General features: G+C 37.6%; 1 non-coding gene across 1 annotated transcript; it reads right to left on the reverse strand.

Annotated features, from left to right (window-relative positions):
• Nucleotides 1-19250: 19250 nt before the first annotated feature.
• Nucleotides 19251-19324, reverse strand: TRNAR-UCG (transfer RNA arginine (anticodon UCG)). Its single transcript has one exon. It is a non-coding gene; the product is annotated as a tRNA-Arg (tRNA).
• Nucleotides 19325-72089: the final 52765 nt, after the last annotated feature.

Raw genomic sequence — 72089 nt, forward strand, 5'->3', positions numbered from 1 at the left:
TTGCTTCAGAGAATGCCTCCGCCTCCGAACCCCTAGGCACTTAGGATTTTATTTTTATTGCTTGCCTGTTGTTTTGTTTGCTTTCTCTGATTCTGATGTTTTTCCTGTTCTTGTTGCCTTTGTGCTTTTATCTGAATACAATGTTTTTCTCTTCAATTATTTATTTTTTGCTATGTCTTTTTGATTCTGACAAAAAGGGGGAGAAGTCATTAATATCTCTGATGAAAATATTGTCTAAATACCTTAAGCATTCTGCAACATATTTTTCTTAAAAATAATTTTATCTAACCTGGACTTAAGAAATTGCAGAAGGTATCAAGAAACCTCTTTACTTAGAAGCTCTGGTAAGAACTTCTGAACTCCCTAGCACTATCTCAGGGGGAGCTCTTATCTATCTGATCTGATATTATTCATGTTTCATCTGCTAATTAAGATTGTTTTGTCATCATCAAAAAGGGGGAGATTGTAAGAACAAAAATTGTTCTACAACATATTCCTTGATTTTGATGATAACAAAGGATGAAACCAAAAATGACACCCTAACGAAAAGTTTCTAAGTGTGCAGGGTTCTAAGGAAAGAAGGAAGAAATCATCAGATACATAATTATATCATATACAAATTATCAGAAGATAAGAAGCATCTGAAGTAGAAACACGTTCAAGAAAGTCTAACTCTGAGCAAAACAGCAAAGTATCAGAAGCATCTGAACAAGAAGTAAGCTCTAGAAGTTCTGACTCTGATCAACGCTATCTCTAAATTCCAGAACTTATCAGCGCTATCTGAAGAATCCATCAGAATCCAAAAGAGATCAACATCAGAAGCAAGACTCCAAGATTCTCAGATACACGAAGACTCTGATCATGGAATTACTAATTATGAAAGAGTAACGTTAAAGTCAAGTAATGTTTTGCAAATGGATTTCCTAATACAGAAAGAGACGTTAATCTCCAATTTCAATAAAGAAGATACTATATGTGGTAAGTAGTCATTTCAAGGAGAGAAAGTTATCCTGCAGAAGCTATTTAAGTGATGGCGTAAATTCATTTTAATATCCACCAGTTTCAACCACCACTTCTCTTCTATATAAAAAGGACTGCAAATCAACATTCAGTACATACACATACAAGGAAAAATTACACTGAAACATCAACGCTCAAGAAAACACTCGTGCTCTCTAAATCTTCACGAAGCTTTTGCTTATAACGTGAATCACTTTGTTCTTACTATTGTAACACTTGCTTATCTTAGGAGCACTCTAGATTACATAAATCTTTTATCAATTGTTTGTTTATTTCCTCAAGTGACTCTGTGTAGTCTGTATACTTGAGAGGACTAAGAGATATTTCTCTTAGACGTTGTTTGTAATCAATCTTTCAAGATTAGTGGATTAAGTCCTTGTTGAAGGCGAAATCACCTTGGCCGGGTGGACTGGAGTAGCTTTGTGTTATAAGCGAACCAGTATAAAATCATTGTGTGTTTTTCATTTTGAAAAAGCGCTTATTTTCCAAACAATTCAAACCCCCCCTTTCTTGTTTTTCTCACCTTCACTTATGATTGACCTAAGGTGTCTGCTTAGCCGCCCATGTTTGTTTCTTAATGGGGACATTATGCGTAGACACCTTCTTCTTAGGCCTACCTTGTGGGGTCTGGTTTGGGTAACCATGCAGCCTATAGCAGAAGGGTTTTATGTGACCGAATCTACCACAGTAATGACATCTCCATCTCTTGAATTTCTTCTTCTGATGATTGCTCATTCTGGTTCCTCGATGTTGAGACATTGTATGTGATTTCCCTTTGGATTTCTGAACTTTAGCCTTTGGGCGTGTGCGTTCAGCTGATGATATTTTCCAAAGGCCTAAACCAGAAGTGGTTCCAGACTTCTGTCCTATCTTCAGGATCTCTTCCAAGGTGTCAGATCCCTTATTCAACATTTTGATGGATTTGGTCATTTGGTCTAGCTTAGAGGTCAACAAAGAGATCTCACCCTTCAGACCCTCTATGACTTTCAGCTGCTCTAGTTTCTCAGCTTCCAGCTCTTTGATGAGTTTCTTATGCTTTTCTCCTTGGATACACACTTCTGCACTTTTAACACATAGTTCTTTATATGAGGCAGCAAGTTCATCCAAGGTGAGCTCATCTCCACTTGAGTTATCTTCTGAGGTGCAGACACTGGTCAGAGCAGTGACATGTTTGGCAGATTCTCCTTCAGATTCACTCTCAGTGTCTTCTTCTGACCAGGTGACAGATAGCCCTTTCCTTTGCCTCATGAGGAAGGTAGGGCAGTCAGCCTTAATATGACCATATCCTTCACACCCATGGCACTGGATTCCCTTGCCTTGGTTGAACTTTTCTTCAGAAGTTGATCTTTTCCTTATGTCAGACGGGATGTTCTTGACATTAGGTCTACCCTGTTGATCAAATTTCTTTATGAGCTTGTTGAACTGTCTCCCAAGCATGGCTAAGGCTTCTGATATACTTTCATCACCTTCAGTATATCCTGCTTCTGACTCCTCTTCAGCATTAGATACAAAAGCTACGCTTTTGTTCTTCTTTTCAGCCTTCTCACACAAGCCCATTTCAAAGGTTTGAAGAGAACCAATGAGCTCATCCACCTTCATATTGCAGATGTCCTGTGCCTCCTCTATGGTTGTGACCTTCATAGCAAATCTCTTAGGCAAGGACCTGAGAATCTTTCTTACAAGTTTCTCTTCAGCCATTTTCTCACCTAGTCCACCAGAGGTGTTTGCAATTTCAAGAATATTCATGTGAAAGTCATGAATAGTCTCATCCTCTTTCATCCTCAGATTTTCAAACTTGGTGGTCAGCATCTGAAGTTTGGACATCTTCACCTTGGAAGTACCTTCATGAGTTACCTTGAGGGTATCCCAAACTTCCTTAGCTAGTTCACAGTGGTGCACCAGCCTGAAGATGTTCTTACTGATTCCATTGAACAATGCATTCAAGGCCTTGGAATTTCCAAGAGCTAATGCCTCTTGCTCCTTGTCCCACTCTTCTTCAGGAATCTGCACACTGACTCCATCTTCACCTGTCCTCATTGGACATTCCCATCCTTTGTTGACAGCTCTCCAGACTTTGCTATCTAGAGACCTTAAGAAGGCTATCATACGAGGCTTCCAGTCATCATAATTAGAGTCATCCAACATGGGTGGTCTATTTGAGTGTCCTATATCCTTGTCCATGGTACTAAAAAGTAACTTCCCTAGATCTCACCCAGAAATTCACAGGCAGGGTGCCTGCTCTGATGCCAATTGAAATTCTAGTTATTAGAATTTAGATGTCACACGGGTTGTTATGACATCCAATTCTGCACAGACAGGAATTATGCAGAACTTAAACGTAAGTGCAGTAAATAACACAAGTAATTGTTTACCCAGTTCAGTCCAACATGACCTACATCTGGGGGCTACCAAGCCAGAGAGGAAATCCACTATTAGTAGTATCAATTCAAAGCTAAACTCACCCGTTTACAACTTATCACTTAATCCCTACCCAATGCAATTTCAATCTTACACTAAGATCAGAGTTCCTACTCACTTCCCCTCAATCACCTCAGTGATTACTACCTTTAATCAATATTAAAGACAATTTGAAGTCACACTTCAAACAACTCTTGATTGTGCTTCACAGCTTTAATCAAGATACACAGCACTCACGCTTAAAAGCTTTGAGCGACACAACACTTACAACTCAATGAACACCTTATGCCACAACAATCATCTACTTGATAATGGCTTGGCTTACAAGATACGTCTAATACAAGACTCACAAAAATACAGCTGTGAAGTATGATGGACACACAAAATCTTCACGCCTCAAAATCCCCGAAACTGAATGAAGGAACGCCTTCCTTTTTATATTGCAGTACCTGGGCTTTTGCACTTGTATTCTCCTGAATTTAAGGTCACGCGAGTTCCCATAAATTCAATATCTAGGTTACTAACAAATAGGCTATTTGTTAGGTTCATTAAATGTAACTTGGTTGTTGATTTCCTGGTTTTTCTCTAAGCTGTTGACTTCCTGAAGAATAGCCCAAGAAAAGCTGAAACAGAAAACTGAACAACCTACAATATAGCATATGCTGTCAGGAATGAATGTCACGACATTCAGCTTGACATCAAGGTCCATATATTGAGTCTGTTTTTCCAGAAAACAGACTGTACAATTTTGCTGACCTGTACATGATCAAAATGACCATACTACAGTAACAGCTTACATTAATAAATGTTAAGGTGTCCAATTTAACATTTACACAGTTGGCCTTAAGTTAGTTCTGTTATTCTCTTGAAGAACAAACTAAGTAACATGCTGAAGTATAGCAGAACACCACTCTGTCTAATGTTCAGTATATACTGTCCATGATGAATGTCATAACATCCAGTTTGACATTCATACATTAGGCCTTATGCCAGATCTGGTTCTTCCTTGATAACCAGACTGCAAATGAATACTGAGCTCTAACAGAACACCAGTTGTTCTATTCCTCAGTAGCTACTGACAGGAATGAATGTCACAGTCTCCAGTTTGACATTCAATAAATCATGTATTAGCTAATCCTGCAGTAACTACTCAAGTGTGTCATGACATCAGTCAAGACATCAGAGTACAGTTAGATATTCTAACCTACAATGCAGTCACACATACATACCATGTCATGACATCAGTCAAGACATTAGAATCCAGCTAGTGTTTTACCATATAATGCAGCCAATTAAACACCTACAATATGAAATGCAATATGACTCTGGTGACTACATGACACACACAAATGATCCGGATAAATAAAGCTCATTCACTACGCCAAAAACTGGAATAGACAGCGCACCTTAGAGGGCGCTTTATTACAAAAGCGCTCTCTAAAGTGAAGCGAAAAATAAGGAGCAATAGACAGCGCACTTTAGAGGGCGCTTTTGTAACAAAGCGCCCTCTAAGGTGAAGCAAAAAAATAAGGAGGAGATAGAGGGACAACAATACATGGCGCTTTTTAGAAAGCGCCCTCTAAGGTTACCCTTAGAGGGCGCTTTTAATAAAGCGCTGTTATAAGTCCATGTGCATTTCCAGCTTATAAAGCGCTTCTGGAAAGCCTTAGAGAGCGCTTTCATAAGCGCCCTCTTAGGCCCCCTTTAGAGGGCGCTTTGTTTCCACAAGCGCCCTCTAAGGTGAAACGAAAAAATAAGGAGGAGATAGAGGGACAACAATACATGGCGCTTTTTAGAAAGCGCCCTCTAAGGTTACCCTTAGAGGGCGCTTTTAATAAAGCGCTGTTATAAGTTCATGTGCATTTCCAGCTTATAAAGCGCTTCTGGAAAACCTTAGAGAGCGCTTTCATAAGCGCCCTCTTAGGCCCCCTTTAGAGGGCGCTTTTTTTCCACAAGCTCCCTCTAATGTCCCCTTTAGTAAACATTAAAATTATAACATACTGTGCGTTTTGTTATTTTCGTTCTTTTTCACGTTAGGGTTCTAAGGCGTTTTCCTTCCACCTCTGTTAGATCTACATTATTACTACGCGTTTCCTCCTTCTACCAATCAAAGGTACACGCTTTTCCCAATTTCTGTTTTATGTTATTGCTTTGTTTTAGCTTTGCCCAATTTCTGTTTTACATTATTACTGCGCGTTTCCTCCTTCTACGTTTGTTTCGACCATGATAGCGCATGCAATAGGAAATTGGCGGTTGGTTTTTAGTGACCATGATAGCGCATGCAATGGGACTACATTACCCAGTAGTTAGGGTTATACGACCTATGAACATATGATTTTGTGTCAATACCAGTATCATTAGAAACCTAGGTCCGAATGTGTTTGAACTCTTCTGAAATTGTTTTTTGTTTATTCTAATTAGTAATGGATAATACATGGATGTCTTCCAATCGATTGTCGAGAGAGTACGAGAATGGGGTATCAGAATTCGTTAAGTTTGCCGTTGCGCACGCCGAAGACCCCAGTAGAATGATATGTCCTTGCTTGGGTTGTTGTTATGGGAAACGGGTTGACGCAGTTCAGTTGACATCGCATCTAATGAGGCATGGAATTGATCGAAGTTATACATGTTGGAATTTGCATGGTGAGAAAAGTAACGAGAATGTTGAACCGGGGGATAGTACAACCTATGCCTCAAACTATAGTGGCGCAGATACATACGATTGTGATCGAGTTGAAGAGATTGCAGAAGCACTTGAAGGAGATCTTAAGGATTGTCCCGAAATGTTTGAGAGGTTGGTAAGTGATGCAGAGAAACCTTTGTATGATGGTTGCACTAAATTCACAAGATTGTCTGCGGTATTAAAGTTGTACAACTTAAAGGCAGGCAATGGGTGGTCGGATAAAAGTTTCACAGAGTTATTAGCCCTTTTGAAAGATATGCTTCCTGAGGATAATGTTCTTCCCAATCGAACATATGAGACCAAAAAGATGTTGTGCTCTATTGGCATGAGCTATGATAAGATACATGCATGTCCAAACGATTGTGTTTTGTTTCGAAATGAGTATGCATCGTTAAATGAGTGTCCTAAATGCGGTGTCTCGCGATATAAGAACAAGTTGTCTCTAGCAAAAGTCTTGTGGTATTTTCCTGTTATTCCGAGATTTAGACGCATGTTTCGTAGTGAAACCGATTCAAGACACTTGACCTGGCATGCAGATGAAAGAATTATAGATGGAAAGTATCGACATCCGGCAGATTCACCACAGTGGTTGAAAATTGATAATGATTATCCTGAATTTGGAGAAGAATCAAGAAACCTTCGCTTGGCATTATCTACTGATGGAATGAACCCACACGGTATCCAGAGTATCTCACACAGTACATGGCCTGTGATTATTATGATTTATAACCTACCTCCATGGCTATGTATGAAGCGTAAGTACATGATGTTGTCTATGTTGATTTCTGGACCTAAACAACCAGGGAATGACATAGACGTGTACTTGAAGCCCTTAATCGAAGATTTAAAGATTTTGTGGGAGACCGGTGTGGAGGTTTATGATGGATATAGGAAAGAAAGTTTCAACTTGAGGGCGATGTTGTTTGGCACAATTAATGATTTTCCAGCATACGGAAATCTATCAGGGTATAGCATAAAAGGTCAATGTGCGTGTCCTATTTGTGAAGATAAAACAGATTGGAAGCGCTTGGAGTTTGGTCAGAAGAATGTCTTTCTCGGTCATCGGAGATTCTTAAATTCAAATCATCACTACCGTGGATGGAGAAAGGCGTTCAATGGAGAGACAGAACAAGGCAGAGCTCCACCTGTATTGACGGGTGATCAAATTTTTGAAAAGGTGAAAGATTTGGATACTCAGTTTGGCAAGCCTTTTGCCCACACACTTGTCAAAAGTGGGTGGAAGAAGAGGTCAGTTTTTTTTGAATTGCCGTATTGGAAGTCCTTGTATGTGAGACATTTTCTTGATGTTATGCATATTGAAAAAAATGTTTTTGAAAGTGTTATTGGCACGTTACTCAATATACAAGGAAAGTCTAAGGATGGCCTTAAGGCAAGAAAGGACTTGATAGCGATGGGAATAAGAACTGAATTAGGACCCTTGAAGAAAGGAAAACGAACCTATCTACCTCCTGCTGCTTATACTCTATCTAGAAAGGAGAAAAAAACATTGTGTAAGTTTCTAAGTGAAGTTAAAGTTCCAGAAGGGTACTCTTCAGATATTAGAAGACTTGTGTCTATGAAAGACCTCAAGTTAAAGAGTTTAAAGACCCATGATTGCCATGTTATAATGGAACATTTTCTCCCAATAGGTATACGTTCTATTCTTCCAGAAAAAGTAAGAAGCTCTATAACTAAGTTGTGTTCTTTCTTCAAGTCAATTTGCAGTAAGGTGATCAATCCTGCGATCTTACCAATGTTGCAAAAAAAAATCGTTATTACTTTGTGTGAGCTTGAAATGTTTTTTCCTCCATCATTTTTTGACATAATGGTACATCTAGTTGTTCATCTTGTGAAAGAGACACAATTGTGTGGACCAGCTTATATGAGATGGATGTACCCTGTTGAACGTTATATGAAAATATTAAAAGGGTACGTGAAGAACCGAAGTCGACCAGAAGGTTGTATGGTTGAAAGATACATTGTTGAAGAAGCGATTGAGTTTTGTACTGAATATTTGTCTAATGTTCAGTCAATCGGACTCCCCAAGTCTCAGCTTGTCGAAAAGAAAGAAGGAAAAAATATAATTGGAAATAAAATCGTGGCAGTATCAAGGGTCGAACGGGATCAAGTGCATTTGTATGTTCTGCACAATGAGAATGAGGTTGAGTCGTATGTTGAAATTCACAAGGATGTTCTCCGAGGTTTAAATCCCAATAGAAATGAAAATTGGATAGTACGAGAGCACAATCGATGTTTTATACCTTGGTTTAAGGATCATATTTATCCAAAGTATTATTCAGATCCCGCTTCAATAACAGAAAGGTTGAGATGCTTAGCATATGGTCCAAGTTTCCATGTTTTTTCTTATAGCGCATACGCGATTAATGGATACACATTTTATACCAAAGAACAAGATGATAAAAGTACTATGCAGAATAGTGGTGTCACCGTGGTAGCTGAAGCAATGCACATATCAAGTGTGAAGGACTTAAACCCCAAATTTGCAAATCTGTCGTATTTTGGTGTTATCGAGCGCATTTGGGTGTTTGATTATGAGAAGTTTCAGATTCCTATATTTGGTTGCAAGTGGGTTGAAAATAATAACGGCATTCGAATGGATAAGTCAGGATTTTTGCAAGTGGATCTTAATAGGGTGGGATACAAAGATGAGTCTTTTATTCTAGCCTCTCAAGCTAGACAAGTGTTCTATGTCAATGATCCGAAAAGTACGAAATGGTCTATAGTTCTTTTTTCCAACAAAGTAATTGATGAAAACACTGGAGATCAAGGTGATATTGATGTTGAGATTGAATCGTTTACCAGAAATGATCAAGATGAGAATATTATATCAAATGATTCATATATTAGAAATGATCATAATGAGGGTATTTGGATCAATCCAACCGTCTGTGTTGTTAAGAGACATGTAGAACATATTCCAACCAAGAAAAGAAAGAGAACTTAGTGAAAAAGGTACAGGTCAAATGATTTTAATTGTTTTCTTTATTACAGGTAAAATGACTTTTATGATTTTAATTGTTTTTACATTTGTCATCTGATTTTAATTGTTTTCTTTATTACAGGTAAAATGGTTATTATGAAGTCAATCATTCGTGCAAGAGACAAGGGTGTAAAATTTGAAGTACATTGGAGTGCTGAAGACCAACTAATTTTTTTTCATCAGGCTTGTGTCTCAATAGAGGATGGGTATCTACCTAAAGTTACTTTTGTAGTGGTCCAAAAGAGACATCACACCCGTCTCTTTCCTGTCAACCCCAAAGAGACCGATAGAAGTGGAAATATTATGCCAGGTTTTTTCAATATATTTCTCAACGCAACTGGTATATATTATCATTTGAATTTATCACTTTTTGCTGATTTTGTTGTTCTAAATTGTCAAAGGAACCGTGGTAGACACCAGCATTTGTCACCCTAGGGAATTTGATTTTTACCTTAACAGCCATGCAGGAATTCAGGTAATATTAGCTATGTCATTTAACTTTATGCCATTGTTTACTATTTGTTGCTCAATCGCCTTTTGACAGTTCTGTGTTATTTGCATTTGGACGTGTTCTTTTTGCAGGGGACTAGTCGACCAACGCATTATCATGTGCTGTATGATGAAAATAAATTCACTGCAGACCAGCTATAGAGTTTGACCAATAACTTGTGCTACACGTAATGATATGATTTGCTTTTTTAATCTTAATTAATGTTTTCTAAACTTGTACTGTTTTCATTTAATTTTAGAAGCCTTCTGATACTATTTTTTTCCATTCAGTTATGCGAGGTGTACTCGATCTGTCTCAATAGGTTTGTTACTCGATTCCCTTTGCTTGTTTTTGTTTTAGGCTATACAAAACTTTAGTTTAACAAAAATGTTATCTTGTATGCAGTTCCTCCTGCCTATTATGCACACTTGCTATTATTCACCATGGGTGGATGGGCGTTATTTTGTTTAGTATTGGTTAGAACTACTAGACAGCTTTTGGATACAGTGGTCACTGGGTGTTGGTTACTATGGATCTTTCGAGACTAATAGTGTATTATCTCGATTCGTTATCGGGTGATTGGAGTAAATATCCGAGTATGAAGAAGACGGTTGACGCGTAAGTGAAATTCCCCTAAATATTCGTGTGTATTTGTATATTTAATTATGTCTGTCAGATATTTCATCTAATTTGTTACTAAATCATGAATATGTTTTATTCTCTTAATTGTAGTACTTTGAGGAATACAAATCTTACTCAAGAGCTCATTTGGATGAAATGAAGGATGAATTGTGTCAATTCATTGTTGATCAAAGAATCATATAGCTAGGTTGTATATTGTTGTACATATATGTATGGAATGTTGTTGTTGTATGTTGTTGTTGTATATATGTTGTATATTGTTGTTGTACTTTTACTAAATCATGAATATGTTGTTGTATATTGTTGATCAAAGAATCATATATTAATGTTGTATATATGGAGGATTAATGTTGTATATAAATGGATTCATGTTGTATATATCAATGGATTAATGGTGTATAACATTGGATTAAAGGATGAAATCAATATGAATTTTACACTTTTGCAGCATTCGAACAGGTTACCAATTAAATATCCACTGTTTTTCAAACAAATTTTTTTAAAATAACTAACACTTTAGAGGGCGCTTTGTCCAGAAAGCGCCCTCTAAACACTTTACATTGACAACTTTAGAGGGCGCTTTTTCCTGAAAGCGCCCTCTAAACACTTTACATTGACAACTTTAGAGGGCGCTTTTTCCTGAAAGCGCCCTCTAAACACTTTACATTGACAACTTTAGAGGGCGCTTTTTCCAGAAAGCGCCCTCTAAGGTGTCCCTTTATGGACCACTCTAGAGGGCGCTTTTTTCTGAAAGCGCACTATAATGTGGCCACTTTAGACAGCGCTTTCTCCAGGAAAACAAAGCGTTGTCTTTACCTATGCCAGCGCCACTTTAGAGGGCGCTTAAAAGCGCTGTTATAGGCAAAAATAAGCGCCCTCTTTTCCCTTATTTGGCGTAGTGATTCCAATGAGAAACTGCCACACAGGCTCCTGCCACAAAGGCCGAAAAACGTCAAACTTGCCACAAAGGCCGAAGGCGTCAATCTTGCCACAAAGGCCGAAAGTGTCAATCTTGCCACAAAGGCTACTGCCACAAAGGCCGAAAGCGTCAACTTGCCACAAAGGCTTAACACAATAAAACCTATATACATCCTATATGATGCATGTCTCAATTATATAAGAAACCATTCTCAAAAAATACAGGTGACTAGAGACTACTAAAAACGTGTCCTTATCATTATCTATTTTTATTTTCCTTTGATTTTTATAAACTAGTCATCAATAGAGAGATATAATCTTCACAAGTTTTAGGACAATATAATTATATTCATAATATCTATACATTTTGTCACAATATAGTTATATTTATAATATCTATAAATTTTGTGATAACATTATTATATAGGTATCAACTTAATAATATACTACAAATAATTTTTTTCCCAAAATATATGGTGGACAAAATAAAGAATAAATAAACATGCAGCAATCTAAATCAATACCACCAAGATCAAAATGAAACTTCGCACTTAAATAATATACTTCATTCTTATAGATAAATAATTAATAAAACTATCATCACAGGACATATAATATGAATTCTTTTTTTATTGATTCATTTTAGTATAAACTGTAAAATTTCTATAACCAAATTAATAATAATAATAATTAAGCCATATTTTCTCACACATTTGTTTTTGGTACAAATTGTTTTACTACATCTACTGTACCTCTACGTTCAATCATTTCTCCCATCTATTTCATTTTGAGAAGGTTAATATTATCGTGGATTAAGGTATGGTGTCTTGGAATGAGTTCCATTTTTATTAAAGACAAATGAAGAAATCTAACTAGATCATGAGAAAAATGAATAGCTCTTACATTACCATACTGGAAACTTTTATATGCATACTCAATTTTAATTGTTTATCAATATATGAAAATATACATGTATCCATTAACATATTATATCTCATAAACAAGTTACATAGCTAATCAAATGCAAGATAAAAATATATTGAAAACATAATCAATTAAATTTAACAAGATCAACAACATGCAACTAATATATGAATCAAATGAATATATATATATAGTTAGATAATAATACCTCTTTTTGTTTATTTTGATTTTTTTTATTAGATAAATGTTTCACTATCATTTTACAATATTGTCCTATGTAGCATGAGTGTATGGGGGAAAAGCCCTTACCTTGTGCGCTTTCTAACTTTGAACGATCAAGTGCTTAGTGCTCCTTTTTATTAAAAATTTCCGTAGAAATGCCCAAGATAAGTGGTAGTAAAAAGAGAGTGATGATTTTGTTTGTGTATTTTTTCTTTTCACATGTGAGATGAGATGAACTTGTGAGTATTTATAGGAGTGGAAGTTGGGAAATAAGAGGAATATGAGTGGCTCCTAATAAAAGAAGCACTAGAGAAAACTAATCAATTAGTTATAAGTTTTAGGATAGTGGAATGTGTATAGTATCATTTTATTAAGTTGATTCAATATTACTTTATTCTAACTATTCAATTCCCAGTGCTCATAACACACTTATCTAGAATTGATCATTCTCACTCAAATGATATTTCACATTACTTTTATATACACATGTTATGTATCCTTTTGTTTTCCCCACTCATAATTATCATAATTCAAATAATAGTATATGCACTACTTAATTCCTTAAAACTTAAATTAGAAAATAATAAGACACATATTCTTTTATTTTAGACCTATTGAATATATTAATTCAAACTTAATTTATGAAATGCTACTAACAATAACAAATATATTTTTAAATTTTAGATTGTTTATTTTTCCTTAAACTAATGAATTATTTATTCATTTATTATAGTCACACTAAATTGGATAATTTAAATAAATGGATAAAATATAAGATTTTACTTATTTAAATAGAATAGAGAATTACAATCCTTGCTAAATTAACTATCTTAAGTGAATAAAATATTTGATTTCATTAACTGATAATTTAGTTAAAATAGAGAGTGCAATAAACCACTAAATCAACCACTTAAAAAATATATGGTTCCAATTATTTAATTAATCAAATAGGATATTATGATTAACCATTTAAATAAAATAAATAACTAAATAACTAGATGAGTCTAGTTAATTACTTAAAATAGAGGGTGTTACAAGGTGTTTGATTATGGTGTGGGGTCTTATCGTAATATCTCTCTTATGAGAATTTTGTTTTGGTTCCGAGTTAAACCAATTTAAAAACTTGTGTTTGGTTGTTGAGGTGAACCTAGTAAAACCTATGGTTGGGGTGAAGGTCTCTATAATTAAATTTCATGTTTGTTTTGTGAGCTTAGCCTCGTGTTAAAAGCTCTAGCTTGGTTCGAGATTGTCCTGATGGTAAAATATCTTATTGGTTAGGAGGTCTCCGTAGTAAAAAGTAATGTTTGATTTGGAGGATAGCTAGTGTAAAACTCTAGCATGTTTGTAAGGAGGTTTATGGGCAAACACATACAAAAAGATCACATGATAGTGGAAACTCTTAAGAAGAAATTCTTGTGGGAGAGGAGTAGGCAAAGTGGTTTGGCCAAACCTCTATAAATCTCTGGTGCATCTTTCTCTTCCCTTATTTTTTTATATTTTAGTCATTTATTTACTCCCGTTGCATTTCATTCTTACTATTATGCTTTTCCTTATTCCACTGCTTATTCCTTGTTTGTTTTACAATTCTGTTTCAAACTCTGAATTTATTAAAGATTTTTTTTAACATTGTTTTTCCAACTAATACAATTCACTCTTGCCCCCTGTGTTTGGAATCACTTGTCTAATAGTCCTTTCATATGCCATTTGGTGAAATGACTATCACTTTAGACAATGTTTATTGCCTTCTTCACCTTCTGATTGGGGGTGATTTCTAGGATTCCCTACCAAGTATAAGCAAATAAGTTATTGTTAATATTGCTCTTAACCTTCAGGGAGTGACCTTAGAAGAGGACGCATGAGAGGTTTGTGCTTTTGGGGGTCCATATTACAGACAAAAGTGAGCATACTTTATTTGAGTGTCATCGAGGTCTTGATTAATTTAATTATATTTCAATTACGTATATGTTAATGTGGGTCAATTGCACTATTTTTTATGACAAGAGATTTACTATTGTAGAGGCAAAATATCTATAATTTTAGGAACTTGTTAGCGTATGGAAGATATAATTAAGGCGTAGCTACTTTGGTCACGTTGTACTGATTTTTAGGAGACAACTCTATGTTTACCTACAAGCAGTTTGACAGATACTCCACTCTGCTACAAATATTTTTTTGAATATTTTTGTTTTTTTACTTTTATATATGTATTTATTCGCTTATTATTGTAAAAGTGTTGGATACATGAGTATTTTTCTACTATTGGTAAGAGAGCAGAGAGTCGGATCCCAACAAGCAGTTGTGGACTTCCTCGGGCTATGAGATGAGCGTATAAGAAAAGATCACTGAAGTTTGATGAGTTGAGGAGTGTTTTGGATGAACTAACACTTATTGATGTCATATGGCTCTCATTCGAGACTCATAGATAAGAGTGGCCCTTTGATTATATATGTCTATATATGGGTGTCTTAGATGGTGCGGGGAAATTGTTCCATACTTGCATCACAGGTGCATACGTCACTTTGGGTTTAGACAGTATATACCTCCTCCATATCCTGATTATAACACACATGATGTTGATGTTGAGTGGATTGATTACCATTCCAATGTGCATGAGGTGGTTGGTTAAGGAGTTGTGGCTAGCACTCCATATGAATTTGATGTTGGACACTTGGAGTGGTATTATAGAGTTTCACATCCTCGGTTGGTACTACCCCTTCAGTACATATACATAAAAGTGTCTTTCCATGTCTATGATACAACACCGTCATATTTGAGGTTGTCATTGACTGCCTCCTCGCTTCATTGTTATGTCCATCTAGTAGGTGTTTATATGGATAACCTTGAGTTTACAGACTTATTTTGAGCATTACACTTAGCTCAGGGTAGTCCATTAGATTAATTTATTTATGTATTATTATTTTGAAACTTATGTATTATTACTTTTCGTTTATGTATGTATTATTATTTTGAGATTTATGTATTATTATTTTTAGCATCTAAAATAATATAATTTCAATACAATCCAAGAAAATATAACATACATAAAACTATTCTAATCTAACAATGTTTGACATTACATGCGCTATGTGCGTAAGCTGTTATCAATGTTGTAGTCGTCTAGAAAATCCTAAGATCCAAGATGTTGCTTCTGGGGATTTCCATTTTATTCTAATTCAATGTGATTTATGGAAATGGAAATCCTTGCTTCATTTTTACTTCATTAAAATAAATTACGTCAAAATTAACATTTACTTCAAAGGTAAGGAAGTAATTTAAGAAACATAAATACATAACTACCTGAACCCAATGATTTTGATTTACAAAACCAATGCAATAAATTGATAAGTGGTTTTTGCATCGCTCTTTCTAGTAGTTTTTCTTTAGTATTTTACTGCATTTTGTTCGTTTTCCTTTCATTTGTCATGTTTTATGCTTTGGTTTGTGTTTTATCATGAATTATAGGGTGTAATGAGCACTCATGCAAAGAAGGATTAAAGACAAGAGAAACAGAGCAAAACAGAAATTTTGCAAATTTCTCTGAGACAAGGTCAGAGGGCTTCTATGGGAACCCGTAGCAACTGCTACGGGCCATAGTAGCATGGCCCCCAAGCCACCTTTTTATTTATTAATTTTGAAGCAAGATGGTAGTGACCTGCTACAGACCGTAGCAGGGAGGCGAGAGAAAAGTCCAATTTTGTTTTGTTTCATTAAATGGGAAGATCTCATCTTAATCATGACTCTTAGGTTTGATTGGATATGAATAAAATCTGAGTGATTTTCATTAGCTAAGCTTCAATTGGAAAAATCCCAATTTTGTCTACAAATAATCTTTACACAATTTTACCAAAGTTGAAGTACTTCCAACTCCGTCTTACAAACAATATGTACTCGACTTTGTCAAAGTCTTCCATGGAGTATAATGAAACTCTCCTCTTGATGGTTAAATCAGCTTCTAAACTGCATTCAAGAAATTATTTATGCACTTGTTGCAAACAATAAACCTTACACAAAAACATTAGATACGCTAATGTACCACTAGTCTCCCTCGAACACTCTATTTAGAGATAAAAGTCCACAACACTGGATAAGAACTAAGATTGAAGATGATGAATAATGCCAAATAAACTCTCTCTCTCTCTCTCTATCTCTCTCTCTCTCTCTCTCTCTCTCTCTCTCTCTCTCTCTCTCTCTCTCTCTCTCTCTCTCTCTCTCTCTCTCTCTCTCTCTCTCTCTCTCTCTCTCTCTCTCTCTCTAATTCACAAGATAGAACATACACAAAGGTTATCTCATGTTTCTAGATGAATGGTCTTATATCTTGAAGGTTATCATGAGCTTGATCAATAATGAATCATTACAAGATTGATCAACTTTCTTTCTCTGGTTTTTCTCAACAACAAAGTTACACACACAATGTAACAAAAAGAGAAATATAGTTTCATGGATTACACTCAAGAAGTTGCTCTTCAAACAAGAGAAAGATACAAAGGTGCTAGAAATAGACACACTAGAGAAGGAAAGACAAATTGAAATTTTCTATCAGAGAGTTTCATCAAATATTTCATCATGAAAAAGTTCATAATGAGGCTTTCTTTCATTTTTTGTTTGGATCAAAGAAATAACTATTTAAATCTAAGGTGAAAACTTGGAATTTTGAGGTTATGATTTAAGTCATAATGTGTTGTGATTCGAGTCACTTGTAATGTATGATTTAAATCAAATATTCCATTCTTGCTTTCAAAGAAGGTTATGATTATAGTCAAGTTCTTCTTGTGATTTGAATCAAATCACTCAGCACCAAAATCCAATTTTCACAACTTGCGTGATTTGAGTCATACAATGTATATGATTCGAATTAAATAACTTAACACCTTGATTCAAGTATTTTTAACTTGTGATTCAAGTAATACTTAATGAAACGACAAAAACCAACTTGCTAGGCTCAAAAGGACCATAGACCAACATTCTAGTTTATTGAATAATGAGAGGATTAAGGTACAAGTCTAAATAGCCAAAGCGAACATAGTACAATTCAAATGCAAATGAATTACAAACACGCGAATAATTAAATATTGAACAAATTACAAACTCGCGAATAATCAAATAAAATATATCCACAAATTAACAAAAATATCAAAACAAAAAGGCGCTGAATTGGTTCTAATATGTTCAGGAAATTGAGCAATGAACTGGTTCTGAGATGATTGCTTCTTAGAAGAGTGCTTTTGATATGATTGATTCTGATAAGACTGAGATATCCGTAACATTCTCAAAATATCGCTCTTGCAAGGACAAGAGTATATGTTTGAGTGGAACATGAAGCTTTGTCAAATCAACAGCATGTTATCGCTCATCTGAACTTAGACAACCAACAAACACATTACCTTCAAATCTATCTGGTAAATCGTGGTTGTAAAGTTCATATTTTACATCAATCTTCCATCTTGAACCATCTTTAGACAGTGTTAATCTGATTTTAAATGGACAACCACATTTTTTAGTAGCACATTGTGTTGCATTACCCGCTTCCTTATATTTTCCACCTTTATCACAATCAACAATTACCTTGTTATTTCTCCATCTCTTTTCTATTTTGGCATCTGAACGAGTAATGATGATAGTCATTTTATGTATTGTGCATCAAATTTCTATATAGTTGAGACTGCATCAGCTGTATCTACACATATATGATTTGTATTGCATTTATGTAAAGTGATCTCCATATCTGCTAAACATAAAATAAAAAAATTAAAATGCATATTGGATAAATTATAGGTAAGTTAACTGATGAACAAACATAAAAATAATCAAAAGACTTATAACCAAGTTAGCGTTAAAAATTATAATACCGAATAACTATGATGTAAGTTATACGATTAACAAACCACCATACTAGAATACTTGAAAACAAATTATTCGATGGAAGAAACCACGTATCAAATGTCTTTATGCAAAATTCTTTGATACATTAGTGTAGGGATACACCACTGAAGGGGTAGAGATTCTCTCAATTTTAAAAAAATTAATTAAGATGATAAAAGTTAAATAATAGATTATTTAATATGTGAAAAAGAAGAAAACAATAGAATTAGAATATTTTAAAAATTGTACGGGTGGAGGATAACAATTGAATGAAGGAAAATTTCATTCTATTTAATAGTTGCATTTTAGGCCAAACCTCTTATGCTAGTATTTTTTTTCCTGAAGATGCATTAATGTAGGATTCTTTTCAAATATTTAATGTATAATTTCTTTTTTTATACAAAAGTTGTGTAATATTTTTTAATATTCCAAAGAAATACATGATTCTTTTCAAATATTTAATGTATAATTTCTTTTTTTATACAAAAGTTGTGTAATATTTTTTAATATTCCAAAGAAATACATGTTTTATTTTATTATTTAAATATAAATTTAATTAAAATATACTTTCAATGAAAAATAATTTTATACAATTAATTAATCATAGATGTTAGATATTAAAAAAAAATTGATTTTTATTGTAAATATCTATAAAATAATGATGAAGAAGAATTGAGGGTGTAAAAAATTTTATATTGATAATGTATAAAAATTTAATCTTTTTAAATATTTTATAATAAAATAAAATAAAATTTACATCCATATAAATAAAAAAGTGGTACTAAATACTAAGAGAAATCGATATTTATCAACTCTGTAAAACCGAATATTAAATAGACAACATTAAATTTTACTCTATTTAAGATCACTTGTTTCCCTTCAATCAATTCAAACGGTTTCCAAAATAGTTCAATTTTATAATAAACGCGTATTACATAATAAATACCGCGGTACCTTAAAATTCTCATATTTGAATTTCCGGATTCGATTCTCGGATACGGAATAAATGTTTTAAGAATTGTTTTGTTTATTTATGAGACGAAAATGAAATAAGGAAAACTAAAAACAAGTAACGACCACAGTGGGAGTCGAACCCACGACCTTTTGATCCGAAGTCAAACGCGCTAATCCACTGCGCTATGCGGTCTTGATATTTATTTAAAAGACTAATTATTAAAGAACTTTTCTTTGATACCACCTTTGATTCTACTTACATATCCATCGTAGAAAAAACAGTGAACTATGCACATGGCCAACCCAAGAAAAAGGCTGTGTCCATAGAAAACATTTTACTAAGCGAAAAGGTTTTATATTCTATTATTCTTATTTAACATAAATATTATTTTTTTAAAAAAAAAAAATTGTTGAGAGGAAGGGTTGGGGCAGAAAAAAAAATTATAGTCAAATTAATCTCGAAATTGAGGATCCTACATCATCAGTATGAATTAAATATCTAAATAATTTTAGGAAAATCTTCTTCACTAGTAGCCACATACTTTACCAATGCATATGTATAATAGTTGACTTCTCTATACGTGTGAGACGTTTTAACCTCTCAAATCTTATGTATAAGTCATCATATACGACTTAAGAAGGAAAAACTATCCATACCCAAAGCATTACCTGATTTTGTCAAACCAACGACAATGCTGGAATCCACTTGTAATTCTACTTTAGAAAATCCCATCTCTATAACAAGATGAAGCCATTCATACACTCTCCAAAGTTCTGTCCTCACCACACTGCAAATGCCAAGATGCTTGGCAAAACCTCCTAGGCATTCACATTTGTGCCTCTTATTATGCCTCTGCAACCTAATGCTCTACCACCTAAGCAAGATCCATCAATGTTGAGACTCACACAGTCCCTCTTTAGTGGCTTCCAACCCACCAAGCTGAAGATCTTATTCCTACCAACAATAATTGTGTTATTCTTCATGGTTTCCACATAGTCATTCATTCTACTATGTATATGCATTTCCAACGAGGAGGAAATATTATAATTATCATCATGGTACTCTTTATTCCTCCAAGTCCATGGACTATGGCATCCCACCGTCCAAAGACTGACCCAATACTTATTCACGCTAAGGTTAAGATTGATCCACTGGTAAAGCCCCAATATGAAGAAAAAAAATTATACTTGTTGGAACCATATGAACCCAAATGTGATAAACTTTGGCACGGTCCTGTAAAGCATGCAACGTCGTTTCCATGGCACTCCCACAACTCTTGCAATATGCTCCTCCAAGTCCTTTGAGACTTTTATAGTTGTTTGTTAATAATCGATCATGACTCATTAACGAAACAAAACTTCAAATTCTCTCATGCACTGTCAAGTTCCAAATCTTGATCCAACTCACTGTGTCCTTGATTGTGTCCATGCCAAAACGTCAGCTCGGGAGAGAAATATCTGTTAGAGATATGTAAGCCTATTAAATTTTGGACAAGTTGAAATTAAACATTCATGTAGAACATGTAAGAAAAACATACCATGTTAGTGGTGAAAAACTGTGTAAACTCTGTAGGGGAATCATCTGAATCTGAACCGCATAATTGAAGCATTTTGAACTATCGAATTTTTTAGAGTGTGCAAAAAATCCGGTGTACTGGTCTTTTACAAAAATCTAATATTTTCAAAGTTTAATGGTTATTTTTAAATATCCAATAAAAATGTATCAAACTTTGTGACACTTCCGATAAGAACACAACTACTTTCAAGTTTTTTTTACCGTTTTTTATAAAATAACCGACAAAACTTCAACAAAATCCTGAATATTTCCAAACAGTTCTGGTAAAAATCCAAGGAATGCCAATTTTTTTAATAAATCCGATAAAAACTCATACCGATTTTTTAAACTCCTGTATAAATGCATAAATTTTCCAGCTCGTGCAATTTTTTGTACCAGATATTTCAAAGCAACTCTACCAGATTTTTTGTTTTAAATCAGTCTTTCAAAAAGGTTTTATTTCTACATATTATAATGCAAAAATATTTTTGTCATTATCAAAATATGGAGGGTATCAGATATAAGTGGAGGGTGGCGAGAAAACTTCTCTTGTATTTTTCTTATGAAGTTGCAAATATTATATGGAAATTGATGTAAGATTTTTTTTTCAAAGATTCAACAATATAATTACTTTTTTTAAACAAAAAATTATGTAATTTATTTATATTTCAAATATATATATTTTGTATCTTAATTAAATATTTTAGATTTAATATTCGTTTTAATTTTGTATCTTAAACCTACAAGTTTATTTTGACCCATTAATTTAAAAAATGTCTATATTAATCACTTAAGTCTTCAAAATATATTATATTAGTCTTTTCTATTTAGTGAATTTAATGATTAATTTTTTATTTTTCTATCATTAATTAGAAAAAATAACCAGCATAATACGTTTAAAAAAAAAATAAGAAATCAATATGAGCATTTTTAAAACCTTAAAATTAACATACGGAACCGAAAAATTATTAACTTATATTTTAATATAAATGAAACAAAATATGTGTTTTATTCTATTATTTAAATATTTTATAATAATATGAAGCAAAATTTTCATTATTCAAAATTAAAAAAAGTGTGAGTAAATGGTAAATAAAATAAACATTACCCAATTTTAAATAGTCAAAACAGTAAAATTTTATCCTATTCTATTTTATATTACTATTTCCATTCCATCGATTCACATTTTATAAAATACTTTAACTTTAATTATAACTACTTATTATATATTTAATATTCAGTTCATTATGAAGCATTTCGTAGTAGCTCAACTGGATAAATTCATAAGCAGAATTTTCGGATTTGATTCCTGGCTACGAAATTTGATTTTTACAGCTGTTTGACGAATATTTTCCCTGCTACGTTAATGTATGCGGTGAGAAAGAAACGACATAGCCCAATCACTCTTTTTGTGCTTTGAGTCCATAGTGACATAAATATCATTACATTTAATTACATATCATCCAAAAGTATATTTTTTATTGTATCATTAAAAAATTCGTATAAATTATTTCATAAGGATTTTTATAAATTTTATTTTTTATATCATAATATTTTTGCAAATACTATTTCGATAAACCCTACAATGTTACTTTACAAGTTTTTTTTATAAACATTTATATTATTAAAAAGTATAAAAAGATTAGTGGAATAAAGTTAATTTTTACTAAATAATTTTAAAATGAATATAAGAAGTTAGTTGGAAAATGGCTTGTTAGTGAAATAATTATCAAAGATATAATAATATATTAAATAAAATAAAAAAAATAGATAATTAATAGGATAAATAATAATAAATAAACAAATATAAGAATCAGAAATTAGAAAATTATCCTCAATATTGACTCTAAATTGTTAAATGACTTAACAACTTTTATATATAAGATAAGATATATAAGATATTTATATTATTCAATTGCTTCGGTCATTATCATTTTAAAAGTATTTCATATGCATTGTATGCAAATACATTGTAAGGGAAAATGAATGTTGTTTTCTCTTGATATTTGGGTGTCACAACTATCTAATTATAACTAGATTATCCATCTACGATACATTAGTAAGTGCGTTTGACTAACATTTCTAGCATCAGATAAACTTTTATATCCTCACATTTAGGAAGATCCTATTTCGGATCATCATCATTTACCATATCTTCGGTTAACACTCATGAAACAACAAAACAAGAACAACATTTCCCCGTCTTTTAGGGTATGATTTCATCAAATGCAACATGAACAAACTCTTTATAACTAATGTTCTAAGGTTGAACACTCTATATTTTTTACTTAACGAGGAATACCCTAGAAAGATTCTCTCATCAGCCTTAGGATCAAAATTTTCTAACCTGTATTTTTCACTGTTTAAAATAAAACATTTGCATCCAAAAATCCAAAAATAGGAAATATTAGGTTTTCTATCTTTAAGTAACTCATATGGAGCTTTCTCTAGCATATGTCAAACGACCACCATGTTTAAGACGTGACATGTGATATTATTTCATCCTCCAGAAAGTACTTAGACATATCCATCTCCCTTATCATAGTTAGTGCCAATTCTTCTAAAACACAATTTTTATGTTCCACAATACCATTATGTTGTGGAGCGCACATACATGAAAAGTTACTGGTTATCCCGCTTTCATTGCAAAAGTTTTTAAACTGGTGGTTAACAAATTCACCATCAAGATCACTTCTTAGTGAAATAATTTTCAAAGAACATTGGTTTTCGACAAGCTTAGAAAGTCGAATAAAAGCTTAAAAAGTATCTTCCTTATGAGCTAAGAAAAATATTCAAACGAATTGAGTAAAGTCATCTACAATTACAAAGCCATAATATTTACACTCGAAAGATTCTTTCATCAGCCTTAGGATCAAAATTTCCTAACCTGTATTTTCCACTGTTTAAAATGAAGCATTTGCAGCCATAAACCAAAAATAGGAAATATTAGGTTTTCTACCTTTAAGTAGCTCATATGGGGCATTCTCTAGCATATGTCAAACGTCCATCATATTTAAGACGTGAAATGTGGTATTAATTTCATCCTCCAGAAAGTACTTAGACATATCAATCTCCCTTATCATAGTTAGTGTCAATTCTTCTAAAACACGATTTTTATGTTCCACAACACCATTCTATTGTGGAGTGCACATGCATGAAAAGTTATTGGTTATCCCAATTTCATTGCAAAAGTTTTTAAACTGATGGTTAACAAATTCACCATCATGATCACTTCTTAGTGAAATAATTTTCAAAGAAAATTGATTTTCGACAAGCTTAGAAAATCGAATAAAAGCTAAAAAAAGTACATTCCTTATGAGCTAAGAAAAATGTCCAGATGAATTGAGTAAAGTCGTCTACAATTACAAAGCCATAATATTTACCGCCCGGAATCTGTCCTTGAGGTGTCAAAGAGGTCTAGATGAAGAAGCTCAAGGGGTTTATTTATAGAAACTTAATTCTTTAGTTTAAAAGACACCATTGTTTGCTTTCCCATTTTGGAAAATATCACAGAACTTTTCTTTAGAAAATTTGATTTTTTGTAGATATTATCTTATTAATCAAATCAAAATTCGCATGGCTTAAACACCTATGTCACAACCATGAATCTTCATTCTGGGTGACAACAAATTTTGTGACGCTCTTTCAAACATCATCTAGACTAAGCACGTAGATATTATCAACTCTAGAACCATTAAACATTAACTATTTATCAGGCTTATGTTCAGTTAAACAACTCAAGGTATCAAACATAATCAAATAACCTTTATCACATAATTTTCTAACGCTTTAATTTTTTGTTTAAGCCTTTTAACTAACAAAACATTATATACGGTGATTGTGGAGTAATTTCCCACAACACATTCACCTAATATTTTACCTTTATTATTGTATCCATATGTAACGAGACCGTGTTATTTGTAATCTAATTTGATGAACAACGAATCATCACACATCATATGTCTTGAGTAACCATTATCTATAAACCACATCTTTTTTGTGACAATAAGACATTCCTACATAGAGATCAATAAGGAAATTCAGGAATTTTTACATTCCCAATGTTACATAGAGGACTAATGTGGCCTTTGTCATCACATGACACACCATTTTAGTAGAAATATCGCTTCCATTGTTTCTAGTATGATAGGCCTTTTTATTAAAAGTTTTTCCAAAAAATTTCCTTTTCTCACTTGAAATGAAATAGTTAGTATTAGTAGATTTAGTGACATGTGTTAGTTTTCCTTTCAATTTTTAAATTCCAATTTTGAAAATAAGACAAGTAGTACATTCCACTATCCGAACTATTTCATCTATAGTATAAGAAATACATAAATTCTCATTTACTACAAATACATGTTCCTCTTTCAAGAATCTAAAGCACTCTTGAGACTTGTAATCTCTTTCTCAAGTTTTAATATAATTTTTATTTAAAGAGAAATCTTCTTAAAAGTGTTTAAAGCATCAACATAAGTTCCTTAGAGAATTGATTATATGAAGGTTTTAAGTCTGAATTTGAATTGTTTATCTTAATTTCCCTTTCGTTATGGTAGCTACTTTAGTGATCCCAAGGGATCTCCACCGTAAAGTGTATCCAATGACCATCCACAAAGGACGACAAACAAATATCTGGTTCGTTATTCTCTTCTCTATATATAGAGTAGGAACCAAATCAAGGTGATGATTTTTTTAACACGATTTCATTTCACTCTTCTTCTCCACGCAAGTTCAATCTCATTTCTTAAAGATTTCGAAACTCCGATATTTATCTTGTAGCGATAAATTCATGACCATTAAACTATGGATAAACTTAACGTCAATTAAACCAGACTCTCCACCGCGCTTTTATTGTTTCCAAAGGAAAAGGGAAAAGTAAAAACAAAACCCAAAGATAATAAGTTTTCAAATCAAAACTAATAAAATGTCAGAGATTATAGGTAAGGGGGTTGGTTACACAGAGGGAAGGTGTTAGCACCCAAAGTGTCCTAGATACTCCTAGCGAGCCCTTTTTTTTATGTGTGTATGTGTTTTGGTATAAAATTATGTTTGCAATAAATAGAGTGCGGGGATGAGAAAAGAATTTATTAATTATATTTTTGTGTTTGACAAGACCTTTGAACTTGTGCCTACGCATCAACATAAAAATGAGGGATCAAAACCTCGTAGTTCGTGGTATCAATTTCAAAGTGAGTGGATTGCTTTTAACAAAAATTTAAATTTAAAAGAGGCATCAAAGGCCTAAAAGAGTTTGAATGGGTGTTAGTTCTTTTTGTCTTTTTAAAATTTTAAGTCAATATGATTAGATTCATTTACAAGTTTGATGAAGAGAAAGAGTTTGAAAATGCAATGGCATAAGGCCAAAGTTTCTAATTTAAAGTCTACGTTTAGAAATCACAAACAAAGAAGATTTTGAAAGGAGAGAGAGATTTGAAATTTAAAAAGTGGGAGGAGATGAGGAGACTAATCCTAAGTAAAAATTAAAAGTTTAAGAGTTGAAAAGATCTGACCAATAAGATGCAATCCAATAGACAAGAATGTCATATAGAAACCCGATTTTTCTTTTGGACTTTAGAATCAAGCAATATCAATATACACGTAGCAAGATGAAGAGCAAGACATCAAATAAAGATAACCACATCCAAGCTAGCAACTCCACAGTCTTCTTCATAATCTTCCCCATGTATCAGATGACATACTCTTTGAATGGCTCAGAAATAGGCATTAGATACAGGTTCAAAGTAACATTTACATCAAGACCATGTAGCAGATGAACTCAAAAGGGATCTCAATACTTGCACCAGATGAAATTTCAATTCACAAGCACTTGGTTTCTGAAATGTTGGCATTGGTCAAGTCCTTTTGCATAGGGAATGTTGCCTAATTCTAATTCCAAGTCTCAGATCAAATCCAACAGTTCACACAAACATTTTTTAAGGGTTTTTGTTGTTATTATGTACATTAAGGTCCTAAGACCACAAACACAAACAAAATACACAAACAAGTATATACAATCACAATATATGGCTAAAGTGAGCAAAGTGAAAATGGCATTAAAATAAACAAGTTAAATGATAATGACTAATGACAAATGATAAAAGGACTTGAATTTAAAGTGCATAAGATAAATGACTTGAAATTAAAAGTTAGTCAAATGTTAGTTGATTAGAAGTTAGTATTGTTTTTGCTTTTCAATTGTTTAAGTCATTTTTTGGAGAACACTCAACCCTCTATTCACAAGCATGGATCCTTGAACCAAGACATCTTCCAAAGGAAGGAAAAAAGGCCAAGTTTCCACACAATATCATGAACGGGGGAGACTTACAATCTCACTTACTAGAATGCTATGCTTTTGGGTCAAATATTAGCGCTATGTTAAGCAATCGTAATTAGACTTATGTAGAAGTCACAACTATCTGAGGTCGGACAATAGAAATTTTAGTGTTAATGCATGTTAGAGATATGGTATAATGAACCATACTCCTAAAATATACCACGCTTAAAAGAAAATGGCAAAAGGGTGGACCTAATCTCATCCATACGTATATTGGTTTATGAACCAATTAGCCTTAGGATATAGAGATATCATAGGTCAATGAAATGGATGGGATAGAAGGGGATTGAAGATGAAGAGGGAGGGGAAATGAGACAAAACACAAATTGATCATGGGAGGACTTTTATCAAATTAAAAACATTCATTCATTTTAGGAGATGAAATGTATATTTCATCAATCCCCTAAATCCAATGATTTTAATCCAACAAAGTCAAATCAACCTTGACCAAGGCCCAAACACAATAGTCAAACTCAACAAGTCAACAAAAATAGCTCAACACAATTTATTCACAATTAAACAATTAAAAATCAATTAAAAATGCATTAAATTAAATATGTTTGATCAAACCCCTAAAATATCTTCAAAACACCAAATAAATGCCCAAGAGATTTATCATAGGTCAAACAAGGTCAAAGGACCTTGGAGAAAAAATTTCATTATTTTTGGAGACTTAAAAGTATTTTTAAACAATAAAAAATATGCATAAAAACAATTAAATTATGAAAAATATTAATATTGATCCAAAAAATGATTTTAATTCAGAAAATGAAAGAGAAAAATATTTGAATCTTTTTGGTGAAAGTCCCATATTTTTGGGATCAATATTAAAATTAATATGAATTAATGAAAATAAAGTAATTAAAATATAAATTCAGAAATTGCAAAATACGTGGACCACCTGATATCCCTCATTAATTGAGGTGGCAGATCAGATGGTCTAGAGCGCGCTTTCCACCATACACCAAGTCAAATGTCCCCACGCGTGGTAATCACTTTGGACGCTCCAGATTAAAACAATTTGAAATGATCATGTGATTCAGAAGCGTGCCAACACACCGTCAGAGCCAGAGCTCCGGTCTTCTTCTCTGGTGGACCTCACCGGACTGGTCCACCTTCAACCATCACCAAAATAAAAAAGAAGGACATGAATTTAAAGAAAAAATGCTCAGGAGCTCGAATCTGGCCTCAATTTTATCTAACTCCAAGTATATAGAAAGATACAGGGAGTTGAAATTTGAGGATCATGATTTGAGTTGCTTCGATTTGACTTCAAAGCAACTCAATCTTCTTGCCTACATTGTTAGGACTTTAGACAACCAAAAATCAATAAGAATAATGGAGAATTGAGTGAGAATCGAAGAGATGAAAAATTCTGAAAATCACCTTTATTGCAGCTTCAGATTGGCGCGATCTTGCTCTCAATTATGCTTGGCCTTGCTTCAGATGCTTGATGGAGTAGAAATGAATCAAGGAAAGGGATGGACTCTTGGAGTTTCAATCTCAAAAACAGTGGGAGATTCAAACTCGATTCAAAGAAAATATTCAAGCTTATCCTTTGAATGTGAGGGTTTAGGGTTGCTGATTCAAAGCTTGTACGCCAGGGTCCTTAATTTCGAGCAAGGGGGCTTCTATTTATAGCCAAAGAGATTGATAATTGCACACTTCCATTTTTGGCCAAAGTTGGAAATCTCACTTGCATGCTTGCATGGGCGTGTGACAGGCCCATCAAATGATGCACTTAGGTCCAAAATTGTGTGTAAGCAATGCTGAAATCATGTTAACAAGCCATGCATTCGTGTATGAAAAGTGGAACTTCAAATCTTCCAAATGGTCCTTCAACTTTAAGCCATGCACAAGTCATTCATACATTTTCCAAATGAGATAAATTTGGACTTTTTTGAAAGGTTAGATCAAGAGGAACAACTTTCATGTTGAACACTTTTTCATTTGAAGCTTGGATCATGACGAATTTTGAGGTGGAAGTTTGGAAAATCAAACATATCAGAAAAATTTCTAAGTACCAAGCCATATGTTCACTTCTTCCACCCTGAGTAACTTTTTCTATGGACTTCAAATGAAAAAAGTTCCTTCATCAAAGTTGTAGCTCTCTCAAATTACTTTGAATTTATCACAAATTTGGCCTCATTTGGATTTAACATGAAGTAGTTGTGCATTTTAGAAGTTGAGGAAAACCACTTGTTCAATGGTATTGACCCAAAATGACCTATAATGTTTCCTTTTATCACATGTATTTGCAAGTTGAATTTGCACTTCCTCCAAACATCAAAGTTAAATTAAACATCTTGAATTTGTTCAGGGAACTTGAATGGATTTCATCTCATAAAAAATGAGCAATTTATGGTCTTGGGAAGTTGACCTCCAAATTAGGGTTTAGACAAAATGACCTATAATCGCTCACTATAAAAAATGACTTTCCAAGCAAAACTAGCTCTATACCTCAACATGCAAGTTGTTTGGAATTTCATTTAGAGTAACGTTGCTCTTGGAATCATTTTCATATGACAAAAATTGTAGGAGATAGGGTCTAGGGAACCCCAGTTTTGACTAGTTGACTCCTTTGGTCAACCACTATGAACCAACTTACCAGCTTGATAGTCTCTTGACTTTTGGGACTCATGTAGGATCATATACGTATAAGATGATGAAATGTGAAGTATCCCTTGAAGTATTTGATCAAATGTTGAAGAAACTTATTGAAGAAGTCACATAAGATACCCAGATGAATTAGAGTTTCCAAGGCAAACCAACTTCAAACTCTTGGTGATTTCTTGATCAAAATAACATGTAAAGATCATGTGGATCCATATATGATACTTAGAGCCATAGTAAACCAATTCTTTTTTGAGCTCCTTGCATTGAGGGTCTCAAACCTTATATATGAGCTTGATAGAGCATAAGTGAGCATGTGCACTACCTACAAAAGAGTTAAACTATACAATGACATATTTTTGGTATTTTGGTTAGTAAAAAAGAAAAATGAAGTATGATACAATCAAATGTGTTTGGTTATCTTTCCCAATGCAAACCCAATGCATGAGGGGTAAGGAGGATGGCAAAGTGTGATCCGAATGCTAATGCATATGATGAGAATATCACGAGGGACCTTATGGTCAAAATTGGGGTCTTACAGCTGCCCCTATTTAAAGACTTTCTAGATGAGGAGATGAAGGTTAAAATCTTCGTATCGACTTAGTAGAATGGACTTAAAGAACAACATATAGAAACAAATTTTGGTCCCTAAGAGGCCTCATGATGCATATGATATGAATGCAAAAATAATATTTGTGGGGGAAAATGTTGCCACAAAGGAAAAGAATCCGGAGAGACCAAAAGTCCACAGGAGTATAATGCATTTCATAAGGAAAACTCACTGGGGAGACAAAGACTCTAGGGGATAAAAAGTTGTGCGTAATGCATGCTACGATTCTAAAATACTGGGGACTCAAGGGATTCCATGAAAATAAATCAATGGAAAGACTCAACCGGGGATTAAAAGGAACATTTGTAGGGGAAACGGGTAGATCAGAACAAAGCCGAAATACTCGAACCAAATAGGAAATGGTGATCTCATTGAGGAAATACGCAGTCAGACTCAACTGGGGAACAAATGATCTTCAACACAGGAGTAACAGAAGTATATTATCCATTACCGGTTACTGGGTAAGGGGATAACATAATCTGACAGGGAGGACATTTGTTACTGGTTAGGGTAAACATATCAAGGATGACTCGCTGAGGGAAAAAATGAGGTGTATTTATTACCAGTTACTGGGTAAGAATAACCTGCTGGGGAAAAGTCAAATAGGATTTACAACTACCGGTTACTGCGAAGAAGACCGCAAAGAAAGAGAATATCCATCACTGATTAAAGTGAACATATCAAGGATAGACTCACCTGGGTACATTAGGAAGGATATCCATCACCGGTTAAGATGAACATATCAAGGATAAACCGCCTAAAAAAAGTAGGAATTATATCTATCAGATACTGGATAGAATACCGAAAAGAGACCATCCGTCATTGGTTAAGATGAACATATCAAGGATAGACTCCGGGGGGAGAAATAGGGATTACACCTATCAGTTACTGGATAGAATACCTAAAAGAGAATATCCTTCATCAGTTAATATGAACATATCAAGGATAAACTCTGCAAAAGAGGGAGAAGAATTTACAACTACCGGTTACTGGGCAGAAAACCGCAAAGAAAGAGGAAATCCGTCACCGGTTAGGATGAACATATCAAGGATTAACTCTCTAGGGAAAGAAAATAGGGATTACAACTACCTTTTTACTGGGTAGAATACCAAAAAGAGAATATCTGTCATCAGTTAGGATGAACATATCAAGGATAGAATCAAAGCAGGGGAAGAAAATATTTGTCATCAGTTAAGATGAACATATCAAGGATAGGCTTCCTAGGGAAACGTAAAAATGAATCTGCTGGGGAGAAAAGGTTACTTTTGTCGGGTATTGGGCAAAAGTGGAATACTTGCAAAATTAGAAGAATATTACCAGTTACTGGGCAATAGACTCCCAGGGGACTAAAAGTATCTATCTAGGTAAGATCTAGAAGGAAACGGTCAATCAAAGACTCAACCCAATGAGGATATAACTCAGGGGGAGTGATTCCATCCAGATAATCAACTGGGGGAGGAAACTGAAATAATGATCATCCACGAGGAAATAACTCAGCGGGGAATGAGAAAGGTTAAATTCTTTCTGCTTAAGGGGCTGACACTCTATAATTGAAAGAGGACTGACATACCAAATCTGCGTGGGGGAAAGGATACCACCGTAGTAGAAGATCAAAGAAAAAATAGGTCACAAAGTGCATTATGTAATGATAAAATCTATGAATATATATGTATATGTATATGTATATATGATGATTATGCTGACAAAACGATCGCAAAGGATACAAATGTCACTGGACTGCATCACCAATACAATACTCATCCAATCCTCAAAGGAGGGAAACATCTTCTGGAGAGAAAGAGTTACAAAGGATGAACGAGAATCATTTACCTCAAAGGCTCAACCCTGGCTGGGGAAAAGGAAAAGATTCTGCTAAAAATCTGCATTATCAACTCTGCGGGGAATTTTAGGTCAACACCATATAAAATGGGAAACAACCTTGCAGAGGATCGGAAATACTGCTCAAGAATTAGGGCTAACAGGGGCAAGGGACAATTCTGCTGGAGACTTAAGGGGAAACAAAATCTGTTGAATCTATGTAACCTGCTACGATGACGCGCCTACAACTCGAGGGAGGCAAATACAAACTCAGTTAGGGATTTCAACACAACTCGGACGGAGATGCTGAAATGCTGCTGGGGAAGAAACGGAGGTTACACCAACTGCTTGGGGGGAACCAACAATGCTTCGCATTTCAAGGCTAACCTGTTCTTGGAACGCTATGGACATCCTTTAAATGAAATCGATTGCTCTTTAAAAGTAATTGCTTTTACTATTTAAGAAAACATGATTTTTATTTTAAAACTTTTAATTTCAAAATGATCATGATAAGATTTAATTCTATTTAGGTGAATAAATAAGAGTAGAAACAATTGAATAAAACGCTCAACTTTATTTAATAGGATGGTAGTCTGTAAATGACCAGACTCCATAGATCTGTACAAAAGTTGAAAAAATGTAATTTACATGGAAAAGGGATACATTGAATGCAATGATCACTTATCCCTCTACCGCCTTCAATATCCACTATGCTCTTGGCTTTGGTTGAAGATGAATTAGAATCGAACATTGTGCTAAAGAAAGTTTTCAAGACTGAAGACCAACAATTGCAATTACTTGCCATAATCCCTAATTTTTGCATAAATTGCCCCAGGGTGGGGTACTCAATTTATCGGGATAATTTTTCTGTTTTATGTCTCTAACTTTTTCCTGGATCGCCCTTTCGGGTTTTCAATCCACCGAGATGCTCATTTTTGCCTAAGCCGCCCTTTCGGGTTTTCAACTTAGCGAACTGTTCTTTTATTTTTAGGCGAAGTATTTCTTGACTGCATCGACATTCACAGGACGACTGAACTCTTCACCATCCATAGTTGTAAGAATCAAAGCACCGCCTGAAAAGATTCTCTTAACAACACACATGCCTTCGTAATTAGGAGTCCATTTCCCCCTAGAATCTGGTTTAAAAGATAAAATGTTCTTGAGCACAAGTTCACCTTCTCTGAACACACGAGGTCTGACCTTCTTGTAAAAAGCTTTCTTCATTCTCTGCTGATACAGTTGACCATGAAACATGGCAGTTAACCTCTTCTCTTCAATCAAATTCAGTTGATCATACCTGGTCTGACACCATTCAGCTTCAGTCAACTTGGCTTCCATCAGCACACACAATGATGGGATCTCAACCTCTACCGGGAGCACAACTTCCATTCCATAAACAAGTGATAAAGGGGTTGCCCCTGTTGAAGTGCATATGGATGTATGATACCCATGCAAAGCAAATGGGAGCATCTCATGCCAATCCTTGTACTCACAACCATCTTCTAGATGATATTCTTGATGTTCTTGTTCGCAACTTCAACAACCTCATTCGTCTTAGGTCTGTAGGGAGAAGAATTATGGTGTGCAATCTTGAAGTCTTTGCAAAGAGCTTCCACCATATTGTTATTCAAATTCGAACCATTATCGATAATGATCTTACTTAGCACACCATATCGGCATATAATCTGATCCTTGATAAACCTCACAATAACTTGATTGGTTACATTTGCATACGATTCCGCTTCAACCCAGTTTGTGAAGTAGTCAATAGCCACTAGAATGAAACGATGTTCGTTCGAAGCTTTGGGCTCAATCATGCCAACCATATCAATTTCCCACATGGAGAAGGGCTATGGAGAGGAAATGACATTCAATAGTGTTGGAGGAACATGAATCTTATCTGCATAGATTTGACACTTGTGGCATTTCTTCACAAACTTGCAACAGTCAGATTCCATTGTCAACCAATAGTAACCTGCTCTCAACATCTTCTTTGCCATAGCATGTCCATTGGAGTGAGTACCAAAGGAACCTTGATGGACTTCAGTCATCAATAATTCTGCTTCGTGCCTATCCACACATCTGACCAGAACCATATCGAAGTTTCTCTTGTAAAGTACATCACCATTCAGGTAGAAATTGTCGGCTAATCTCCTTAAAGTCTTCTTATCTTTCAAAGATTCCCCAGGCGGGTAAATCTAACTTTAGAGAAAACATTTGACATCAAAATACCACGGCTTCTCATCTTTGATCTCTTCAACAGCAAACACATGAGTTGGCCTATCAAGACGCATCACAGTCAAATTGGGAACTTCATTCCAATACTTCACCACAATCATGGAAACCAACATTGCAAGAGCATCTGCCATCCGGTTTTCATCTCGAGGGATATGATGAAACTCAACCTTTGTAAATAAAGTTGAAATCCTCCTCACATAATCTCTATATGGTATCAAACCGAGTTGATTTGTCTTCCATTCACCTTTGATCTGATTCACAACCAAAGCTGAATCTCCGTAGACGTCAAGATATTTGATACTGAGATAAATGGCTTCTTCAAGCCCCATAATGCAAGCTTCATACGCAGCCATATTGTTTGTACACTTGAAAGTCAATCTAGGTGTAAACGAAAAATTAGTGCCTTAAGGAGTAATAATCATTGCCCCAATGCCATTCCATATTGATTAACAGCTCCATCGAAGACCATGCCCCAATGGGAACCAGGTTCTGGCCCTTCTTCAAGCAATGGTTCATCACAATCTTTCATTTTCAAGTATAAGATCTCTTCATCAGGAAAATCGTATTGCACTGACTGGTAATCTTCAATTGGTTGGTGAGCCAAATGGTCAACCAAGACACTACCTTTGATCGCTTTCTGAGATTGGTATTCAATATCATACTCTGATAACAATATCTGCCAATGGGCAATCCTCCCAATTAAAGCAGGCTTCTAAAAAATATACTTGATTGGATCCATTTTGGATATCAACCAAGTAGTATGATTCAACATATACTAACGCAGATGCTTAGCAGCCCAAGCCAATGCGTAACAAGTCTTCTCTAACATAGAATACTGAGTCTCACAGTCGGTGAATTTCTTACTGAGGTAGTGAATTGCATATTCTTTCTTTCTAGTTTCATCATGCTGACCAAGAATACAACCCATACTTTCATTAAGCACAGTCAAATACATGATCAATGGTCTTCCTTCAACAGGCGGAGACAGAATCAGAGGCTCAAGCATATATTATATGATACTGTTAAATGCTTTTTGGCAATCCTCGGTGCAATCACAAGACTGATCTTTCCGGAGAAGCTTGAATATAGGCGCACATGTGGTAGTCATGTGCGAAATGAATCTTGAGATATAGTTCAAACGGCCGAGAAAACCTCTGACTTGCTTCTCAGTTTTGGGCGCATGAATTTCTTGTATTGCTTTGACCTTGGAAGGACCAACTTCAATACCCTTCTCGCTGATAATAAAGCCCAACAACTTACCAGAACGAACACCAAACATACATTTATTTGGATTCAAGCGGAGTTTGTACTTCCTCAAACGCTGGAATAACTTCAACAAATGCTCAACACACTCTTCTTCATCACTGGATTTGGCAATCATATCATCAACATAGACTTCGATCTCTTTATGCATCATATCATGAAAAAGAGTGGTCATTGCTCTCTGGTAAGTCGCACCAGCATTCTTTAAACCGAAAGGCATCACTCTATAACAAAATGTTCCCTAGAGCGTAATGAATGTGGTCTTCTCCATATCTTCGGGTGCCATCTTGATCTGATTATATTCAAAAAATCTGTCCATAAATGAAAACACTTTGAATTTAGTTGTATTGTCTACCAACATATCATTGTGTGGCAGAGGAAAATCATCTTTCGGACTAGCTTTGTTCAAATCTCTATAATCAACACACATGCAGACTTTTCCATCTTTCTTTGGAACAAACACAATATTGGCCACCCACTGCGGATACTCAGCAGTAACAAGGAAACCGACATCAATCTACTTCTGCACTTCTTCTTTGATCTTCACTGCCATATCAGGATGAGTTCTCCTCAACTTTTGCTTGACTGACGGGCATTTCGGCTTCAACGGCAATTTATGCTCCACAATCTCAGAATCCAAACCAGGCATGTCTTCATAGGACCAAGCAAACACATCTGAATACTCTCGGAGAAGATCAATCAACGCCTTCTTAACCTCTGGACACAGTTGAGACCAAATCTTGACTTCCTTCACATCATCTTCGGAACCCAAGTTGACTAACTTAATCTGTTCTTTGAACGGCTGAATGGCTTTTTCCTCGTGCTCAAGTAGACGATACAATTCATCAGACACTTCTTCATCACTTTCTTCCTCAGCCTCAAACATAGGGAATTCAAAGTTTGGAGAAGGAGTAGGATCATTGTATTAAATGGGTTTAGAAACCACCCTGCATAATGATTTGATATTTTGATTTTAGAGAAGTGAATTGTGACCAAATATTATACAGATGGACAATTATTATTCATTTATTTATGTTTTTTGTGATTACCGTTTTCAGAAAAGCAAAAAGTAAAAATAAAAACATCATAGATGTGGATGAATAAAATTGCATTTTATTAATGATCAATTTGAAAGATGCCAAACAATGTTCACTTATCCCTTAGGCATAGGAGAAGGATTTTCAAAAACAATAAAGCAATTACTTAGAGCTATGAACAATAATGAGAACATTGATATCGATCCAATTGTTGCAAGCTTTTCCTTGCGTCACAAAATTGGTGCAGTCTTCATCTTCATCCCCCTCGATCACTGTAGCTGAGTGTTGTTCATTACCATGAATGAACCCTCCGCTACAGAAACTAGGTTGCACATCTTCAACTTTGCTCACAGATGACTCTTGTTGAAATCCCAAACTAGCAAGATTCTTGTTCTCGGCGACCTCTACCATTCGGCCCCACTGATCAGAATTACCATCTTCAACAATCTTCTGAGCGTCTTTAAAAGAGGACATAGGTGCCCTAACTCTCTCTTCTTAAGCAATAGGTAGAGCTTGGAACAGAGTTCCAATCTCATCCTCAGCTTCAACATATGAGAAAGACGACATGTGACTTACCAACAGATCTTTCTCCCCACCAACAATGACGAGCTTACCATTCTTCACGAATTTCAATTTCTGATGCAGAGTGGATGTCACAGCCCCTGCCTCATGTATCCATGGCCTTCCTAACAAGCAGCTATAGGCTGGGTGGATATCCATTACTTGAAAAGTAATTTGGAAATCACTCGGACCTATATTCACTAGAAGGTCCACCTCACCAATAACAGTCTTGCGAGGACCATCAAAAGCTTTGACGATCACGCCACTGTATCTTATCGGAGCTCCTTGATACGATAATCTGGACAAAGTTGACTTGGGGATTACATTTAGAGAAGTGTCAGTATCAACCAACACATTGGACAACACGTCCTCCTTACAATTCATTGATATATGCAATGCTAAGTTGTGATTCCTGCCTTCCTCGGGAAGTTCTTCATCACAAAAGCTCCAGTTGTTGCAGGAAGTGATGTTAGCCACAATGTGGTCAAACTGATCTACTATTACATCATGCTCAACATAAGCTTGCTCCAATACCTTTTGCAATGCTTCTCTGTGTGCTTCAGAATTCATGAGCAGAGACAACACTGAAATCTTGGAGGGAGTTTGGAGCAGCTGCTCCACCATATTAAATCCGCTCTTCTTTATCAGACGAAGTACCTCATCATCATCATTAGGCTTCAAATTGCTGGATTCACCAGAATGACACTTTGGGGCACTAACAGGATTTGCTGCAGGCACTTTCACCTTCTTACCAACATCCTCCACATTCCTCGGGAAAACAGGACCAAATACACAACTGCTACTGGTCACCTTCGTAACATCAGCAATGTTCACAACAGAACTAGTCACAGGCAATGGAACCTCTTGACCATTCTCCAATATAGTAGCATTATACTGATAGGGAACAACTCTATCGGATGCATACGGGATTGGGCCCGCTAACTGTATTACCAACAGCGATACCGATATGTTGACGCTGTTACTGTTGTTGCTATCAAACTGAATTACCACCCTCTCAGGGGTCTTGAACACTGGTACTATCACGTTGACATCATCTATATCCCTTGACTGTTGAATCTGGATTACATTCTCATCCATTAACTTCTGGATATCTCTCTTGACAACTGAACACCCACGAGGGTTTACACTGAAAATTGTATATCCATCGTTGTCGTGCTCACAATCACTGATGGTACACAGGGTCCTATGCATCTCCTACGAATACGTCTCACATCGAAGACTCAGAAGCTTCCTGGACAACCATCTACCATTTTAATAGAGGAGTTACCAAGAGCGGGCAATGGGTTAGCTTTCACATTTGGCGCACGGTCCTCAAAGGACACCATCCCACTCGTCACAAGCTTTTGGACCTCATATCTCAGCAGGTAGCAATTCTCAATATCATGTCCAGGAGCCCCTTTATGAAAGGCACAACAGAGTTCTGGCTTATACCACCATGGAAGTGGTTCTGGAATTTGCGGTGGATTTCTTGGTTGGAGTAGGTTCTTGAGAAACAAAGATGGATATAATTTAGCATAAGACATAGGAATCGGGTCGAAAGAGACCTTCTTCCTCTCAAAGTTTTGCTGTTGTTGATGATTATTGTTGGTTCTGTTGTTGTAGTTATTTGTTCTTTGTTGTGGCTGTTATTGACGTGGTTGTTGTTGAATTGGAATAGATTGATTATAGGAAAATACTGGGATAACAGATGATACTTGATGATGGTGTTGACGTGGTTGCAGACTTCTTCTAGCATGAGGCATTCTCTGGCTCCCAACTGATACTACATTGGCTTCGCCTTCCTTCTTCTTAGCGAAACTATTACCATACCTCTTGCTTGAAGATACCTCTTCCTTAGACCAACATCCCTCACAGACACCTTCTTCTAATCTCATACCCATATTTACCATTTCGGTAAAGTCATTGGGGGCACTAGCAATCATTCGCTCATAGTAAAACAAGCTCAAGGTCTTGAGGAAGATCTTGGTCATCTCCTTTTCTTCCAATGGAGGGTTGATCTGAGCAACAATCTCTCTCCAACTCTGGGCATACTCTTTGAATGTCTCTTTGTCCTTCTGAGACATCGATCTCAACTGGTCCCTATCCGGCGCCATATCCATATTATATTTGTACTATTTCGCAAATGCCTCACCCAAATCATTGAATGTGCGAACACTTGCACTATCCAAACCCATGTACCACCTTAGAGCGGCACCAGTCAGACTATCTTGAAAGTAATGAATCAGTAGCTGATCATTATCAGTTTGCATCAACATTTTCCAGGCATACATGATAAGATGGCTAAGTGGACAGGTATTTCCCTTATACTTTTCAAAGTCAGGGACTTTGAACTTCATTAGGATCTTGGCATTCGACACTTAGCAAAGTTCAGCAACACTCTTACCAAACAAATATTTTCCCCTCAAGGTCTTCAAATCCTTTCGCAGCTCAAGGAATTGGTCTTTCATCTCGTCCATCTTCTCATAAACATCCGGACCCTCAGACGGCTCAAAATGGTAGATGGTGTCCTCAACACAAGGCAAAGTGTGAACAACTGGAGGCGGAACAGACATGACCGGGCTAGATGCCGGCATGGAAGCAAAAGTAGGCGCAAAACCTTCAGGCACAAAGTTGGGCGGCATTCCCCATGGGAATCTGGCAGGCATAGCAGGAGAAAATTGAGTGGTAGGCACGGTTGATGTAGCAATATCTGAAATGACAGTCCTCTGAGGAGGAGGAGTTGCAGGCGTTGAAGAAGATTGGCTCTGAGCAGCTAGAACCGACTCCATCATGGCAGTCAAGCAGGCAATCTCGTCCTTCAACTCTCGGTTCTCTTGTTCCAAGTGTTCCATGATTCTCGGATGATTGGCGTGAGTATTGTATCGATGAGTCAGCTTGGCTGAAGCACAGAAGAATAACCAATAAGACATATGGCGGAAGAAAAAACATGCTATGAAAATGATGCATGAAATGCAATGCTTTGATTTTTTTATTTTCAAGGAACATACCATTTTATTTGCAAATATATAATAATAATTTTAACGATTTGATTGACCATAAAAATATCTTTTATTCATATAATTTGGAAGGATTACACTGAGTACAATTTCAGAAACCAAAACACAAATACAAGAGAAAAGAAAACTGATCATTCTAAGGATCCCCTAACAATAGTGTCAGATGATCTAGCTGTAGACGCGTACTTCCTTCGGATGCATCGAATCTCGAACTCAAAAGAAGTCTTCATCTGAGCCTTCTCGAGGACAAGCTGATCAATAATCTTCTTCCAAGCACCGGAAGGCTGAGGCATACTAGAGGAAGATGGATCCTATGGCTCTCTCTGTCTCTTCACTACTCGGTCTTCAAGAAGTTCAATAAGTGCATCTTTGTCTTTAGACTCAAGCTGTAACTCCTCATAATTTCGGATAAAAGCACGGAACCGCTCTTCCCACATATCCTTCTCTTGCTTCATCTTGGCGAATGAGTCTTCCAGCTCCTCTATATCTTGGTTAAGGAGAGTTGATGGCTCAGCCATAACCATAGACATAGGTCTCTCACAAGCATAAAACATCTTCAACTCCAAAGCTCTCTTCTTCACCCAAGTAGTGTAAGCTTCCAAAGCTACACAGTTGGACGGACCAATCTCGGATCTTCCTTTCCTATGCACATTATGCCAAGCGTGTACCATCTTCTGCTTCAAATGTTGGGGATCTTTACCCTCTTGATAGAAAATACCTTCTAACTGAGTGTTATTAGGCTTGTCTCTCAAGGGGAACCCAAGTTGATGACGAGCCAAAGTAGGGTTGTAGTTGATTCCTCCTTGTGTACCAATGAGAGGCACATTATAGAATTCACCACAACAATCAATAATATCCAAGCTACTCAATGAAGAATCATACCAAACTATATCATCATTACTGAGAGACATAATTCTCTAAGACCACCTTAGACATTGTTTGTTCTCCACAAAAGTAGGCGTCTGAGGCAAGTGCGAAATAAACCACTTGTACAGAAGAGGAACACAACACACAATAGTTCCACCATCTTTAGAATTCCTTAGATGCAAAGAGAAGTACATATCACCCAACAGAGTCGGACCATGATTCCCAATCAAGAAGATTCTAATGGTGTTAACATCAACAAAACCGTCAATGTTAGGGAACAAAGCTAAACCATAGATGAGCAACACAAAGATAGTTTCGAAAGCATCCACACTACTGGCTTGAGCAAAGGCAGTAGCTTCCTTAATAAGAGACTCAGAAGTCAACCCAAACATTCCTCATTTCTTCACCCAATGAGCCTCAATCTCATACTTCTTCAAGTGAAAAGCTTAAGCTATAATATGAGATCCGGGAATCTCTTCCAATCCACTAAAAGGCACTTTGTTAGAAACAGGTATTCCCAAGAGATGGGCATACTCCTCTAACATAGGCATAAGATGATAATCAGGAAAAGTGAAGTAATGGTAGAGAGGGTCATAAAACTGAACCAACATACTCAAGATTCCTTCAACCACATCAGCAAATAATACAGATGGAAGATTCCCTTGACGTTGCTTGAAGTCCAAGGGATCTAATACAAAAGATGATAGCTTCCTTAACTCTTTCAAATCGGGACATATGAAATTGTACTTCTCAGTGTTCCTTTGTCCATAATCCATTGTATGATAATATTTGCAAATAAAACCTCAGTTCCTTGAAGCAATTTTTTATGTGATGAATGTTATGATGCACATGAATGCATGAATGCAACAATCACAAGTAGGGATCACACACAAGGAAAACAAACAAAGGTCAAGAGATGAATCAAGTCATTGTCAAGATCAATCATCCATTTTGGTGGATTATGGTTTTCACCTTATCAACATCCAAGTTCCATTGATATTGACAAGACTTGATTGGATCAACCAAGAATCAAGGGTTTGTTGTGAGTCACGGGCATGAAGTTTAGTTAAGAACCATCCTAAAGGAGTGTACTAAGGATAAAAACCTGTAGATCATGTTCTAAAAATTTCCCATAGTCTTAATTTTATCTATCGGATATTACAGGTTAGGATGACTGACTCATCAACCCATAATATTCTCAAGAGAAACTCGTCTGAGTGTAGTATCGTGTAACAACTGTTATCAAGTCTACACCTGAACAGTCTTTGCACTACGTCCTAAATAGGCCAATTTGGGTTAAGTGTTCTACGATCCTTAGCTTCAAGGACCCCAAATCAGAGAAAGTAATGCCTAACCACAAATAACTTGTGTGACATTCATAACTCCAAAAGGGTCTCCACTGAGTAGATGGGTCTCAAGCCAACTTGTTAAGGACTACTCCACATAAGTCGAACATGACTATACCATCTTCCTATCTTAATTGCATTCAAGTTCGGGTTAGAACTTATCTCACCACTCAGAGATCACCAAGCATAACAAGCAGATTATATCACACAAACAAATATACATACATCAAATACACAATTATATACACATAAAGAAGTTGGCTAAACCCACTGAGGACTACTCCCCAGCAGAGTCGCCACTTAATTTCTGTAGCGATAAATTCATGAGCATTAAGCTATGGATAAACTTAACGTCAATTAAACCAGAGTCGCCACCACGCTTTTATTGTTTCCAAAGGAAAAGGGAAAAGTAAGAACAAATCCCAAAGATAAGAAGTTTTCAAATCAAAACTAATAAAATGCCAGAGATTATAGGTAAGGGGGTTGGTTACACAGAGGGAAGGTGTTAGCATCCAAAGTGTCCTAGGTACTCCTAGGGAGCCCTTTTTATGTGTGTATGTGTTTTGGTATAAAATGATGTTTGCAATAAATAGAGTGCATGGATGAGAAAAGAATTCATTAATTATATTTTTGTGTTTGACAAGACCTTTGGACTTGTGCCTACATACCAACATAAAAATGAGGGATCAAAACCTCGTAGTTCATGGTATCAATTTCAAAGTGAGTGGATTGCTTTTAAAAAAAATATTTTAAAAGAGGCACCAAAGGCCTAAAAGAGTTTGAATGGGTGTTAGTTCTTTTTGTATTTTTAAAATTTTAAGTCAATATGATTAGATTCATTTACAATTTTGATTAAGAGAAAGAGTTTGAAACTGAAATGGCATAAGGCCAAAGTTTCTAATTTGCAATGAAGTCTAAGTTTAGAAATCATAAACAAAGATGATTTTAAAAGGAGGGAGAGATTTGAAATTTAAGAAGTGGGAGGATATGAAAAGACTAATCCTAAGCAAAAATTAAAAGTTTAAGAGTTGAAAAGATCTGACCAATGGGATGCAATCCAATAGACAAGAATGTCATATAGAAACCCAATTTTTCCTTTGGATTTTAGAGTCAAGAAATATGAATACACACATATCAAGATGAAGATTAAAGCAACAAATAAAGATAACCACATCAAGGCTAGCAACTCCATAGTCTTCTTCATAATCTTCCCCATGTATCAGATGACATACTCCTTGAATGGCTCAGAAATAGGCATTAGATACAGGTTCAAAGTAACATTTACATAAAGACCATGTAACATATGAACTCAAAAGGGATCTCAATACTTGCACCAGATGAAATTTCAATTCACAAGCACTTGGTTTCCGAAATGCTGGCATTGTCCAAGTCCTTTTGCATAGGGAATGTTGCCTAATTCTAAGTCCAAGTCTCAGATCAAATCCAACAGTCCACACAAACATTTTTTAAGGGTTTTTGTTGTTATCATGTACATTAAGGTCCTAAGACCACAAACACAAACAAAATACACAAACAAGTATATACAATCACAATATATGGCTCAAGTGAGCAAAGTGAAAATGACATTAAAATAAATAAGTTAAATGATAATGAATAAAGGCAAATGATAAAAGGACTTGAATTTAATGTGCATAAGATAAATGGGTTGAAATTAAAATTTAGTCAAATGTTAGTAGATTAGAAGTTAGTATTGTTTTTGCTTTTCAATTGTTTAAGTCATTCTTTAGAGAACATTCAACCCTTTATTCACAAGCATGGATCCTTGAACCAAGACATCTTCCAAAGGAAGGAAAAAGGGCAAAGTTTCCACACAATACTATGAAAGGGGGGAGACTTACAATCTTACTTACTATAATGCTATGCTTTTGGGTCAAAATTTAGCGCTATGTTAAGCAATCGTAATTGGACTTATGTAGAAGTCACAACTATTTGAGGCCGAGCAATAAAAAGTTTAGTGTTAATGCATGTTAGAGATATGGTATAATGAACCGTACTCCTAAAACATACCACACTTAAAAGAAAATGGCAAAAGGGTGGACCTAATCTCATCCATACTTATATTGGTTTATGAACCAATTAGCCTTAGGATATAAAGATATCATAGGTCAATGAAATGGATGGGATATTAGGGGATTGAAGATGAAAAGGGAGGGGGAATGAGACAAAACACAAATTGGTCATGGGAGGACTTTTATCAAATTAAAATCATTCGTTTATTTTGGGAGATGAAATGTATATTTCATCAATCCCCTAAATCCAATTATTTTAATCCAGGAAAGTCAAATCAACCTTGACCAAGGCCCAAACACAATAGTCAAACTCAACAAGTCAACAAAAATAGCTCAACACAATTTATTCACAATTAAACAATTAAAAATCAATTAAAAATGCATTAAATTAAATATGTTTGATCAAAAACTTAAAACCTTTTCAAAACACCAAATAAATGGCCAAGAGATTTATCATAGGTCAAACAAGGTCAAAGGACCTTGGAGAAAATATTTCATTATTTTTGGAGACTTAAAAGTATTTTTAAACAATAAAAAATATAAACAAAAATAATTAAATCATGAAAAAATTTAATATTGATCCAAAAAATAATTTTAATTTAGAAAATGAATGAGAAAAATATTTGAATTTTTTTGGTGAAAGTCCCAAATTTTTGGGATCAAGATTAAAATTAATATGAATTAATGAAAATAAAGTAATTAAAATATAATTTTAGAAATTGCAAAATACGTGGACCATCTGATCTCCCTCATTAATTGAGGTGGCAGATCATATGGTCCAGAGCGTGCTTTCCACCATACACCAAGTCAAATGTCCCATACGTGTGGTAATTACTTTGGATGCTCCAGATTAAAACAATATGAAATGATCATGTGGTTCAGAAGCGTGCCAACACACTGCCGGAGCCGGAGCTCTGGTCTTCTTCTCTGGTGGATCTCACCGGACTGGTCCATCTTGAACCATCACCAAAATAAAAAAGGAGGACATGAATTTAAAGAAAAATGCCCAGGAGCTCGAATCTGGCCTCAATTTTATCTAACTCCAAATATATAGAAAGATACAGGGAGTTGAAATTTGAGGATCATGATCTGAGTTGCTTCGATTTGACCTCAGAGTAACTCAATCTTCTTGCCTACATTGGTAGGACTTCAGACAACCAAAAATCAACAAGAATAATGGAGAAATGAGTGAGAATCGAAGAGATGAAAAATTCTGAAAATCACCTTCACTGCAGCTTGAGATTGGCACGATCTTGCTCTCAATTATGCTTGGTCTTACTTCAGATGCTTGATGGAGTAGAAATGAATCAAGGAAAGGTATGAACTCTTGGAGTTTCAATCTCAAAAATAGTGGGAGATTCAAACTCGATTTTCAAAGAAAATCTTCAAGCTTATCCTTTGAATGTGAGGGTTTAGGGTTGCTAATTCAAAGCTTGCACGCCAGGGTCCTTAATTCTGAGCAAGGGAGCTTCTATTTATAGCCTAGGAGATTGATAATTGAACACTTCCATTTTTGGCCCAAGTTGGAAATCTCACTTGCATGCTTGCATGGGCGTGTGATAGGCTCATCAAATGATGCACTTAGGTCCAAAATTATGTATAAGCCATGCTGAAATCATGTTTACAAGCCATGCATTCGTGTATGAAAAGTGGAACTTCAAATCTTCTAAATGGTCCTTCAACTTTAATCCATGCGCAAGTCATTCATACTTTGTCCAAATGAGATGAATTTGGACTTTTTGGAAAGTTTAGATCAATAGGAATAACTTTCATGTTGAACACTTTTTCATTTGAATCTTGGATCATGATGAATTTTGAGGTGTAAGTTTGGAAAATCAAACATATCAAAAATATTTCTAAGTACCAAGCCATATGTTCACTTCTTCCACCTTAAGTAACTTTTTCTATGGACTTAAAATGAAAAGCGTTCCTTCATCAAAGTTGTATCTATATAAAATTACTTCAAATTGGTCACAAATTTGGAATCATTTGGATTTAACATGAAGGAGTTATGCATTTCAGAATTTGAGGAAAATCACTTATTCAATGGTATTGGCCCAAAATGACCTATAATGTTTCCTTTTATCACATGTATTTGCAAGTTGAATTTGAACTTCCTCAAAACACCAAAGTTAAGTAGACATCTTTAATTTGATCATGCAACTTGAATGGATTTCATCTCATAAAAAATGAGCAAGTTATGATCTTGTGAAGTTGACCTCCAAATTAGGGTTTAGACAAAATGACCTATAATCTTTCACCATAAACAATGACTTTACAAGCAAAAATAGCTCTAGACCTAAACATGGAAGTTGTTTGGAATGTCATTTAGAGTAACGTTTCTCTTAGAATAATTTTCATATGACAAAAATTGTAGGATATAGGGTCTAGGGAACCCCAATTTTGACTAGTTAACTCCTCTGGTCAACCACTACGAACCAACTTGCCAGTTTGATATTCTCTTGACTTTTGGGACTAATGGAGGATCATATATGCATAAGATTATGAAATGTGAAGTATCCCTTGAAGTATTTGATCAAATGTTGAAGAAGTCACATAAGATACCTAGATGAATTAGGGTTTCTAAGGCAAACCAACTCCAAACTCTTGGTGATTTCTTGATCAAAATAACATGTAAATATAATGGGGATCCATATATGATACTTAGAGCCATATTAAACCAATTCTTGATTGAGCTCCTTGCATTGAGGGTCTCAAACCCTAGATATGAGCTTGATAGAGCATAAGTGAGCATGTGCACTACCTAAAAAAGAGTTAAACTATACAATGACATATTTTTGGTATTTTGGTTAGTAAACAAAGAAAAATGAAGTATGATACAATCAAATATGCTTGGTGATCTCTCCCAATGCAAAACCAATGCATGAGGGGTAATGAGGATGCCAAACTGTGATCTTAATGCTAATGCATATGATGAGAATAGCATGAGAGATCCTAAGGTCAAAATTGGGGTCTTATGTAACACCCTTCTAAATACTCCAAATATTTAATTAAATTATTAACATATAACAATCAGAGTAATTATGCACCAAAGGGTGTCACACAAAACATTCACACCGTATCTCAAAATAACTGTCATGCTCTTTATTTAATCAATCAAACAATTGCATAAATCGCAGCGGATAAAATTCCAATCCATCAAATTATGTAAAACATGTAACATTCACATGTAAATTATTCAACAACATAAAACGTCCCATCCCGATGTTACATCTATCAGAGCACGACCCACTAAGGAGACTACACTAGACTCCAAGCATTCACTTCTACTCAACTCATTTCTCGTTACCTGAAAAATAGTTGTAAGGGTGAGTTCCTCAATCGATAAATAGGCATTATAAAATATTATGTCATGTTAAGTAATTCAACACACCAATCACCCTAACTGCAACATACATTCAGTATCAGCACCTCAACTTAACCTCATGCTCAACACCAACACAAAACACAAGTATAATCTCAAATCATATTTAACAACAACACGAACACACGTATAATATTGGAATACATCCATTCATATTATACGCCATACGGATATTTATGCAATGAGACTCCACACATGCGGTACCGACTATTCTTGAACATATAGCTCAAGCTCACCGATCAAACCCAGATACGGCTACTAAGCTCACTAGTCCCACTCATTTGAGATCTAATGACTCACTCACTAATTCCTCACCATGGGAATTAGCTACAGCCCAGAAGGCTAGACTATGCACACTAATCATCTAGCATGCAAACATCAACAACAAATCCACAATGATTCACTCACTAATTCCTCACCATGGGAATTAGCTACAGCCCCAAAGGCTATGCTATACACGTTAATCATCTAGCAATGCAGCATCAATCAACAATTCACAACGGGTATAAGCTCACACTCTAAGCCATACAATAGTCCATTCACCACACAGGCAATATATATACATTCACATCATTAGGCATGCCATCATACATCAATCAACACATCATTATCATGTAAGTCAATTAAACACCGTATTAGCACTCTCTACTAATACCTATACGGCTCACAACAGCGGGATATAATCCCTATTACATCATGTGCCAACATAGGCCAGCTCTCAATTATGTACACAACATTAACATATCCATTTTTCCACTCTGCAACATACGATATCAAGTTTCGATGATGACAAAACCATTATGCACGTCCATGAACAACGAATGAAGGCTTTTCGTCGACCATAGGGGTCAGCTCAAAGCTCGCTGGTCGGCGCAAAGGCTCGGCTCAACTGGAGGGAGTCAGCGCAAAACTCCTTGCGTCGACGCATAGGGTCGACGCTTAAGTCACGGGTCGGCGCAAAAATGCCTTGCGTCGACGCATGCAGTCGGCGCATGCCCCACGGGTCAGTGCACGCCGACTCTATGGTCGACCGTTCGCGCGCAGACTCAGATTTTCTGAGTTATTCCAAAGTTCCGTTAGCTTAACGCCTATCCGGTTTTCCGGCTGCTCCCGCATCTAAAACCCAATTTATCTCTAAATTGGTAGTGCCGATTCAAGTTTTTAATTGGGATCCGTGCCATAGTCTAACATTTACGACTCACACAACTATCGATTCCATTTACAGTTTTAACACAGTTTATTCCACATCAATTTCAGCATATACAGTCCCAATTAGGGTTGAATCAACGGCTTATCACTACCCATTACATATTATCCTATAATACCCATTGATCGACGATAAACCCCCCTTACCTGAGATAATCCGGCAATTCTTTGAGTTCAAGCTCTTCCTCTTCTCCAACTTTCTTCCTCTTGCTCTGCCTCTTCCCTTTTCCTCTTCTCTGCAGTTTCTCTGTTTTCACGTGAAAACACTTCTTTACCAAATGGGATTCTCTTTCCTCATTTCACACTTATATATTTTCCAATAATAATTATTATTCCAAAATAATTAAAATAATCCAATAATAATAATCTAATTATTTAATTAAATTAATAATATACTATTAATTCAATTTAAATAATTATTTTATTTTATTGGGGTGTTACAACTCTCCCCCACTAAAAGAGTTTTCGTCCTCGAAAACATACCTCAAGCGAACAACTCTGGATAAGACTCCTTCATCTTACTCTCCAGTTCCCAAGTCGCGTTGCCACCTGCTGGTCCTCCCCAAGCTACCTTCACCAAGGCAATCTCTTTACCCCGCAACTGCTTCAACTCTCGATCCTCGATCCTCATAGGTGATGTTTCCACAGTCAGGTTATCTCTCACCTGTACATCATCTATTTGGACTACATGCGACGGATCATGAATGTACCTCCTCAACTGAGACACATGAAAAACCTCATGCAAATTCGCAAGCGACGGCGGTAAAGCGATACGATAGGCTACCTCTCCTATCCTCTCCAAAATCTGATAAGGACCAATAAAACGAGGTGTCAACTTCTTCGACTTCAAAGCTCGACCAACACCAGTTATCGGAGTAACACGAAGAAACACATGATCCCCCTCTTGGAACTCGAGTGACTTCCTCCTCGTATCATGATAACTCTTCTGACGACTCTGAGCAATTCTCATCTTCTCCTGAATCATCTTAATCTTTTCCGTAGTTTGTTGAACAATCTCTGGTCCAACTACAACACTCTCACCGGACTCATACCAACATAAAGGTGTCCGACATCTCCTACCATACAAAGCTTCAAACGGTGCCATACCAATGCTCGAATGAAAACTATTGTTGTAGGTAAACTCAATCAAAGGTAAATAACAATCCCAAGCACCTCCTTTCTCCAAAACACAAGCTCTCAAAAGATCCTCTAGTGACTGAATCGTCCTCTCAGTCTGACCATCAGTCTGCGGATGATATGCAGAACTCAACCTCAGCTTAGTTCCCAAAGCCCTCTGCAAACCTTCCCAAATTTCGATGTAAATCTAGGATCTCTGTCCGAAACAATACTCGACGGAATACCATGCAAACTTACAATCTTCTCAATATACAACTCGGCTAATCTCTCTAACGGATAATCCATTCTGATCGGAATGAAATGAGCCGACTTCGTCAATCTATCCACAATCACCCAAATAGCTTCAAAATTCTTATTTGTCCTCGGCAAACCAGAAACAAAATCCATACTGATACTATCCCACTTCCACTCTGGAATAGCCAACGGTTGCATTAGCCCAGACGGCTTCTGATGCTCAATCTTTGACTTCTGACAAGTCAAACAGGAATAAACAAAACTCGCAATTTCTTTCTTCATTCCCGGCCACCAAAATAACTTTTTCAAATCATGATACATCTTCGTAGCTCCAGGATGAATACTCAAACCACTACGATGTCCTTCCTCAAGAATGCTCTTCTTAAGTTCAGTAACATCCGGAATACACACCCGACTACCAAATCTCAAAACACCATTCTCATCAACTCTGAATTCACCACCTTGACCTTGATTCACTAAAGTCAACTTATCAACCAAAAGCATATCGGATTTCTGACCCTCCCTGATCTCATCCAAAATATTACTCGTTAACTTCAACATTCCCAATTTAACACTATTGTGAGTACTCTCACACACCAAACTCAAATCTCTAAACTGTTCAATTAAGTCCAACTCTTTAACCATTAGCATAGACATATGCAATGATTTCCGACTCAATGCATCAGCCACTACATTTGCTTTACCCGGATGGTAATTCAAACCAAAATCATAATCCTTCAGAAATTCTAACCATCTCCTCTGTCTCATATTTAGCTCTTTCTGATCAAACAAATACTTTAAACTCTTATGGTCACTGAAAACCTCAAATCTTGACCCATACAAATAGTGCCTCCACAACTTCAGAACAAACACCACAGCTGCCAACTCTAAATCATGCGTCGGATAGTTCCTCTCATGAACTCTCAGTTGTCTCGAAGCATAAGCTATAACCTGCTTATTCTGCATCAACACACCACCTAAACCCAACAATGAAGCATCACAATAAACCTCGAATATTTCCGACGAACTCGGTAATATCAGAATAGGAGTAGTAGTTAACTTTCTCTTTAACTCTTGGAAACCTTCTTCACATCTTGAGTCCCAAACAAACGCTTGCCCCTTTCTGGTCAACATCGTCAACGGTAATGCCAACTTAGAAAATCCCTCAATGAACTTCCTATAATAACCAGCCAAACCAAGAAAACTTCGAATCTCAGCAACAGACTTAGGAGCTTCCCACTTAGATACCGCTTCTATCTTAGAAGGATCAACAACGACACCACCTCTTGAAATCACATGACCAAGAAAACTAACCTCTTCTAACCAAAATTCACATTTAGAGAGTTTAGCAAACAACTTCTTTTCTCGTAGAACTCCTAAAACCACTCTCAAATGCTCAGCATGCTCTTCTTCAGATTTCGAATACACCAAAATATCGTCAATAAACACCACAACAAACTTGTCCAGGTACGGATGGAAAATCCTATTCATATACTCCATAAATACTCCAGGCGCATTAGTCACGCCAAAAGGCATTACAGAATACTCATAATGTCCATACCTTGTTCTGAAAGCAGTCTTCTGAATATCCTCAGTTTTCACACGTATCTGATGATATCCCGATCTCAAATCTATTTTGCTGAACACACTCGCACCAACCAACTGATCCATCAAATCATCAATCCTCGGCAAAGGATACCGATTCTTGATCGTCACTTTATTCAGTTGCCTGTAGTCCACACACAACCTCATAGTACCTTCTTTCTTCTTGACCAACAACACTGGTGCACCCCACGGTGACACACTCGGACGAATAAATTTCTTATCCAACAGATCTTCCAACTGACTCTTCAATTCAGTTAACTCAACAGCAGACATACGATACGGAGCCATCGATATCGGTCTAGTACCAGGTACCAAATCAATCGAGAACTCAACTTCACGCTCTGGCGGCAATTCATTCACCTCTTCCGGGAACACATCAGGAAAATCACACACCACAGCTAGATCGCCAATCACCAGTTTATCTTTAGCCTCCAAAGTCGCTAACAGCATAAACAACTCTGCCCCATCTGCTACTTCCTCATTCACCTGCCTCGCTGATAGAAACAAACTCTTTCCTTCTTCAATCTCAGGAAATATCACAGTCTTATCAAAACAGTTGATAGAAACTCGGTTAAACACCAACCAGTTCATACCCAAGATAACGTCAATCTGCACTAGTGGAAGACACACAAGGTCTATCCCAAAGTCTCTACCAAAAATACTCAAAGGACAATTTAAACAAACTGAAGTAGTAGTCACTGAACCCTTCGCAGGAGTATCAATTACCATACTTCCAAGCATCTCAGATATCTCTAACTTAAGTTTCACAGCACAATCCAAAGATATAAAGGAATGAGTAGCACCTGTGTCGATAATAGCTACAAGAGGAAAGCCATTAATATAACACGTACCTCTGATCAAACGATCATCTGCAAAAGTCTCAGAACCTGATAGGGCAAAGACCTTGCCTCCTGACTGATTCTCCTTCTTCGGCTTAGGACACTGGGGACTGATATGACCCAACTCTCCACAGTTGAAACAAGTTACAGTCTTCAACCGGCACTCTGCAGCCAAATGACCACCTTTTCCACACTTGAAACACTTCATCTCAGCACTGGTACACTCATGAACACGATGTCCAGCCCGACCACATCTATAACACTTAACAGGAGCACTAGAGTCTCCCCCACTAGGCCTCTTCATCCCACTCTGCTTCTGGAAACCTTTGCCAGCTGCATACGGTTTCCCACGATCAATCTGATTCTTACCCCTCCTATCAACCCTTTGCTGATAGCTCTCTGCTCTAGCCTTGGAATCCTGTTCAAAAATCCTGCAACAGTCAACCAAATCAGAAAACACCCTGATTCGCTGATATCCAATCGCCTGCTTGATCTCGGGACGCAACCTGTCATACGGTGAACTGGACCTTATTGGATTTGTAATCGCAATGTCGCGGTTAGCAAGAGTCGCCACCGACTTTTCTCTTATCCCATAAGGAAAGGTGGAAAAGAACAGGAAAGACCTTAATTTTAGATTCTTAGGTTCGGGAGGTACTTTATACGAAGGGAAGGTGTTAGGCACCCTTCGTATCCATGGTTATCCATGGGCTCTTAATTGCTCAATCATTTATGTTTTCTAGTTTGAAAAAGGTGGTTGAGAAAGGTGTGAAAAATGTTTTGCAAAATGAGAATTTAACTTTGTAATGATTCTTGCATGAATGTATACAAAATGGTTATCTCGTTTTAATTTAGAGAATAGTTTAGAAAAATATAACTCGACAATGATCCTAGTGCGGATGTATGCTAAGTGGTGATTTTCCAAAAAGATGTTTGAAAGGTGTGAGGTGAAAAGTATTTTTTATTATGAATGAGCAATTAAGGTTGTACCTGTCCGAGGTCTTTCCGGGCATTTCCCATCCTTATGAGGGTAAAACTGTCCTTACTATTGGGAAGCAAGTAGTTTATCCTTGGGATGTAGAAGGGTCATCGTAGGGTCATTGATAGGTCATTGAAGGCAACAGTTGTGAGGATACCTTAGCATTCGAAGGGACGATCATCATTTAACCGTAGGCTATGTCGAAGGGTCATCGAGGGACGAAATCGTATTTCCGAAGGCAACATCCGAGGGACTATGATGATTTTACCGAAGGGTCTTTGCTAAGGATATCCCCATATTCGCGGGACATGACCGTTATACCGTAATACCGTAAGGCAGCAAAGAGAGGTCCAAGATCACTTATTTAAAGGTCATATTTTAAAGTCAATTAAGTAATTAGGATGAGCCTCCACATTAAAATCAATACATTAAAATTACATTAAAATTAATTATTAAAATTAACACATTAAAATTAATTATTAAAATTAACACATTAAAATTAATTATTAAAATTAACACATTAAAATTAATTATTAAAATTAACACATTAAAATTAATTAGGCAATTTAGGGTGAGCCTTCACAATGGTATCCCACAAATAAAGTGGAAGACCTAACGGCAATCTTTTCCTGGGACATATGAACCTTTGCAAAATTCAGCAAACGGGTTAGAATACCAAATCGGGGTGTAATCGAAGATTACACCAAAGCAGTAATAGTATCAGGTAAGCAAAGCATAGTTATAGTAAAACAGGTCAGGTGGGCAAGGGTCAAAACAGAGCGAAGAAACAGCGACATCCATTATAACAATTCAAAGTATCCAGGCATACTTAAGTCCACATGCAAACCTCAAATATATTTATGAGTTAAATTATGATATCACACGCAAGTTAAGAACATAAAGCGATATCGCATGCCAATTGAGAAAATGAAGCTGTAATAATAATGCAAACCTGTTTGCAATCGAATTGCACCCTTGAGTTGGCGAGCCGGATTGAATTGGACGGAGGTAGCTTTGCGGCCGCCGGCTTTTCCTTCAGGGTTTCCTTTAGAGTTACCCGGGGTAAGTTAAACAGTAGTCTTGTAAAAACAATGCCTAAGCTGTTGGAAAAGTAAATGTGCAAAAGCGAAAACGGCCACGGAAAAAGGAATGTGAAAAAGCCCCCCTTTTAGGTTTTCAAGGTGGCTATTTATATTAGTGTCATTAGGTCATGCATGCTGCCCCAAAAGTCTTCAACGTGCGCATGGATATAGTGGATGCAGGGCCCAACATTCCTCAACGGATCTTCAAGTCTCCGAAGCGTTACCTGCGCCTACAAAGTAGGGGAATGGTGTGACGTTCGTCACACCATGTGTGACGCCCGTCACAGGGGTGTGTTGCGTGACGCTCGTCACGCCTTCTGTGACGCCCGTCACAGGCACAACATTTGTGTCTTGCGCTTTGGGCTGGGCTTTGCTGTTCGGTTCGTTTTCTTTTCTTTTTGCACCCCTTTTCCTCCGCTTCCAAATAAACCACTTTCATATTATCACTAGGTGAGCGTGTAGCGAGTAGGCCAATTGGGTCATTCGCGAGCTGGGCCTTTGTTCCTTTAAGTGTCATAAAATGAGTCGGAGTGCCCTGAAACGTCTTGAAATATTAATGGGCAAATTTTGGGGTATGACAGCTGCCCCTGTTCAATATTCTTGAACCGAGAGAGTAGAATGGTATGTGCCGTTCGTGGTCTGGAGGTGAAAGATTATTGAACACTAGAATGCCCCAAAAATTTGCACTTGCCAATTAGTCTTGGTGGAGATGGGCTTAAAGATGCCATCCAGGTAGTTTGATGAGGAGATTTCCAGATTGTGTCGTACGTTAGACGATGTCTGAAGACATGGATGTCATACCGGGTCACACACTAGACCGTATAGTGAATCATCCATCCTGCTGTTGACTTTGCTGGGGAGTCAGAGTATGCTATATATTGCTGGGGGATAAGGGATCAGAATGGGTCATACACTGGACCGTATCTGAATACCAGAGTGAGCTGTTCGTTAGGCAGGTGACTTTGATGGGGATGAAAGATCAGAACGGATCGTACGCCAGATCGGTTCTGAGTTGCAGAATGAGCCGTTCGTTAGGTTGAATCTGCTTGAAGAGGGAGTAGTCGTATACCAGACTACCATTCAGGAATGTACCTGTCCGAAGGTAGCACCTGAGCAAGGGAGTAGCCGTATACCAGACTACCATTCAGGAATGTACCTGTCCGAAGGTAGCACCTGAGTAAGGGAGTAGCCGTATACCGGACTACCATTCAGGAATGTACCTGTCCGAAGGTAGCACCTGAGCAAGGGAGTAGCCGTATACCAGACTACCATTCAGGAATGTACCTGTCCGAAGGTAGCACCTGAGTAAGGGAGTAACCGTATACCGGACTACCATTCAGGAATGTACCTGTCCGAAGGTAGCACCTGAGCAAGGGAGTAGCCGTATACCAGACTACCATTCAGGAATGTACCTGTCCGAAGGTAGCACCTGAGCAAGGGAGTAGCCGTATACCAGACTACCATTCAGGAATGTACCTGTCCGAAGGTAGCACCTGAGTAAGGGAGTAGCCGTATACCGGACTACCATTCAGGAATGTACCTGTCCGAAGGTAGCACCTGAGCAAGGGAGTAGCCGTATACCAGACTACCATTCAGGAATGTACCTGTCCGAAGGTAGCACCTGAGTAAGGGAGTAGCCGTATACCAGACTACCATTCAGGAATGTACCTGTCCGAAGGTAGCACCTGAGCAAGGGAGTAGCCGTCTACCAGACTACCATTCAGGAATGTACCTGTCCGAAGGTAGCACCTGAGAAAGGGAGTAGCCGTATACCAGACTACCATTCAGGAATGTACCTGTCCGAAGGTAGCACCTGAGGATTTGACGGTCTAACTTGGTCGTGCATTAGACTGTAATTGAGTTGAAGACGGTCAGAATGGATCGTACGCTAGATCGTATCTGAGTCGAAGGAGTCATATGTTGAGCTGAATCAGAATGAACCGTATGTTAGGCTGTATCTGTATACGTTGTACTTGCAATAAATGTCTGGGATGGGCTTAAAGATGCCATCGCTAGGAGGATATCGAAGTGTTGTCAGAATGAATGTTCCCATGAATTGCATCTGGAATATGTATCTGAATCTTGTCTGTGATTGATAAAGGCGTCTGCCTGAATGAGCCTTTTACTTTGACTATATCAGGAGGATAATTAATCTGCAAAGAAAGGTTAGCGCTATGCTATGTCATGATGCATGAGATGTTTTATGCTTTCGAAAATAAATGCGAATGTTGTATGCATGCGTATGTGGTGAAACGATGTAATGAATGAGTTATGCGTATGAGAAGTTCTGCTTGGGGACTCTACTGGGAAAATAAATCCCCATCTACTGACTGGAGATATTCGTGTTGAGGACCCTCTCTCGGCTGGGGGTTCTGATTTCTGTCTGATGGTAGAGATATTCAACAGAGCCTGGCTGGGGATGGATGAGATGATCAATCTGTCTGATGATGCCGACCTCTGTTGGGGAATAACTGGCGTTGCCGGGGAATCGAATTAGTAACAGCCTCCTTGGAAAGCATGGTTAGACCTTCTCCTCGATCCTGAAGTTGTGTAGTAATTGCTATTGCTATTTTAGGCATGCATTTTTATAACATTGGTCATATCCGAGTGCATAAGTCAATTCAATTTAATCAATGGACATTTACGCAACCAAAACAGAAAAGTAAAAAACAAAAGCATCTTTTTGGAAATGAAATTGTATTGATGTTGAAAGAGGGCCTATAAACAGGCAATTTATGTACAAGGAGACAGAAATCCTAGTAAGAGGAAATTGTCAAGAAAAAGAGAAAGCTATGCAGAAAAAGTCCTATCGATTCTAATTCCACCATTGTCATCATGTCTTCAAGCATCTCATCTCCTGCCGTCGGATAGAAGTGATTGGCTCGTTCAGTCCCTGGAACTTGGTTGAAGGGGGCAGAGAATGGGACATAGTCATACGCTTGATCCTTAATTTTTGCCTGGACCGCCTTTTCAGGTTTTCAGTCCACCAGGATACCCTTTTTTGCCCAAGCCCCCTTTTCAGGTTTTCGACTTGCCGGGTGTACATTTTTTTTATATATCCCTAATTTTTGCCCGAACCCTTTTGGTTCGCCGGGATGCCCTTACTTTTGCCTAGATACGTCGATCTAGCGGGTCTCTTTTATGCGTAGTATTTTTTAACTATGTCCGCGTTCACGGGATGTGGGAAGTCTTCACCATCCATTGTAGCGAGTATCATGGCTCCACCCGAGAATACCTTCTTAACTACAAATGGCCCTTCGTATGTGGGGGTCCATTTGCCTCTGGGGTCAGTTTGTGGTAGGATGATGCGTTTGATTACCAAGTCGCCAATTTGATACACTTGTCTCTTGACCTTTTTGTTGAATGCCCTGGTCATGCGCTTCTGATATATCTGCCCGTGACATACAGCCGCAAGTCTCTTCTCATCCATCAAATTTATCTGATCGAGTCGAGTCTGAATCCATTCGTCCTCGTCTAAGCCCGCCTCTTTCATGATTCTCAGAGAGGGAATCTGGACTTCCACCGGTAAAACAGCTTCCGCTCCGTAGACTAAAGAGAAGGGAGTTGCCCCTGTCGAAGTGCGTACTGAAGTGCGATAACCATGGAGAGCAAACGGTAACATCTCATGCCAGTCTTTGTACGTTACTGTCATCTTTTGTATGATCCTCTTGATGTTCTTATTAGCAGCCTCCACGGCGCCATTCATCTTTGGTCGGTACGGAGAGGAGTTATGGTGTTTAATTTTGAACTGCGTGCAGAGTTCAGTAATCATCTTGTTGTTCAGATTAGTACCATTGTCAGTGATAATCCTTTCAGGGATGCCATATCGACAAATAAGACTATTCTTGATGAACCGTGCCACCACATTCTTGGTGACAGAAGCGAATGAGGCCGCCTCTACCCACTTTGTGAAGTAATCAATAGCGACGAGAATGAAGCGATGTCCATTGGAAGCCGTAGGTTTAATCTCTCCGATCATATCGATGCCCCACATTGCAAATGGCCAAGGAGCTGTCAACACGTTCAATGGAGCAGGAGGCACATGTACTTTGTCCGCATAGATCTGACACTTGTGACAGGTTCTGGAGTGACGGTGGCAATCCGCTTCCATGGTAGACCAATAATACCCTGATCTCAGAATCTTCTTGGCCATTGTATGTCCATTAGAATGAGTCCCAAAAATACCGTCATGCATGTCTTCCATAATCCTTTCTGCTTCTTTTTATCCACACAGCGAAGCAGAGTCGAATCATGATTACGTTTGTATAACACTCCATTACTCAGAAAGAATTTAGCGGAGAACTTCCTCAGGAATCTTCTGTCATTGATGGATGCCCCTTCAGGGTATTCCTGAGCTTCTAAATATCTTTTTACGTCGTGGAACCAAGGTTTCTCCTGTACCTCCTCAGTGTTAAGTTCATAACAGTGTGCTGGTTCATCCAATCGTTCAATAGTGATCCTAGGAGCTTCACCGTCCCATCTGACTCTGAACATAGATGACATGGTAGCCAGTGCGTCTGCCAACTGATTCTCTTCTCGTGGAATGTGTTCGAATGTAATCTCCTCGAAGTATGGGATTAATGTCATCACCTGCTCTCGATAAGGGATGAGATTTGGATGTTTAGTATCCCATTCCCCTTTGATCTGACTGATTACCAAGGCCGAATCTCCGTACACACTCAAAAACTTGATTCGCCAATCTATAGCAGCTTTGAGTCCAAAAATACACGCTTCATACTCAGCCATATTGTTGGTACAATGAAAACATAGTCTAGCAGTGAGAGGCGTATGGTAACCTTCAGGAGAAATGAGTACAACCCCAACACCATGGCCCAATGCATTAGAAGATCCATCAAAAACCATAGTCCATCGGGATCCCCATTCGAGTCCTTCATCTAGTTTAGGTTTTTCATTATCAGCAATAACCATGACATCCTCATCCGGGAACTCAAAATTCATAGATTGGTAATCATCCACCGCTTGATGAGCCAAATGATCAGCCAACACGCTTCCTTTGATTGCTTTCTGGGTAGTGTACCGGATATCATACTCTGTTAAGATCATCTGCCATCTCGCTATTCTTCCGGAGAGGGCAGGCTTCTCGAACATGTATTTGATGGGATCCATCCTAGAAATCAACAAAGTGGTATGATTCAACATATACTGTCTTAGTCGGCGAGCAGCCCAGGCCAAAGCACAGCAAGTTCTCTCGAGCAGTGAGTATCTTGTTTCACAGTCGGTAAACTTTTTGCTCAGGTAGTATATGGCATGCTCTTTTCGACCAGACTCGTCATGTTGCCCCAATACGCACCCCATTGAATTTTCTAACACGGTCAAATACATGATTAGAGGTCTTCCTTCAACTGGTGGTATCAGAATCGGAGGTTCCTGGAGGTAGTTCTTGATTTTGTCAAAAGCTTCTTGGCATTCGTCATTCCATATCATTTCTTGGTTTTTCCTCAGCAATTTGAAGATGGGTTTGCAGGTAGCGGTCAAGTGGGAGATAAATCGAGCAATGTAGTTCAAGCGTCCCAAGAAACCTCTGACTTCTTTCTCCGTACGGGGGACTGGCATTTCCTGAATAGCTCTCACTTTAGCTGGGTCCACCTCAATTCCTTTACCACTGACAATAAAGCCCAAGAGTTTACCGGATCTTACTCCAAAGGTGCATTTGTTCGGATTCAATCTCAACTTGTACTTCTTCAACCTCTCGAACAGTTTGTATAAATGATCGAGATGTTCTTCTTCAGTATGAGATCTAGCTATCATGTCATCCACATATACTTCTATCTCATGATGAATCATGTCATGGAACAAAACCACCATAGCACGCTGGTATGTTGCCCCGGCGTTCTTTAGACCGAACGGCATTACTTTGTAACAGAAAGTGCCCCATTGCGTCACAAACGTGGTTTTCTCCATGTCCTCAGGTGCCATCTTAATCTGATTGTAACCTGAGAAACCATCCATGAATGAGAATAATTTGTGTTGAGCGGTGTTATCTACCAGAACATCAATGTGTGGGAGTGGAAAGTCATCTTTGGGACTCGCTTTATTCAAATCTCTGTAATCCACGCACATTCGCACCTTACCATCTTTCTTTGGCACTGGCACCACATTAGCAACCCATTGAGGATAAGAAGTAACGGCTAGGAAACCGGCATTGAATTGTTTCATAACCTCGGCTTTGATTTTCTCAGACATTTCGGGACGCATGCGGCGAACCTTTTGCTTGACAGGACGGCAGTCTTTCTTCGTAGGCAGTCGATGCACCACTATATCAGTATCCAACCCGGGCATGTCTTCGTAAGACCAAGCGAAAACCTCTACATAGTCATGTAACATCCGAATCAATCTTTCCTTGACACTGCTTTCCAATCCTCCTCCTATTTTGACTTCTCTTCTGTCTACCTCAGTACCCAGATTTACAATTTCGAGGGGCTCTTCATGCGGCTGTATAGTCCTTTCCTCTTGCAATAACAATCTGGCCAGCTCTCCAGGGACTTCACAATCTTCCTCACTTCCATTTTCGGCTTGGTAGATTGGATTTTCAAAGTCATAATGAACAGTAGCGGAATGATTATCAATAGGATCCAGAGTGAGTACGGATCTGCAATTCGTTACGTGAGTGTGTGTAAGAAAGCATAGCTTGTTTGAAAGACGACAGGAAAAATAAAGAGCGCAACATTTGAATGCGAAAATGTCCATTGATTTATTGAATATGAAGATATGCTTATGAAATGACAAAACCCTTAACAAATTAGCTATTGTGCCCCGGGTATAGACACAATGCTTTAAGAAGTTCAATTAGAATTTGCAATGCTAAATAGACAATAACAATTACTCCTGACTAAAGGAGATCGGGATAGTGTCTTCAGCCTTCCAATTATTGAGTCCGTCGCCAATTGTTGGGTAGATCCAACTATCCAGGTCGCAATCGCCGTCAGCATCTTCTACAACATTGATTTGATCTTTGACCATCTTCTCAGAGTTGAATCCCAGACCAGCTTTGTCAGACTTGTACGGTACGTTGATCAGTTGACCCCAGCCAGTACAGCCACCATCTTCCACTACAGCTTGAGCATCTTTCAGAGAAATCATAGCAGGAGGAGCACGACCAACCTTGGGCATACAGGGCGTTGGCTTAAGGACAGGATCGGGCGGGGAAACCACTTCAAATGACTGAGTTGGAGTCTCGAAGAATTCACCATCCATTTCGACGTATCTGAAGGTATGCACACTACTGACAATGTATTCTTCTTCCCCACACACAGTGACGATCTTACCCTCTATTGGATACCTTAGCTTTTGATGGAGAGATGAAGCTACAACACCTGCCTCATGAATCCAAGGGCGCCCCAATAGGCAGGAGTAGGCAGGACGAATGTTCATTACATAAAAGGTAGTGTTGAATACTTGAGGGCCTATCTTGATAGGGAGAACAACTTCAACGTGGACAACACTCTTTGCACCATCGTAAGCACGCACCACAATGTCACTAGGCTTCAGTTCAATGCTCTTGCAGTCAAGTTTCTCGAGCACGGCTTTCGGTAACACATTCAAAGAAGAGCCATTATCGATCAGCACATGGGACAGGGTGATCCCTTTACACTCAATGGAGATATGCAGGGCCTTATTATGGTTCTTTCCCGCTGGTGTCAGATCAGCGTCGGAAAATCCTAGGCCATTGTCAACAGCCAAGTGAGCCACATAATGTTCGAACTGATCGACAGATGTTTCCTGAGGCACATGAGCAGTCTTCAAGAATTTTATTAACGCATTGGCATGAGATTCAGAAGATAACAGCAATGATAACATTGAGATCTTAGATGGGGTGTGCCCCAGCTGCTCTACAACATCAAAGTCACTCTTGCGAATGATTTTCAACACTTCTTCCATTTCTCGTTTGGCAACGTCTTCAGTAGTAGCTTGGATCGGTGTCTCTGACTGAGAAGGGTTGACTGGTTCTTTTCCTCGGTTTTCGGGAATCGGAGGTGAGATCTCTGGAGAGAAGATCCTTCCGCTTCGAGTAACCTTACTAGTCCCAACAACGTCATTAGGATTAGCAGAATTGCCAATTTGCTTTACACCATGGATGTAAACATCACCTCCATAATTCCACGGAATGGCTTTGCTCGAGGAATATGGTACTGGGCCAGGGGTAGTAATGATCAGGGGAGCTACTCTGGGCTCAGCAATAATCTTCACATGTATTCTGGGAGCAGTTATCTTCACTGGAATCTTGGACCTCGCAATCACAGATACTTCTTCAATAGGGTTTTCTGCCTTAGAAACCCTTTCAAAGAGGATTGTACGATCGTCCATCAGTCGTTGGATACCATTCTTCAATTTCAAACAGTCTTCGGGCCGGAGTATGCAGAGATTGCAATCTTCAGTACAACCTGGAAATAAACCAGCTTGCAATAAATTCCTCTTTATGATCGGGAGAGGAGATGTTAAGTCCGCTACAGTAGTGACGAGAGAACCGTCATCGAGAGCATTAACAGCTTTGTCATGATTAGGCATAGGAGCGGTGATGACATTAGGGGTCTCCGGAGGCTCGAACTCAATTTCCCCAGCGTCGATCATGTCCTGAATCTTATTCTTCAACAGCCAACAATCGTTTGTATCATGCCCAGGGCTATCGGAGTGATATGCACACCTGGCATTGGGATTATAACGAGGCGAAGCAGTGTTGACATTTGCAGGAGGACCTCTGAGAGCGATTAAATTTACCTTCAGCATGCTTTGCAGTGCTTGTGCTAAAGTCATATTGAGCTTGGTAAACTGCCTTCTTGGTCTGTCTTGTCTTTGCTGGAAGTTTTGAGCTGGCGGGGCTGCGATTGTCACTGCTCCAACGGCATGATCACCATTTTTCCTATTATGATTCTTCTGACCATACACAGCATTCGATTCATTCTTCCCATGATAGGACTTTTTGCTGCTTGTAGAAGTAGCTGCATGTATCTTTCCACTTCGAAGACCGCTCTCCACCCGTTCACCTGTCAGTATAAGTTCAGTGAAACCTGATGAAGAACTCCCCAGTAGATGGCTGTAGAATGGGCCGGTCAGGGTACCCATGAACAGGTCTACTAATTCTCGGTCAGTCATAGGGGGTTTGACTCTGCCAGCCAAATCTCTCCATTTCTGAGCATATTCTTTGAAGCTTTCTTTAGATCCCATGGCCATGTTTTGCAACTGTAGCCGAGTAGGTGCTAATTCAGAATTGTACTGGTACTGCTTATAGAAAGCCGTTGCTAAATCAGTCCAGGTGCGGATGTCAGAACTCTCGAGCTGATAATACCATTCCAACTGAGTGCCAGACAGACTTTCTTGGAAGAAGTGGATCCACAGTTTTTTATCAGTGGTATGCGGCTGAATCTTTCTCACATAAGCCCTTAAATGCATCTGAGGACAGGATGCACCATCGTACTTAGTGAAAGTGGGGATTTTGAATTTGCGAGGAATGGTCACATCGGAGACCAGACCCAAACTTTCGAAATCCAGACCAGGTGTCTTCTGACTCTCCATGGCTAGCATGCGCTCTTCCAGCAGTTTGTACTTATCATCTCTTGGAGAGTACTGTTCATTTTCATACTCTTCATCTTCATCCTCAGGGTTAGAGAAATCAGGATTCTCCTCCTCTGAATCAATTTCCGCCCCCTCCTCTGGACCATTCGGGATTCCAAATTTGATTCCCGTAGCCTGTCCTTTACGCCTTCTGCCCGGGTTAATGAAGCTCACAGCTTTCTTGTCCTTCTTCTTTTCGGCCAAAAGAGCCTTCAGTTCCTCCTGCCCCTTGGATAAGCTTAGCATCATCTCCTTGAACTGAGCATTCTGAGTCTGGAGATCTTTGACAGTTTGCTCGAGATCCATTTTTCTGTTTGAAGGAAAACCGTGAGAATACTGATCCTTTTAGAGTACCTGTTATGCAATGTCATGTTATGCTATGCAATGTATGAAATGTTTTCGAGGACTTTTGGAATTTAGCTTTGCATAAACCACCAACAAGAGAGAAATGTTTATTGCTACTTTTTTTTTAATCAATGTTCGTTACAAAAGGAATAATAGTAAAATACAATGAAAGCTCAAGTCTCCCAGGGGCGACTTCTTTTTGGGCGAAGATATGCATTGAGTCTTCGTTCCTCGTTAAGCTGACTGGTGAGCTCTAGTACTTTCTTTCTTTCTGTATTGAACTGAGCTTCAAAAGTATCTCTCTCTCTCTTCTCTCAACTGGGTCCAGGATCTTTTCAATTCCTCAACATCAGTAGGCATATCTGGGTAAGGAATGATCTGGGAAGTACCTCCTTCGACCTCTGATTCAACAATCAATGGTCCGACTGCAAGATACGGCATGACAAGTTCGCGAGCTCTGGCGCGTACCCATCTAAGATAAGGTTCCATAGGAATAGAATTTTTCTTGCCTAAATTGCTTCTTTTCACCATGCCCCAAGCTCGTACAAACTTTTGACGGAGATTTTGAGGGTCATTGTCATAGTCAAACACTATACCTTGAACAATTATTTCATGCGGACCATCCCTTCGAGCATACCCAAACTGACGTAGGGCTAAGGCAGGATTATAAGTAATACCTCCTCTTATCCCCATGAGGGGTACATTAGGGAATTCTCCACAACGGTCGATGATGATAACATTTTCTCTGAGGTTAGAACACCAACGGATGTCCGAATGGGAGAGTGCCATTATCCTTTGAGACCACTTCAGATTTTGATCATTCTTCAAGATTGATTGAGGAAGGTGCGAAATAAACCACCTAGACAACAAAGGTACGCAGCACATGAGAGTCCCTTGCTTCTTCATAGTACGAGTGTGAAGGGAATGCAAGACATCTCCAAGCAAGGTAGGCACAGGGTTATGAGTGAGGAATATCTTAATAGCATTCACATCTATGAATTGGTCCGGATTAGGGAATAGCACCAAACCATAGATTAGCAATGCTAGAACATCTTCAAAAGCATGGACATTCATAACTTTTAGGAATTCTCGGGCCTTACTTATCAGAAATTTGGCAAGTAAACCTTTAATTCCACTTCTTGTTACCCAATTAGTTTCAATGTCGGACTTTGTCATGTGTAAAGCTGCGGCAACTTCTTCGGCCTTTGGCATCTTTTCTAAACCGCTGAAGGGTACTTGATCGAGGATAGGTATCCCAAGCAGCTTGGAAAACTCTTCCAATGTGGGTACCAACTGATAATCTGGGAAAGTGAAGCAATGATGCTTAGGATCGAAGAACTGGAATAGGACTCTCATCATATCTTCTTTGAAACCAGTGGTAACTAAGTTGAGAAGATGACCATGTTTCTTGTTGAACTGAGCATGATCTGGGAGTTCTGACACCAAATCCTTGAGTTGAGGAGAGATTGCTACAAGATTGATCCGGATATGTCTTCCTGGAAGCCATAACCTGTTCAACAGAGCAAAGCTAAATTCCTAAGTCCTTGAAATGGTTAGTATGATGATGTTATGATGTTATGATGTTATGATGTTATGCAAGCACAAGCATGTCACACAACAATTATTCCTAGGTTTTAAGGCTTGCATGAGTTCCATAGGTAAGTACCCTCCCCACTGAAGTTTGGTTGGTTCAACCTGTCCTAGAATAGTAACTGGGTTCTAGAAGGATCTCAGATCATCGACCTTTCTTTGGGTCCACTTCAGTGCAACACCAAGTGGTTGACCGAAGCTTTCCTAAAGTCCAATCTCAAAGAGTGTAGCATCGAGTATCAACCAACCTCAGTCGGAACCGAAGTCAGTTATCTCACTACTTTCTAATGGCTAGGATGAGTCAATTAGGGTTCTAAAGGTCTGGTTAATGCTTTGATGACACCACGCGGAAGCCAAATTTTTCCTCAAATAACATAAGGACCATCAGGACAACCAAAGTGTCACATTAACCGTAGCTATCATTTTAACCATTCCAGTATACGCCGGATAGTCGCGATGATCTATTGCTACTTACCTAAGGTACACTAGATCCGGGTGTAGGATCTTTCACTCAAAGCCCCCCTTAAAAGAAGGAAAACATAAATGATATATTTTTTTTTTTTAAGATGGACCTCTCTTTTTAGTCCCCAGCAGAGTCGCCAGTTCTGTCATACGGTGAACTGGACCTTATTGGATTTGTAATCGCAATGTCGCGGTTAGCAAGAGTCGCCACCGACTTTTCTCTTATCCCATAAGGAAAGGTGGAAAAGAACAGGAAAGACCTTAATTTTAGATTCTTAGGTTCGGGAGGTACTTTATACGAAGGGAAGGTGTTAGGCACCCTTCGTATCCATGGTTATCCATGGGCTCTTAATTGCTCAATCATTTATGTTTTCTAGTTTGAAAAAGGTGGTTGAGAAAGGTGTGAAAAATGTTTTGCAAAATGAGAATTTAACTTTGTAATGATTCTTGCATGAATGTATACAAAATGGTTATCTCGTTTTAATTTAGAGAATAGTTTAGAAAATATAACTCGACAATGATCCTAGTGCGGATGTATGCTAAGTGGTGATTTTCCAAAAAGATGTTTGAAAGGTGTGAGGTGAAAAGTATTTTTTATTATGAATGAGCAATTAAGGTTGTACCTGTCCGAGGTCTTTCCGGGCATTTCCCATCCTTATGAGGGTAAAACTGTCCTTACTATTGGGAAGCAAGTAGTTTATCCTTGGGATGTAGAAGGGTCATCGTAGGGTCATTGATAGGTCATTGAAGGCAACAGTTGTGAGGATACCTTAGCATTCGAAGGGACGATCATCATTTAACCGTAGGCTATGTCGAAGGGTCATCGAGGGACGAAATCGTATTTCCGAAGGCAACATCCGAGGGACTATGATGATTTTACCGAAGGGTCTTTGCTAAGGATATCCCCATATTCGCGGGACATGACCGTTATACCGTAATACCGTAAGGCAGCAAAGAGAGGTCCAAGATCACTTATTTAAAGGTCATATTTTAAAGTCAATTAAGTAATTAGGATGAGCCTCCACATTAAAATCAATACATTAAAATTACATTAAAATTAATTATTAAAATTAACACATTAAAATTAATTATTAAAATTAACACATTAAAATTAATTATTAAAATTAACACATTAAAATTAATTATTAAAATTAACACATTAAAATTAATTAGGCAATTTAGGGTGAGCCTTCACAATGGTATCCCACAAATAAGTGGAAGACCTAACGGCAATCTTTTCCTGGGACATATGAACCTTTGCAAAATTCAGCAAACGGGTTAGAATACCAAATCGGGGTGTAATCGAAGATTACACCAAAGCAGTAATAGTATCAGGTAAGCAAAGCATAGTTATAGTAAAACAGGTCAGGTGGGCAAGGGTCAAAACAGAGCGAAGAAACAGCGGCATCCATTATAACAATTCAAAGTATCCAGGCATACTTAAGTCCACATGCAAACCTCAAATATATTTATGAGTTAAATTATGATATCACACGCAAGTTAAGAACATAAAGCGATATCGCATGCCAATTGAGAAAATGAAGCTGTAATAATAATGCAAACCTGTTTGCAATCGAATTGCACCCTTGAGTTGGCGAGCCGGATTGAATTGGACGGAGGTAGCTTTGCGGCCGCCGGCTTTTCCTTCAGGGTTTCCTTTAGAGTTACCCGGGGTAAGTTAAACAGTAGTCTTGTAAAAACAATGCCTAAGCTGTTGGAAAAGTAAATGTGCAAAAGCGAAAACGGCCACGGAAAAAGGAATGTGAAAAAGCCCCCCTTTTAGGTTTTCAAGGTGGCTATTTATATTAGTGTCATTAGGTCATGCATGCTGCCCCAAAAGTCTTCAACGTGCGCATGGATATAGTGGATGCAGGGCCCAACATTCCTCAACGGATCTTCAAGTCTCCGAAGCGTTACCTGCGCCTACAAAGTAGGGGAATGGTGTGACGTTCGTCACACCATGTGTGACGCCCGTCACAGGGGTGTGTTGCGTGACGCTCGTCACGCCTTCTGTGACGCCCGTCACAGGCACAACATTTGTGTCTTGCGCTTTGGGCTGGGCTTTGCTGTTCGGTTCGTTTTCTTTTCTTTTTGCACCCCTTTTCCTCCGCTTCCAAATAAACCACTTTCATATTATCACTAGGTGAGCGTGTAGCGAGTAGGCCAATTTGGGTCATTCGCGAGCTGGGCCTTTGTTCCTTTAAGTGTCATAAAATGAGTCGGAGTGCCCTGAAACGTCTTGAAATATTAATGGGCAAATTTTGGGGTATGACACAACCCATTCTCAAACTTCACACATTTCGAAAATTCCCCAGTAGCCTCACTATAGGGAGTATAGTACTTTGACAGCTCTGCGAACTTAGCAGCATACTCAGTAACAGACCGGTTACCCTGCTTCAATTCCAAGAACTCTATCTCTTTCTTCCCTCTAACATCCTCTGGAAAATACTTCCTCAGGAATCTCTCTCTGAACACAGCCCAAGTGATTTCAGCATTCCCAGCAGTTTCCAACTCAGTGCGGGTAGCAATCCACCAATCATCAGCTTCTTCTGACAGCATATGCGTACCGAACCTGACCTTCTGGTTCTCGGCACACTCAGTTACTCGGAAGATTCTCTCGATCTCCTTCAACCACTTCTGAGCGCCATCTGGATCGTATGCTCCCTTAAACACTGGAGGATTGTTCTTCTGGAACTCACTCAGTTGACGAGCAGCTCCCATTCCCACAACATTCGGATTTCCTCCAAGTACTCCAGCTAGCATACCCAGAGCCTCAGCAATTGCAGCATCATCTCTACCTCTTCCAGCCATCTCTATTCTGAAAACCCAAACAAACTAAAACAATGAGTACTGATAGGTTACACACACCTATACCGTACAGGGGAAACAGAATAATTACGACTCGACTCGACCGACTATGCTCTGATACCACTAATGTAACACCCTTCTAAATACTCCAAATATTTAATTAAATTATTAACATATAACAATCAGAGTAATTATGCACCAAAGGGTGTCACACAAAACATTCACACCGTATCTCAAAATAACTGTCATGCTCTTTATTTAATCAATCAAACAATTGCATAAATCGCAGCGGATAAAATTCCAATCCATCAAATTATGTAAAACATGTAACATTCACATGTAAATTATTCAACAACATAAAACGTCCCATCCCGATGTTACATCTATCAGAGCACGACCCACTAAGGAGACTACACTAGACTCCAAGCATTCATCTTCTACTCAACTCATTTCTCGTTACCTGAAAAATAGTTGTAAGGGTGAGTTCCTCAATCGATAAATAGGCATTATAAAATATTATGTCATGTTAAGTAATTCAACACACCAATCACCCTAACTGCAACATACATTCAGTATCAGCACCTCAACTTAACCTCATGCTCAACACCAACACAAAACACAAGTATAATCTCAAATCATATTTAACAACAACACGAACACACGTATAATATTGGAATACATCCATTCATATTATACGCCATACGGATATTTATGCAATGAGACTCCACACATGCGGTACCGACTATTCTTGAACATATAGCTCAAGCTCACCGATCAAACCCAGATACGGCTACTAAGCTCACTAGTCCCACTCATTTGAGATCTAATGACTCACTCACTAATTCCTCACCATGGGAATTAGCTACAGCCCCGAAGGCTAGACTATGCACACTAATCATCTAGCATGCAAACATCAACAACAAATCCACAATGATTCACTCACTAATTCCTCACCATGGGAATTAGCTACAGCCCCAAAGGCTATGCTATACACGTTAATCATCTAGCAATGCAGCATCAATCAACAATTCACAACGGGTATAAGCTCACACTCTAAGCCATACAATAGTCCATTCACCACACAGGCAATATATATACATTCACATCATTAGGCATGCCATCATACATCAATCAACACATCATTATCATGTAAGTCAATTAAACACCGTATTAGCACTCTCTACTAATACCTATACGGCTCAACACAGCGGGATATAATCCCTATTACATCATGTGCCAACATAGGCCAGCTCTCAATTATGTACACAACATTAACATATCCATTTTTCCACTCTGCAACATACGATATCAAGTTTCGATGATGACAAAACCATTATGCACGTCCATGAACAACGAATGAAGGCTTTTCGTCGACCATAGGGGTCAGCTCAAAGCTCGCTGGTCGGCGCAAAGGCTCGGCTCAACTGGAGGGAGTCAGCGCAAAACTCCTTGCGTCGACGCATAGGGTCGACGCTTAAGTCACGGGTCGGCGCAAAAATGCCTTGCGTCGACGCATGCAGTCGGCGCATGCCCCACGGGTCAGCGCACGCCGACTCTATGGTCGACCGTTCGCGCGCAGACTCAGATTTTCTGAGTTATTCCAAAGTTCCGTTAGCTTAACGCCTATCCGGTTTTCCGGCTGCTCCCGCATCTAAAACCCAATTTATCTCTAAATTGGTAGTGCCGATTCAAGTTTTTAATTGGGATCCGTGCCATAGTCTAACATTTACGACTCACACAACTATCGATTCCGTTTACAGTTTTAACACAGTTTATTCCACATCAATTTCAGCATATACAGTCCCAATTAGGGTTGAATCAACGGCTTATCACTACCCATTACATATTATCCTATAATACCCATTGATCGACGATAAACCCCCCTTACTTGAGATAATCCGGCAATTCTTTGAGTTCAAGCTCTTCCTCTTCTCCAACTTTCTTCCTCTTGCTCTGCCTCTTCCCTTTTCCTCTTCTCTGCAGTTTCTCTGTTTTCACGTGAAAACACTTCTTTACCAAATGGGATTCTCTTTCCTCATTTCACACTTATATATTTTCCAATAATAATTATTATTCCAAAATAATTAAAATAATCCAATAATAATAATCTAATTATTTAATTAAATTAATAATATACTATTAATTCAATTTAAATAATTATTTTATTTTATTGGGGTGTTACATCTTACACATCTTCAACAGATATGGATGGATCCAAGGCTACCAGATTCGCTGATGTTTCCTTAGAACCAAATGATTAACCGCCTCTTTCTCCACCACAAAACTCCGCAAATCCTGGAGCGATAGTTTTTTCACATTTGGATCCAATCCAAGCTTCACAAGTGGCTAAATTAGTTTTGGCCAATCTAGTGGAGACTCTTATTCTACGTCCAACTATGCAACACAAAACCTTACATGGCTTTCAGACGCTAC

Source organism: Lathyrus oleraceus, chromosome 6 (genome assembly GCF_024323335.1).
Source record: "Lathyrus oleraceus cultivar Zhongwan6 chromosome 6, CAAS_Psat_ZW6_1.0, whole genome shotgun sequence".
Taxonomy (NCBI): Eukaryota; Viridiplantae; Streptophyta; class Magnoliopsida; order Fabales; family Fabaceae; genus Lathyrus; species Lathyrus oleraceus.